This window comes from Bos javanicus, chromosome 12 (assembly GCF_032452875.1).
Source record: "Bos javanicus breed banteng chromosome 12, ARS-OSU_banteng_1.0, whole genome shotgun sequence".
NCBI classification, from domain to species: domain Eukaryota; kingdom Metazoa; phylum Chordata; class Mammalia; order Artiodactyla; family Bovidae; genus Bos; species Bos javanicus.
Genome location: NC_083879.1, coordinates 2,082,912 through 2,155,000, shown reverse-complemented (window position 1 = coordinate 2,155,000; position 72,089 = coordinate 2,082,912). Strand labels below are relative to the sequence as shown.

Below are 72,089 nucleotides of genomic sequence, written 5' to 3'. Positions count from 1 at the left end.
GCACATCTGGGAAACGGATCATTTTCTGATCTGTGTGAAGGCGGGACTGAAAGCCCAGCAAAAAGTAATCAGTTATGCCCTTGTCTCAGCAGTTACTCAGGAGCCCAGCGAGAATCCCATTGACTTTCTGGAAAGGCTAAAAGAGGCCCTCCAAAAGTTTACCAATCTGGACTTAGACTCTTATGAGGACAGGCGATTTTAAAGGACAAATTCCTGTGCCTATGTACATCAGACATCAGGATAAAGTTACAAACAACAGCTATAGTAGCAGAACCCTGCTGCCTCTTTAGATGAGACCATCCAGACAGCCACCAATACCTTTTATAAGAGAGAACAGGAGAAGGAGGCCAAGGCCAAAGACAGGGAGAGAAGGAAAGAGACAAGGCATGCCCAGATGCTGGCCGCCCTCCAGGGAAGTCCTATGGCAAACCCCGAGTCCTTGAAGGACAAGGCACCAGGCAAATGCCTAATCTGTAGACAGGCGGGGCATTGGGCCAAAGAGTATCCAAACCATGACAAGTCTCCTAAAATGGCTTGCTACAAATGCCATCAACTGGGACATTGGGTGGCACTCTGCCCTGGGGACCCAAGAGCCAGAAGGTCAAGTGCCAAGCCCAGCCAGCCAGCCTGTCACAGATAGTCATCACGGGGCTGGAGCCAAGGGTGCAACTGGATGTGGCAGGTAAGTCTGAGAATTTCTTGGTGAACACAGGAGCTACTACTCTGTCCTGACCTCACCTCCTACTCCGGAGCCTTCTTCTCATACACCTGTACCATTTTGGGTGATACTGGAAAAACAATTACAAAAGATTCACCAGAGCACTTTGTTGCTGGGATAGACAAATATTTTCCCATCAGTTTCTAGTGGTCCCTGACTATCCTTCTTCCTTATTGGGAAGAAATCTCTCTTTGCCTTTGAAACCTTGCAGTTATTGCAGTACTGATACAAGATGCTTTAAAACTCTTTTGGGGACAAACTTCTTACTAGCCACCAAGTAAAACAACTCCTGAATGGGAGAGGCCATTTATGGATGTCTGATCAAAGGATCCTCAAATATCAAGCAGTGCTGATGGAAAATCCAGGCCTCACTATATCCCCTTGTGAGGTTCTTAACCCAGCCACCCTCCTGCCTACCCCCGAGGACTCTCTCCTGTTTCACTCTTGCCTAGAAACCTTGGATCACTGGACAAAACCCCAAGAGGGATTGTTGGAAGATCCTCTGACCAATCCTGAAGGATTCTGGTATACTGATGGAAGTAGCTTTGTCTTGGATGGAAAAAGAAGAGCTGGCTATGAAGTCTTCTCCAATTTTGAGACCATAGGGGCTAAGCCTTTGCCACCAGGTACTTCAGCCCAATTAGCTGAACTCATGGCCCTGACTCGAGCCTTAGAGCTGGGAAAAGGAAAAAAAGTAGTCATTTACACTGACTTCAAGTATGCCCTTCTGGTGCTACATGCACATGCTGCTATTTGGAAGAAAGAGGCCACTTGACCACCCGAGGGTCCCCAATCAAATATGGTGATCAAATCCTTAGGCTCTTGGAGGCAGTCCATCTGCCCGCTGAGGTTTCAGTCTCCCACTGTAAAGGACATCAAAAAGGGAGCACGGAAGTGGTACGAGGGAACCAAGCAACTGATCAGGCAGCTAAAAGAGCAGGATTACAGAACAGTGACCTAATAGGGGTTGCCACCTTAGGTCCACAGACTAATTTACAGAAACTCCTTCATATACTGAAGGTGAGACTCTTAAAGCTAAGAGTGAGGGCTTTCAAGAAGATCATATGGGGTGGTTCCAAAGGGAGGGACTCCTTTTTCTGCCTGGGAACCTCCAATGGAAGTTGGTTAACTCCTTACATGCCACCAGTCATTTAGGGGAAAAGGCCCTCTAAAGATTACTAGAAAGGTCCTTCAGAGGAGCAGACCTCCAAACGATATCCAAGGTCTCGTCTTGTCCCAGTTGCCAATTAAACAATCCCCAAGGAACTTGAAGACCCCAGCTGGCCCAGTCTGCCCAACGATGTGGGACCTACCTGGGAGAAGACTGGCAGATGGACTTCACCCAGATGCCAGTTTCTCAAGGGTATAAATACCTATTAGTCACGATAGATATATTCACAGGGTGGATTGAAGTCTTTTCCACCCTGACCAAGAAGGCTGAGGAGGTGGTAAACAAACAAACAAACAAACAAACAAAAAAAACTGTTCCATGAAATCATTCTGAGATTTGGTCTGCCCAGGTCATTACAAAGTGACAATGGGACATCATTTCCTTTTAAGGTCACCCAAGGGATCTCTAAAGTATTGGGCATTACTTATTATCTCCATTGTGCCTGGAGGCCTCAGTTTTCAGGAAAAGTAGAAAAGGCCAACCAATTCTTAAAATACGTAATAAAAAAGATAACTCAGGAGACCTCCCTGGGATGGAAGGAGGCTTTACCAATAGCTCCCCTCCACACCAGTATTGCCCCTAAAGAACAGGTTGGTCTTAGTCCTTATGAGATGCTGTACAGGAGACCTTTTGTTTATGTCAATGACCTCTTCCTAGATCCAGAGGCTCAGACCTTGCAGTCTTATACGATGGTCATTGGTCAATTCCAACAAGATATACACTTGTGGGGTGTCAACCAGGACCCAAAAGATTCTAAGGAGTCACCACTACATGGTCCAGGGACTCAAGTCCTAATTAAAGTCCAGAAAGATGTGTCCCCAAAGGCTCAACTCTAGCCCACATGGAAGGGCCCCTACCTTTTAATACTTTCTACCTGCAAAGCAGTCAAGGTACCAGGACATGACTCCTGGATTCACTACTCATGAGTCAAGCCATGGAAGAAAACAGAAGAGGACACTCAATACACCTGTGAGCCCCTGGGAGATCTCAGACCTATTCAGGACTACAAATGAGTGCCATTCTAATGAACACCCCCAAAATCTAGTTTCTGGGGATAAGATTTCTCAGGACAGCTCTAAAGAACCAACACAGCTTGGCAGGGGTTGTACTCCAAAACAGACAGAAGATAGATCTTCTGATCCCTGAAGAAGGAGGGACTTGAGCCATCCTGGCAATGGGAATTTGGAGTTGGCTAATGCCCCTACTAGTCTCTGTCATCACCATATTGATGCTATTTGTGATTCCTCCAGGTATTACCAATTGTCTAACCCATTTTGTCTCTGCCCACGTCAACAAGCTACAACATGCAGTGCCAGTTCAACAAGGATATATAAAACTACAGCCAACCACAGAAAATATTACTCACCTTTAGATGGACATGGCTATAAGGACTCTGAGGCCTGAGAGTAGCAAGGGGAGGCCCAATGCCCCCTTGCTGTCCCAGTTCAGCAGGAAGTAGCCAGAGAGACTTTGATGCCCCTACTCCCAAAGAATTGGGCCTCCCATCTCTTGAGAGGGAAATGTTAGGTAGTTAGAAAAAAAGAGTCCAGAATGGCGGTGGGTGAAAGACAAGGAAGGGAAAAGCCTGAAAAAATAGAACAAAAAAAGGTCTGAGGACTGAAGAGAGGACCTCAGGTAGAATAAACTGCACTCCTGGCTTGCCCAATTTACATAGGTCAGGCCCAGTGGGAGGAGAAAAAAAAAAACATAAAAAAGAGGAGCCAAAGGGCTGGGGGTCTCTCTCTCACGTGTGTGCTCTCTCTCGCTCTCCTCTTCGTGTCTTTTGGGTCTACATGCCCTCACTGCAGTCCCTGGGGTCGCTAAGAGTTGGCACGACTGAGCAGCTTCACTTTCACTTTTCACTTTCATGCATTGGAGAAGGAAATGGCAACCCACTCCAATGTTCTTGCCTGGAGAATCCCAGGGATGGGGAAGCCTGGTGAGCTGCCGTCTATGGGGTCGCACAGAGTTGGACACGACTGAAGTGACAGCAGCAGCAGCAGCCCTCACTCCTTGAGGATGTATTTCCATTTATTTTCTAAATAAAATGGAGCTGTAACACTGCTCTTTCCGAGACCTGAGACACAGTCTGTCTGAGAGCTGTGACACACCAAGGGCTTCAACGTCCATCGCTTCAAATTTTTGTTGTGATGAGACAGAACCGAGGAAATTACACACTCCCCTGAAAAAGCCAAGCAGGACTCTGGGGGTACAAAAGCCTTTTCTTGTCCCCCATTTCTTATTTGTAGTACAAGGCTTTATGGTATTCTAGGCCTTCCTGTGGTTCTGAAGAGCCGTTTCAAGTGGTCACTAGTTAGGAAACAGAGAAGGCAATGGCACCCCACTCCAGTACTCTTGCCTGGAAAATCCCATGGATGGAGGAGCCTGGTGGGCTGCAGTCCATGGGGTCGCTGAGGGTCGGGCACGTCTGAGCGACTTCACTTTCACACACTGGAGAAGGAAATGGCAACCTACTCCAGTGTTCTTGCCTGGAGAATCCCAGGGATGGGGGAGCCTGGTGGGCTGCTGTCTATGGGGTCGCACAGAGTTGGACATGACTGAAGTGACTTAGCAGCAGCAGTTAGGAAATGCAGAAACAAAGAACAAACAGTTAAGAAACAATAGTTCAGTGATACGAGAGTCCTAGTTTTTCTTCAAAGGTTATATGTGTGTATGTAACAATATGATATACCGTCTCTGAGTTGTTTTGCAGAAACGAAGGCCACCACCCCAGAGAAGGCAATGGCACCCCACTCCAGTACTCTTGCCTGGAAAATCCCAGGAATGGAGGAGCCTGGTAGGCTGCAGTCCATAGGGTCGTGAAGAGTCAGACACTACTGGGTGACTTTACTTTCACTTTTCACTTTCATGCTTTGGAGAAGGACATGGCAACCCACTCCAGTTTCTTGCCTGGAGAATCCCAGGGATGGGAGAGCCTGGTGGGCTGCTGTTTATGGGGTCGCACAGAGTTGGACACCACTGAAGCAACTTAGCAGCAGCAAGGCCACCACCCAGGCAAAAGATGGTAGCAATCAGTACATGCTGAGACCCCAGACTGGTTGGAACCAGAAGGTTGATGAATGACATTCCTGGAATTCCACCCTGTTACCTCACCACCAACCAATCAGAAGAAAGTCATGTACCCTGCAGCCCTTCCCCAAAAGTTGCCTTTAAAAACTCTTCCACAAGAGGGAGGGGACATGTGTATATCCATGATTGATTCATGTTGAGGTTTGACAGAAAACAACAAAATTCTGTAAAGCAGTTATCCTTCAATTAAAGAAATAAATAAATTTTAAAAAATGAGGAGTTTGGTTTTTTTTTTTTGAGCAGGAGCCACCTGTTCTTTTTGGTTGGCCCTGCAATAAATCTTCCTCTGCTCCAAACTCTGATGTTTTGGTTTGTTTGACCTCTCAAGTCAGGCACATGAACTTGGTGTCAGCAAAAAAAAAAAAAAAAAAAAAATCTAAGAGACAAATAGAAGATTTGAGCCATACTAAGTGTTACAGCCCAGGAACAGACTCTCAGAAAATTCCAAGAACTTTTTGCCCATCATTGGTCAAAGACAGTTACATGAGTTTTTGAGTCAAGAGTCACACTAAGTGACATTGACAGTTTGTACAACCCAGGTCTACACATACAAAGCAAGTAGTGGGTCATGTGTCTTCATGGACCCTTACAAGATTGGGAAGGAAGGTTATTTCCTAAGATGGATGCATAACACATTCTAAAGGGGAAGGCAGAGGCCCAAATGGGCAGAGAAAAATTTTATGTTTAAAATGTTCTTGTCTTGCCATAAAATACAAATTTTACTCCATCATTGGGTTAGAAACCATGGGGAGCAGGACCAATCAGAGTGATGTTATGGGTGGTTAAAGGGAAGAGACATACATAGTAGGGTAGGAATATTTATATATTCATGTTTTTTATTATCATAACAAACTGTGGAAAGTTTAAATAGATGGGAATACCAGACCATTTTACCTGTCTCCTGAGAAACCTTTATGCAGGTCAAGAAGCAACAGTTAGAACCCTGTATGGAACAACTGATTGGTTCAGGATTGAGAAAAGAGTACGACAGGGCTGTCTGCTATCTTCTGTTTATTTAACCTATATGCTGAGCACATCATGAGAAAAGTTGTGCTAGATGAGTTACAAGCTGGGATTAAGATAGGTGGGAGAAGCATCAACAACCTCAGATATGTGTGTGATACTAGTCTAATGCCAGAACGTGAACAGGAACTAAAGAACCTCTTGATGAGGGTGAAAAAGGAGAGTGAATGAGCTAACTTAAAAACTAAATAGTCCATGCAGTCCATGGGGTCTCAAAGAGTCAGACACAACTGACTGACTGAATTGAACTGAAAACTAAATATGAAACAAATAGAAACAAAACTAAGATCGTGGCATCTGGCCCCATTGCTTCATTGCAAATAGAAGAGGAAAGGTGGACGTAGTGATAGATTTTCTCATCTGGGGCTCTAAAATCACTGCAGACAGTAACTGCAGCCATGAAATCAAAAGACATTTGCTTCTTGGCAGGAAAGCCATGACAAACCCAAACGTGTGTTGAAAAGCAGAAACGGTACTCTGCTGACAAAGATCCATATAGTCAAGGATATGGTCTTCCCAGTGGTCACATATGTTTGTGAGAGCTGGACTGTAAAGAAGGCAGAGCATCAGAGAAGTGATGCCTTTGAATGGTGGTGCTGGAGAAGATGCCTGAGAGTCCCTTGGACAGCAAGGAGGGCAAACAAGTCAATCTTAAGGGAAATCAACCCTGAATACTCATTGGAAGGACTGATGCTGCAGTTGAAGCTTCAAGTCTTTGGCCACCTGATGTGACCAACTGGCTCACTGATAAAGTCCCCAATATTGGGGAAGATTAAGGTCAGAAGGAGAAGAGAGTGTCAGAAGATGAGATGGCTGAATGGCATCACTGATGCAATAAACATGAACTTGGACAAACTTCTGGAGATGGTGAGGGACAGGGAGGCCTGGCATGCTGCAGTCCATGGGGTTGCAAAGAGTTGGACAGAACTGGGTGACTGAAGAACAACAACATTCTAATTATTTACCAAGGGCATACTGTCTGCTAGACAATGTGCTGCTGCTGCTGCTGCTGCTAAGTCGCTTCAGTCGTGTCCGACTCTGTGCGACCCCATAGATGAAAGCCCACCAGGCTCCCCTGTCCCTGGGATTCTTCAGGCAAGAACACTGGAGTGTGTTGCCATTTCCTTCTCCAATGCATGAAAATGAAAAGTGAAAGAGAAGTTTCTCAGTTGTGTCCGACTCCTAGCGACCCCATGGACTGCAGCTTGCCAGGCTCCTCCATCCATGGGATTTTCCAGGCAAGAGTACTGGAGTGGGGTGCCATTGCCTTCTCCAGACAATGTGCTAAAAACTTTCAATGTAATCATGAGCACAATAAGCATAGTCCCAGCTCTAAAAGAATTTGTAGCATGAGAGAGGCAGAAAAGAAGGAAAGATGATGGGATAGAGCTATGGGGGGAAGGCAGACTGTTCTGTGGCTCTGGGAGGGACAACTGGTTCAGCCCTGGGGTGGAATGAAAGAAGACAGATCTGGAGAAAGTGACATCTGGGCTGTGCCCTGAGGGAAGAGTAAGAGGTAAGATTTGGAATATACTGTGTGTGTATAATGGGTGCCATTAAAGGCTGTGCTAAAAGATTCAATTTGCATTTAAACAGATCACTCCTCTGGGCTGCTTTGTGCAAAATGGATTGAAGAAGTGGAAGAGTAGATATTTAAGCCCATTTATGGAAGCATTATCCTGGAAGATAGACGCAATTGTAAATAGGAAGAGGAATCAGAAGATTCTAGATATATTTTGAGGAAGAAATGACAGGATTTACTAATGGATTGGACTAAGGAGGAGGAAACAGGATGAAGCAAAAGGTCCTTTAGATTTCTGGGTTGATCATCTGGGCAGATGGTGGTTCCACTGTCTGCTGCTACTGCTGCTGCTAAGTCGCTTCAGTCGTGTCCGACTCTGTGCGACCCCATAGGTGGCAGCCCACCAGGCTCCCCCGTCCCTGGGATTCTCCAGGCAAGAACACTGGAGTGGGTTGCCATTTCCTTCTCCAATGCATGAAAGTGAAAAGTGAAAGTGAAGTCTCTCAGTCGTGTCCGACTCTTCGCGACCCCAAGGACTGCAGCCCACCAGGCTCCTCCATCCATGGGATTTTCCAGGCAAGGATACTGGAGTGGGTTGCCATTCCCTTCTCCGTCCACTCTCTGACCTGTGGAAAACTGGAAGGTAGATAATTTCATGGGGTGGGGAATGCTTTGAACAAGTTGATTTTTAGATGTATGCTAGACATTGAAGTAGAAAGAATGATGAAAACAGAAGCCAGAGTGAAATTATTTCAAGAGAAAATGAGGATGAAGGAAGTGTAGAGCCTGTTTGGGGATGTTTTGCAGTGAAAAGCAAAAGAGAAGTAAGGAGAAAGCTGGAGAGATACGTTGGGTAAAGGAAGGTTGAGGTTTTAAAGAGGACACACAGAGCATATCTGTTGTGCTGACGGGAATGAGCCAGGAAAGAGGGAAAGACTAAGGACACTGCAGTGAGAGGACATAGTTAAAAGAGCAAAGTCTCAGAGAGATGGTGGCTAAGACGCATGAGGAAGTTAGGAAGAGGAGGAAGAAAACAGGGAGGCAGAGAATGTAAGAGGTAAGTAGGCTTTCTATTTGTTAAAGGAAGAAGAAAGTGTTTTTGATTCTGTTTTATCTATGAAATGAGGAATGACCATCAGCTGGAGTGAGGGAGTAATAAAACGTGGTAAGAGAAGGGAAGGTGTGAATTAAAGAGCAGTTTCAGATATCCGCCTGCAATGCAGGAGACCTGGGTTTGACCCCTGAGTTGGGAAGATCCCCTGGAGAAGGGAAAGGCTACCCACTCCAGTATTCTGGCCTAGAGAATTCCTTGGACTGTATGGTCCATGGGGTTGCAATGAGTCAGACACGACTCAGCAGCTTTCACTTCCACTTCACTTCAAATATCCAGGCAGCAAACTCACCGGGGAAATGTAGTAGCATTGTTGGATGCAGTCTGATGCCTGTTTAGGATGTTAAAATATGATTCACTGCCGAGTAGTATTCCACTGTATGTATTACCACAGCTTCTTTATTCATTCAACTGTCAATGGGCATCTAGGTTGCGTCCATACAGGGTGAAGTAAGTCAGAAAGAGAAAAACAAATATCAGATATTAATGCATATATATGGGATCTAGAAAGACGGTACTGATGAACCTATCTGCAAGGCAGCAGTGGAGAAGCAGACAAAGAGAACAGGCTCGTGGACAAAGGCAAGAGAGGAAGGAGAGGGTGCGATGAATGGGGAGAGCAGCATGGAAACATACACACTAACATACGTAAATAGGCAGCCAAGGGGAATTTGCTGTGTGACCAGGGAACTCCAACTGGGGCTCTGCAACAGCCTGGAGGAGTTGGGGAAGGTGGGAGGTGGGAGGCGGGAGGGAGCTTCAAGAGGGAGGAGACATATGTACACCTATGGTTCATTCATGTTGATGTATGACAGAAATCAAACCAATACTGTAAATCAACCATAGATCAATCAAAAATAAATAAATGCAATTAAAAATGATTTTAAAAGACAATTTAGGTGATGCAAGCAGATTATTAAACACTTGATGATGTGGAAAAATCTCCTTTGGAAGACCTGCAAAATAGGGTGGAAGGCAGGAAGCTTGTACAGGATAAAGAATAAAGACGAAGGAAGAGACAAATGAAATATCTGATTGTGTGGGCCCACACGGTCAGCTTGGGGTGAGAAGGCTGGGAGTCAGCTCTGTGTCTGGGGACTGGCTGACTGAGTAGACTGTGTTTCTGGTCGGGGGTGCAGCTACAGGGACACAACGTGATCTGAGTTTCGACCTGCTGATGTGCACCCCAGGCAGAAACAGCTCCATCTTGGATCTAAAAAATTATTTCAACAGGGGTTTGAAATCCTGATTTGAATGCCACCAGTCACTGCATAGGTCCTCTGAAACATTTTCCTGGCTGCCATTAGCAACGCTGGTGCTGATATGTGTTTAAGCAGGTCAGAGTTTCAACAGGTGAATGTGATGGAAGAAGGAAGGGCAAGTGTGTGCAGGGAAGTTGTTAGGAATGATGAACCATGAGAACAGAAGAGGAACAATTATTACAGTGTATGCAGTGGACAGTGACCTGGAAACATGGGAGACTGTATTTGAGAAGAAGCATATTCTAGCTTGATTTCAGATGCCATTACTGTGATGACAAGCACTAGACTCTGACGTTGGGTGTGGGTCTCTGAAGTCGGTGAAGGAAATGCTTACTGGAGTTGGGGGTGGGGGGCAAGGCCAGAAAGGCCAGGATGTGTCATCCTTGTGGGTGTCAAGCGTCAGTGAGAATGGTGACGACTGTAAGTGTGGAGATACAGCAAGCAAACATCTTCAAAGAGAAGAGCCCAGGAAAGGGGTAGATGACAGCAAAAGAGAGGGAAAAAATGTGGCAAAAAGGAAAGAAGGAGAATGAAAGGATTTGGGCTTTGAAAGAAGAGAAAATCTCTGGTATGGAAATGGGGAACAGTCCACACTTTACCTCCAGCCCTGAGGTAAAGTGAGTGTTGCAGGAGTGGTGTCCTCAGCGAACAACCAGGTTTCAGTTAGACCAGAAGTGCAAGGGACAGTCAAGAAACTAGAGGCAGGAGTTTGCTGAGCTTGGACCTATAATTCTTCAAGGCACAAGAAGGGCTGAGAGAGAAAGGGAAAGGTGAAGGATTGGGCAAGATCTGCGCTGTGTGAGAGAGAGGGTCTGGAAGAAGGATGGAGAATAAGAGCAGGGGATGAGGTATGAAATGGAGGGGAGATAGCTTTGTGACGATAGAGGAAACCGGGCCCCTGGGAACTGTGAACAGAGCTTAGGGGGAGGGCTGCTTCTTCTGAGGTCCCCACCCCATGCGCCATTGCTCTGAAACAGACGCTGGCTCTCTTATAACGGGGGAAGAGGGTGCCAGAAGAGGAGAAAGGGAACAGATAATGAAGGGAAGAGAAAAAACATTTCTTTCGGTCATTTGCAAAGCAGAGGGTTTTTTTTTTTTCCTGATCAAAATGCTATTAATTATCTTTCCCAACAATTTGCAAAGGATGGAAATTTTAAGAAACAGCAATCCCTTAATTTCTCCACTAGAGAATACCATTACTAGTATTTTTTTTTTTTTCAAAATTCTTGCCTGCCTCTCCCAACACACATACATTTTAATCTTCACTGAGATGATATAGATATTGAGAATCACAGCAGAGAGTAGAAAAGGTGAAAAAGCTCGTTTTCTAGAGACCTGACTTCTCCAAAAAGAGCTGATAATAGCAGCAGAAGTAGAAGGAGTAGGGAGACTTGGGATTCAAGGACAGTTGTCACTATCCCCAGTGGCTGCAATGCTGACATCAACAGGAAATCAACATGGGATGCTATGTACTGACCAACACTGTAAATAACTGAATTCTGCCAGTATCCCTCCAAATCCCCCCAAAAGCAGGTAGTCCACTAGCTTCCTACCCTCAAATTAGGAAAAACATCATTGAGAGCATCATTCATTCTAGAATATTCCTAGCGATGTTTGAAAGATTGCATCAGTCAAACTGAGTTTCAAATTCCTCCCTGTAACAGCTAACAAATGTCACTGCTGGATACCATAGGATGACTCTCCTTCTCTCCCTAAGTGTTGGCATAAGAAATCAAAGAATAGAAGAAACAAAATGAAATAGAAGGCTTTTAATTCAGATCTTGACACATATTAAAAAAAAAAAAAAGAGGGAATTATTCTTAAAAGAATACGTTGGTCAACTTACTTTGTCAGACACCACACAGTGAGATGAGAGGAGGCCTGACTCCCTATGAAAAGTGAGGTCACTCTGTATTCACCCCAAACTAGGTAACATGATTGGAACTTATGTAAAACTTTATATTTTTCTAAGAGAGTGTATTCTTTCAAATGCATTCTAAAAGAATTATTTTCCTAAACAAATTTTCCACATTTTGAGAAAATTATCCATCCCTCAGAATAATGGAAATAAAAACAAATGTGATCTACTTTTATTTTTCCCCTAAATCTCATCTAGATCCCTAGCAGGCAGGGAGTTGGGGAAATATGGTTTTATGCTTCCCCAGTCTCTGGGATCCAGAGAGGGGCCTACTTAAACTCAAAAGCCTTTGCACAGCAAAGGAAGCAATAAGTAAAGCAAAAATACAACCCATACTGAGAGAAAATATTTGCAAATGATGTGACCGACAAGTGATTAGTCTCCAAAATTTACAAACAGTTCATGGTGCTTAACAGCATCAAAGCAAACAACTCAATCAAAAAACGGGGAGTGGCATACGCACTGAGGAAACCAGAATTGAAAGAGACATCTGTACCCCAATGTTCATCGCAGCACTGTTTATAATAGCCAGGACATGGAAGCAACCTAGATGTCCATCAGCAGACAAATGGATAAGAAAGCTGTGGTACATATACGCAATGGAATATTACTCAGCCGTTAAAAAGAATACATTTGAATCAGTTCTAATGAGGTGGATGAAACTGGAGCCTATTATACAGAGTGAAGTAAGCCAGAAAGAAAAACACCAATACAATATACTAATGCATGTATATGGAATTTAGAAAGATGGTAACAATAACCCTGTATGTGAGACAGCAAAAGAGACACAGATGTATAGTATAGTCTTTTGGACTCTGTGGGAGAGGGCGAGGATGGGATGATTTGGGAGAATGGCATTGAAACATGTAAATTATCACATATGAAATGAATCGCCAGTCCAGGTTCAATGCATGATACAGGGTGCTTGGGGCTGATGCACTGGGATGACCCAGAGGGATGGGATGGGGAGGGAGGTGGAAGCGGGGTTCAGGATGGGAACACATGTACACCCATGGCTGATTCATGTCAATGTATGGCAAAACCAATACAATATTGTAAAGTAAAAAAAAAAATTAATTAAAAAAAAGTAGGTCTAAATAGACATTTCTCCAAAGAAGATATACAGATGACCAAGAGGCACATGAAAACATGTTCAACATTGGTAATTATTAGAGAAATAGAAACCAAAACTACAATGAGATATCACCTCACACCATCTAGAATGACTATCATAAAAAAATCTACAAACAATAAATGCCGGAGAGGCTATGGAGAGAAGGAAACCCTCCTATACTGTCGATGGGAATGTAAACTGGTATAGCCACTATGGGGAACAGTATGGAGATTCCTTAAAAAATTAAAAATAGAGCTACCATATGATCCTGCAATCCCACTCCTGGGCATATATCCAGAGGAAAAACATGATCTGAAAGGATACATGCCCCTCCATGTTCATGGCAGCACTGTTTACAGTAGACAAAACATGGAAGCCAAGACATGTCCATTGACAGAGGAATGGATTAAGAGGATATGGTACATAGATACAATGGAATAGTACCCAGCTATTTAAAAGAATGAAACAGTGCCATTTGCAGCAACATGGATGCACCTAGATGTTGTCACACTGAGTGAAGTAAGCCAGACAGAGAAGGAGAAATATCATATGACATCCTTATATGTGGAATCTAGAAGTGAATGATACAAATGAACTTACGGAAAAGAAACAGACTCACAGGCTCAGAGAATGATATTATGGTTGCTGGGGGTCGGGGGAAGGATAGGGGTAAAGGATAATTTGAGTTTGGAATGGATACATACACACTGCTATATTTAAAATAGATAACCAACAAAGACCTACTCTATGACACATGGAACCCTGCTCAGTGTTATGCGGCAGCCTGGATGGGAGGGGAGTTTGGGGGAGAATGGATACATGGCTATGGATGGCTGAGTCCCTTTGCTGTCCACCTGAAATTATCACAACACTGGTGATATACTATACCCCAATACGAAATAAAAAGTTAAAAAAAGAGAAACTGATGTGCTATATATGTGTATATATATTAAAAAGAAACCCAGTTTTTCTTTCATACATGTTGTATGTAATACAACTCCCATAATTCTGCTACTATGAAGAGTCTTCGTCTCCAAGGTCATGATTCTTGCTTTTATTTTCTCCTGACAGCACCATGGACCAAGGGGGCAGCAGGTGCACACAGCCGCTGACCAGGAGGGCAGAGCAGGGGACATGCAGAGGGACGCAGTGGGGCCAGAGCAGACCAGCCAGGGGCAGGCGATGGCAGGAGACCAGGGCAGGGGAGGGTGCATGCAGGGCTCGGGCGCTGGGGGCCTGAGGGCCCTGACCAGAGGCAGAGGCTGGGGAGAACTTGTGCCCAGGGATAGGACCGGGCAGCTGCGGGTGCAGAAGAGGCTCTTGCTGTGTCAGTGAAGCTCTATCCGTGGAAAATAACGTCCTGCCTGCCTTGCTTCTCAGTGTTTCTCAAGCCAAGGTGGCCATGGGCTAAATAAGCAACACAGACACACGACTGAGGTGAGGGCCTTTTTTATTAGATGCAGCTTGAAAAAGAAATGCATATCAAATCCTCAGAAATCTTTTCCCGTAAGGTTTTGAGTTTGAGATAAAAATTCTCCTGGGTTTGTTCTTATAGAATGGATAAGGCTCCCAGTGAACAGATTTTTCTTTTTTTTAAACCAAGCAATTGTATTCCTATCCTTTATAAAGAGGACTCTCAAAGGATACCTTCTGTCCATGGAGTTTTAAGTCCTTCAAAACCCAAAGGTGTCCTTTTATCTCACTGTATAAAGAGACAGGGACAAAGGAGGAAAACACAGTCAAACCAGCACCCATGACTTTATTTTCTTTCCCCTCATTCTGATTCTTCAGTGCCTTCCCTTTTTCAGTTCAACTCTAGAGTTTCTGCAAAGTTCTCCTCTTAGTCAGCATTCCTGTGTATTTATAGCTGATAGCTAAGTCTGAGAATAAAGATAGCTACCTTTAGAAAAGTGCCCCATAAGGAGTAAGTAGTCAATAAATAATCAACTGAATTAATTTGTGATTGTCATTATTAGTTAGCTGAATAAACATTTACTACTTATCAGACTCTGCATTTAACATTCATTATTTTAATGTATCATCAAAATTGAGATTGATATTTTTCTCCCACTTTACAGAAAGGAAAGCTGAGCCACAGAAAGGGCATCCTGCCTCTTTCAGCATGTACCTATAACATGCACAGTGAGTGGGGGGCGGGCGGCATTGGAACTGTTAACAGTTTGGACCAGACCATATTCTCGACCACTAGGGTTTTAAGTCCATATGGTCAGTGCTGTGACCTAAGGTGGAACAGGGAAAACAAAAGCAGATATACAGAATCCAGAAGATTTTAATGATATTTTGTAAAAATTCTTTTAAAGTTTTTATTATTAATAATTCAAATGAACAAAAATAAAGAGAATGGTATAATGAGCATTCACATGTCATTACTCAGGCTCAAAAATTATCAATCTTGTTTCATGTAAACTTGCAGTCTCCACCAATGCCCTAAATCACTTGAAGTACTTCCCAGACATTGTATCGTTTCATCTGTAAGTATTATATCTGTCTTTAAAAGATCCGACCCTATAAAAAGTCCCTCAATGTTATTAATTCAGCTAAAAGATGAAATATAAAATTAAAAAATAAGACTGTTCTGATTCTTTAAGTACTTTTAAAAGTATCAAATACGATCCCATAAAGTGGAGTGAAATGGGAGAAAGCTATTCTCAGGTGTCTATGGATATTCTTGAAACATAGAAAGCCTAGTTAACTCTTTTATTGGGAGATAGAGTGTTGAAGGTAAGGTGAAGTGGTACATATAAGGAAAGAAATTTAGTGTTCGGATATTCATTGTAATTCAATTATTGAGATTTTTGTCCTTTTGTCTTTGAATATCATGCTGGGGAAAATTGGCCTTACTATAAATACTATGGGCTTCCCAGATGATGCTAGTGGTGAAGAACCCACCTGCAGGAGATATAAGAGTCACAGGTTCAATTCCTGGGTCTGAAAGATCCCCTGGAGGAGGGCACGGCAACCCACTTCAATATTCTTGCCTGGAGAATCCCATGGATAAAGGACCTGGTGGGCTATAGTCCATGGGGTTGCAAAGAGCTGGACAAAACTGAAGCAACTTAGCAGGCATACCTCTTATCCCCCCACCCGACCACCAGGGTTGTCATCCACCAACCTTCAGTGCTACTGGTTTCCAAGGATGCCACATTCTCCACAAATTGCTCCCTACTGAAGTGAGGCTCACTTTTCCTGTGTAATCCAGAGAGCCTTCAGCCCTACATCTCTGGTATTTTTTTAAACTGTATATCTTCTAGAACACAAGCAATCTGAAAACAGTAGGGTTTTCTGAATTACACACATTTTAAATTTGTATGTTTATATGAATTGGAGAGGTTCAATTTTAGAGGGTTGTTTATAGAAATTGGGGAGTGACTTTTGAGTATATTTAGCTTCTTTAAATGACACTAGATTCCCCATTAGACAAGCCAGCAATATTGTTTAACATTGCACAGTTTTTTGTGTCTCTCAAAACATATAGAAATAATGTTAAGAAAAAAAACAAAACTCAATATACCAGAAAATTTGGAAAACTCAGCAGTGCCACAGGACTGGAAAAGGTCAGTTTTCATTTCAATTCCATAGAAGAGTAAGGCCAAGAATGTTCCAACAACTGCACAATTGCAATCATTTCACATGCTAGCAAAGTAATATCCAAATTCTCCAAGCCAGGCTTCAACCATTTGTGAACTGAGAACTTCCAGATATTCAAGCTGGATTTAGAAAAGGTAGAGGACCAGAGATCAAATATGAGCCAACATCCACTGGATCATAAAAATATCTACTTCTGCTGCATTGACTATACTAAAGCCTTTGACTGTGTGGATCACAATAAACTGTGGAAACTTTTTAAATAAATGGAAATATTAGACCATGTTACCTGCCTCCTGAGAAATCTGTATGCAGGTCAAGAAGCAACAGTTAGAACCAGACTTGGAACAAAATCGGGAAAGGAGTATGACAAGGCTTTGTATTGTCATCCTGCTTACTTAACTTCTGTGTCAAGTGCATCATGCAAAATGCCATATTGGATAAAGCACAGGCTGGAATCAAGATTGCAGGGAGAAATATCAATAACCTCAGATATGCAGATGGTACCACCCTTACAGCAGAAAGTGAAGAGGAACTAAAGAGCTTTTTGAGGAAGGTGAAAGAAGAGACTGGAAAAAGTTGGCTTAGAACTCGATATTCAAAAAATGACATCATGGCATTCAGTCCCATCACTTCATGGCAAATAGGTGGGGAAACAATGGAAATAGTGACAGATTTTATTTTATTGGGCCCCAAAATCACTGTGGACAGTGATTGCAGCCATGAAATTAAAAGACTCTTGCTCCTTGGAAGAAAAGCTATGACAAACTTCAGTTCAGTTCAGTTCAGTTGCTCAGTTGTATCCGACTTTTTGCGACTCCACGGACTGTTTTATGCCAGGATTCTCTCTCCATCACCAACTCCCTGAGCTTGCTAAAACTCATGTCCGTTGAGTTGGTGATGCCGTCCAACCATCTCATCCTCTGTCGTCCCCTTCTCCTCCTGCCAATCTTTCCCAGCATCAGGGTCTTTTCAAATGAGTCAGTTCTTCGCATCAAGTGGCCAAAGTATTGGAGTTTCAGCTTCAGCCATCAGTCCTTTCAATGAATATTCAGGACTGATCTCCTTTAGGATGGACTGGTTGGATTTCCTTGCAGTCCAAGGGCCTCTCAAGTGTCTTCTCCAACAACACAGTTCAAGAGCATCAAAGTCTTCGGTGCTCAGCAACTCTCACATCCATACATGACTAATGGAAAAACCATAGCTTTGACTAGATGGACCTTTGTTGGCAAAGTAATGTCTCTGCTTTTTAATATGCTGTCTAGGTTGGTCATAGCTTTTCTTCCAAAGAGCAAGTGTCTTTTAATTTTTAATTTCAGGACTTCAGTCACTGTCTGCAAGTGATTTTGGAGCCCCCAAAATAAAGTCTCTATTTCCATGTTTCCTCATCTATTTGCCATGAAGAGATGGGCCCAGATGCCATGATCTTAGTTTTCTGAATGTTGAGTTTTAAGCCAACTTTTTCACTCTCCTCTTTCACTTTTGTCAAGAGGTTCTTTAGTTCTTCTTTGCTTCCTGCCATAAGGATGGTGTCATCTGTTTATCTGAGGTTATTGATATTTCTCCTGGCAACCTTGATTCCAGCTTGTTCCTCATCCAGCCCAGTATTTCACATGATGTACTCTGCATATAAGTTAAATAAGCAGGGTGACAACATACAGCCTTCAGACCTACTCCTTTCCCAATTTGGACCCAGTCTGTTGTTCCATGTCCGGTTCTAATTGCTGCTTCTTGACCTGCATACAGATTTCTTAGGAGGCAGGTCAGGTGGTCTGTCATTTCCATCTCTTAAAGAATTTTTCACATTTTATTGTGATCCACCCAGTCAGAGGCTTTGACATAGTCAATAAAGCAGAAGTAGATGTTTTTTTGGAACTCTCTTTCTTTTTTCAATGAGCCAACAGATGTTGGCATTTTGATCTCTGGTTCATCTGCCTTTTCTAAATCTGTCTTGAACATCTGGAAGTTCACGGTTCACATACTGTTGAAGCCTGGCTTGGAGAATTTTGAGCATTACTTTGCTAGTGTGTGTGATGAGTGCAATTGTGTGGGTATTTGACCATAATTTGGCATTGCTTTTCTTTGGAACTGGAATTAAAACTGACCTTTTCCAGTTTTCATTCCAATTGACAAACCTAGACATCATATTAAAAAGCAGACATTACTTTGCCAACGAAAGTCCATATAGTCAAAGCTATGATTTTTCCAGTAGGCATGTATGGATCTGAGCATTGGACCATAAAAGAAGGCTGAACATGGAAGAATTGATGCTTTTGAGCTATGGTGTTGGAGAGTCCCTTCGACTGCAAGGAGATCAAACCAGTCTATCCTAAAGTAAAACAATCCTGAATATTCATTTGAGGGACTGATGCTGAGGCTGAAACTCCAATACTTTGGTCACCTGATGCAAAGAGCCAACTCATTGCAAAAGGCCCTGATACTGGAAAAGATTGACAGCAGAAGGAGAAGGGGATACAGAGGATGAAATGGCTGGATGACATCACCAAATCAACAGGCATGAGTTTGATCAAACTCCGGGAGATGATCAAGGACAAGGGAGCCTGGCGTGTTGTGACTGAGAGACTGAATAACAACTATGATTAAGTATCGTGTTCGATTTGAACGTAAAATAGTGAATAAAAAAAGACATAGTCTCAGCCCTCTCAGAAGAGACAGGCATTAAAGATATAGTACTCCTAAATAAAGTTAGAAACTGCAAAGAAAAAGACTAAGATGCTATAAAAAATAAAAATGGAAGAGTCTCCTTTGGTTAGAAGAAGCAGGTGACAGAAGCACAGACTAAGAAAGTGATGTATGCCACGACCTGAAGGGTGGTTGAAGTCAGAGAGGGGAAGTGTTTGAGGAAGAGAAAAGAGAGTCTGCAAAGCCTTGAGGCACAAAAGAACTCAGGTACAAGGACTCAAGCTGATTAAAAAGGAAGAGAGAAAAGCTGAAGTTGGAAAGATAGGCAGAGCCTCGTAGGTCATACTGAAATATTTGAATCATGACTATATAAAATGAGAAAACATTGGAAGGTGTGAAAGCTGGAGCATGATTTGGTCGTTTGATATATTTTAAGGATCACCTTGGTAGCTGTATGGACGCTTCATGGGAAGAACTTAAAGAGGAACAGGGCAGACCAATTAGGAGACTATCACTGCCATTCATGCAGGAGAACATGTCTGAGGAGAGAGGAAGAAACCTACAGATGAAGGTAATGAATATTAGATCCCATGAATATTCACAGTATTCATGGGATCTAATGATGGATTGTTGCTCCAGCTGCCAGCATAGGTCAACATTAATGTTCATCCAAGCTCTTGGGTGTTGTACACACAAATTCTTTCTAAATATTTTTGGCTTTGTCACTTGTATGGCCTCATAGCAATAACAATTGATAATGTGGAAAATTCTTCAAGAGATGGGAATACCAGACCACCTTTCCTGCCTCCTAAGAAATCTGTATGCAGGTCAAGATGCAACAGTTAGAACCATATATGGAACAACAGACTGGGTCCAAATTGGGACAGGAGTAGGTCTCAAGGCTGTATATTGTTGCCCTGCTTATTTAACTTATATGCAGCATACATCATGAGAAATGCTGAGCTGGATGAAGCACAAACTGGAACCAAGATTGCAGGGAGAAATATCAATAACCTCAGATGTGCAGATGACACCATCCTTATGGCAGAAGGCAAAGAAGAACTAAAGAGCCTCTTGATGAAAGTGAAAGAGGAGAGTGAAAAAAGTTGGCTTAAAACTCAACATTCAGAAAACTAAGATCATGGCATCTGGGCCCATCATTTAATGGCAAATAGATGGGGAAACAATGGAAACAGTGACATACTTTATTTTTCCTGACTCCAAAATTATTGCAGATGGTGATTGCAGCCATGAAATGAAAAGACACTTGCTCCTTGGAAGAAAAGCTATGACAGCATATTAAACAGCAGAGACATTACTTTGCTAACAAAGGTCCATCTAGTCAAGGCTATGGTTTTTTCAGTAGTCATGTATAGATGTGAGAGTTGGACTATAAAGAAAACTGAGTGCCGAAGAATTGATGCTTTTGAACTGTGTTGTTGGAGAAGACTCTTGAGAGTCCCTTGGCCTAAAGGGAGATCCAACCAGTCCATCCTATAGGAGATCAGTCCTGAATATTCACTGGAAAGACTGATGCTGAAGTTGCAAAGGACAAAAGAAGGAGTAAATGAAACATTAAAGTAGAGCACTTAGCACAGTACTCGGCACCTACTAGGTGCCAGTAATTAATATTATCAATTGCTATTGCTATGAGACCATACAAGTGACAAAGCCAAAAATATATAGAAAGGATTTGTGTGTGAAAAGCCCAAGAGCTTGGATGATGCTAATGTGACCTATGTTGGCAGCTGGAGCAACAATCCATCATTAGATCCCGTGAATACTATGTCCAAAAATATACCTTCATCTGTAGGTTTCTTTCTTTCTCCTCAGACAGGTTCTGTGTGGTGTTGAAGACTCTTGAGAGTCCCTTGGACTGCAAGGAGATTCAACCAGTCCATCCTAAAGGAAATAAGTCCTGAATATTCACCAGAAGGACTGATGTTGAAGCTGAAACTCCAATATTTTGGCCACCTGATGCGAAGAACTGACTCACTGGAAAAGACACCGATGCTGGGAAAGATTGAAGGTGGGAGGAGAAGGGGATGACAGAGGATGAGATGGTTGGATGGCATCACAGACTCAGTGGACATGAGTTTGAGCTAGCTCTGGGAGTTGGTGATGGACAGGGAAGCCTGGCGTGCTGCAGTCCATGGGGTCACAAACAGTTGGACCTGACTGAGTGACTGAACTGAACTGAGTGTTACAATTTTTAGAAATTTGAAAATGAAAATTTGCACAGGTCAAATTTGCAGATATGTCCAGTCACATGGCTCATAAATAACACATTTGAGACTCAATTTCTTCTCTCCAGCTTCAAAGTTTATGCTCTTCTGTGTAATATGACAATGCTTCAGCATACTTAAAGCGATAATAGTGTGGTAAATCTACCACCTCAGTGGTTGTTGTTTCCGAAGTGGTCCCACATTCACTGCCTCCTGGTGTTCACTCCCGAATGTAATCCCCTCCCCTTGGGTATAAGAAGGGGCTAGTGACTGACTTTTAACACATAAGATATGGCAACAATGATGGGATGCCACTCTGACATTACATTATGCAAGGTTGTGACTTCAGTCTTAATAGCACTCTTGCCTGCTGGCACTCTTTCCTACCCCTTTGCTCATGTGCTCTAATGGAGCAAGCTGCCATGTGGTGAGCTATGCTGTGGAGAGACCCACAGCAGCACAGAAAACTGAGGGTGGCCTCTGACTGGCAGCTCATGTGGAGCTGAACCCCACCATCAACCGTATTAGTGAGCACGGAAGTGGTTCTTTCCCTACGTGAGCCTTGAGTTTGCTGCAAACCAATTGACACCTTGATTACAGCTTGTGAGAGACTCTGAGCAGGAGAACTAGTTAAGTCATGACCGGATTCCTGACCTTCAGAGACTATGAGCTCATAAGGATTGTTTTAAGTGCCAAGTTTGAGGAATAATTTGTCACACAGCAGTTGATAACTCATACATATAGTAATGTTAACATTAATAACATTAATAACCATCATAACTTAATGCATCTGTGTAATGTTTCAAACTTTCCCAAAGAAAAATCAAGTTTCAAAATCATAAAATATGAAAAGTACATTGCTATTATCTTCCCCTAAAACATAGCAGCTGCACTGGAAAGTACCACCTGCCTTTTTAACGAGAAAAATTGGTTTATTCACCTGGTTTCCATTACCTTAATTCCCATCTCTAAAACCATTTGAAACATGCTATCTAGCTAGGGAGTTATTTTCTTCTTTGTACCAAGTTATTAATAAAGAGGCATGTTTAAACCATCTGGCCTGGGTGTTCTGCTGGACTTCAAATTTGTAGCAGCCGGTGGATTTCTAACCCTGTGCTGGAGTTTCATAATCCTGTATCAATTCCTGCTTCAAGAAAGGGACATGGATTTTAAGCTGTCAATCAGTATTTGTGCCAGTTGAGATGAAATATAAGGGGCAAAAAAAAAAAAAAAAAAAATTAACATAAGACCAGTGCTCAAATTGGGCAAGACCACAAAGAATTTTTCTAAAAACTTTTCCCAGAAGGAGCTAATTACTGTGGGAGGAAGTAGTCTTCATGTTTGGCTTGAATAACCACAGAAACAACAAAAGGCAAATATTTTTTAAATGATGGTAAAATTAAAAGAAGAAAAACTTTTGGTTTTGTTCTCATGGGGTCTTACTTTTTTTTAAAACAGTGAGTCTATGTATAAATGTGTATATTCACATATATAGAAATATAAGGAATATACTAAAAATTCATTCATTTCACAAATTGTTATTGAGCATCTAATTTGTGCCAGACAAGTTGTGAATGTAAGAGATACACTTCAGAATAAAACAAGCACAATCTCTGCACTGATAAAGCCAAAATTCTCAAGGGAGAGACAGAGAGCTAAAAGCTAAAGCAATAAATCAATAAATAATTATGGGCTGTGATAGTGATTGAAAGTAAAAAGGAAGAATTATTTACATTGGATGTTTAGAACAGGCTTGTCTGAGACCTAAAGGAAGGATGAGGTCAACTACAACAGGAGTTAGGGAGAACTTCATAGACAAAGGGAATAACAAATATTAAAAACCCAGAAATAAAGCATGGAATATTCTAGAAACTGTCAAAGGTCTGTGAGCCTGATGGACTCTGGGGGCAATGAGGTTGAGTGTAGTCATGGGCCAGATTGTTTAGGGCTTTGCAGGCACTGGAAAGGAGAGGAATTTTACTCTAAATTCAAAGGGATCCCACCTAAGGCATTTAGCATTAGAATGACATGATCAGATTTATGTTTTCAAAGATCACTCTCACTCTCATGGCTGTGTTAAGGACAGCAAGCCAGGATGTCAGAAGCTGAGTATAACCGGTTGCAACATTTCTGATTAGAGATGATACTGGCTTGTAGCAGAGACATGGCAAGAGACATGGAGAAGAATCCATAGATTTTGGACGTAAGATGAAAAGAACTTGAAGGTAATTTGGTGTGGGACTGAAGGAAACTATGAATCAAGGAAGCCTCTTAAGTTTCATGCTTGAATTAAGTGAAAATGGTGGCGTGTACCCTTATGAGAAATCCCTATAGGGATCTGTCTATTGAAAGACTCAGGAGATGGACTTTGAATATGCAAAGTTGGAAATTCCTATGAGATATTCAAGCAAAGATGTAGTTTAGGAGCAACAATATGTAAGTTTGAGTTAGATTTAAGTGTAAAGCCAATTGTATCCTCAATAGTAATGGAGTGGGCTGCCATTTCCTTCTCCAGGGGATCTTCCAGACCCAGGGATCGAACCTGGGTCTCCCGCATTGTAGACAGACACTTTACCGCCTGAGCCACAAGGGGGGAAGCAATTATGTCCTAAGATTAGTCTAAGTACTTACAGCATGAAGGTTTAAACTTGGTGATTTAATTGTTCAACTTTTAAGGAACTGAAATAAATCTCAGATCCCTTTCCCTTGTTTTCCACTTTTAATTATAGTCCAAACACACATTACTAAAACTTTTTCCTGTTTCATGCTTTCTAATTCTTAATAGTCTCATTTTCCTCTATAAAAAAGGTTTTTCATTTAGTTACAGAAAGAGAGAGAGGTCTATAATTTATAACACAATTATTGTAAAACAGGCAGGGACAACATTACATTATTTCACTCAAATTCATAGCAATCTTCTAATATTTTCTTTCTGCAAGTAAGGAAACTGAGGTTCAGAATATTTAAGTAATTTGCCCAATGAGGGACGCCATCAGGATTCAAAGCCAAGTTCAAGTTTTCTTTTGGCGCTAAAAGCTATGTCCCATCTTTACAGAGCACAGAGTTTTTCCTTCTGTTTCTCCTTTGGTTTCCATATTTCTTTGCACTGATTTTGCATTTTTTAATTGTTTGACTCAATTGAATTAAAAAAGAAAACACTTAGAGCATCCTCGACATTTGCATTGCTATTGACTGCACTTCCACTGAGATTTGAACATGCTCCATTCCTCATCTCCACCGTTGGATGGTATCCTGCTTATTGTCTCAGCTACTTAATAAAAAGAAATTCTCAATATCCTTTCTTCTCGGTATGTCTTAAATAGCTGCTGTTGCCTGGGCAATTTCCTGGACCTCTGCATCCAGTGAGGGTTGGTTGTTACCTAAACTGTTCATTTTCTTCTGGCCACATTCCAAAGAAAATCAGATTTATTAACTCGGAAGCTTGCTTAATGAAACAAACAGCTTGATTTTCTTCATCTTTTCTTTTTGTTCCTCCATAATATGTTTTCTTCTTATTATGTAGGAGTATGTTTTCTCATTCTGCTCTTTCACTTTTCCTTCTTTCTTTTCTTTTTTTGGTCCAGTGTTCAATATTATAATTTATTGGTTCCTAATAATACATTGTATAATGTTAAAACATTTATTTATCCTATTGTGGTTTTTAATTGATGTGTGGTTGATTTACAGTGTTGTGTTAATTATTACTATATAGCAAAGTGATTCAGTTATACTTAAATATACATTCTTTTTAAAAATATTATTTTATGTTGCTTTAAAATAATTCAATGTCCTTTTCCAGTCTCAGCTGTCCCCCCTGCATTTCTATTTTTTGGAATAGTACTATTTGAACCTTTTAGTAGTTATTTATTCATTTATTTAAACAAACTAATACCCCTGGCACAGGACTTGACCATTCTGTTTCAGAAACAAACAAGCTACACAAACAGTATTTGTTGTTGAGAAATATGTTTATCTTAATTAGATACACTAGTGAAAAGGATTCACATGTTATTTTTAAAAAAACACATTCTCATAGTAATTTCTATGTGCCAGTCACTATTATAAGCCATGAATCATCCAATAATCCTCCAAGCCACTGTATGAGATAAATACTATTATTATCAGCATGTTACTCTGTAGCTCAAACGGTAAAAGAATCTGTCTGCAATAAAGGAGACCAGGGTTCGATCCTGGTTGGGAAGATCCTCTGGAGAAGAGCATGGCAATCCACTCCAGTATTCTTGTCTGGAGAATCCCATGGACAGAGAAGCCTGGTGGGCTACAGTCTGTGGGGTTGCAAAGAGTCGGACATGACTGAGCAACTAATACACACACACAGGTGAAGAAGCCACCAGGAAAATAAACAGGTACTCCAGATGGAAAATCTATATCTGTTGTCACACATGGAAATAGAATCTAGTCCTAATCATCTGACTGAAGTGCATATTTAGAGTACTGTGTGATAGGAAAAGGGATAGAACCAGGAAATGGGGTCTCATACATGTTCCTAGAAGAAGGGAGTGGAGTTTCAGATGGAAAATGCTGAAGAAGGGGGCATGACCTGTTCTGGAAGAAGGAGAGGCAGGATGTGAAGGAAAATTGACTTCCTTGTGAAGTTAGACATCTATGGTACCCTTCCCTTTGATACCAAAATTAAAATGTTGTGTTAGCTAGAAACTGTTAGTGCTCCAGTAGAGAAATTTTGTAAATACTTGCACAGTGTGATGTACTTGACTGAAGAGACCAAATGAAAAACCATGGTGGCCTCAAGCAAGATGATATCAGCCTATTGAGTGGACTTGGGTCAGAGTTCCAAGTGATGATTAGCAGTGCTGTTGAGCAGTCCCTATGGGAGCAGGCTTAGCAGAGCATTCTAGAGAAATGTAAGCCCACATGTTTATATTTCACAACTCACATGAACTACTCACACTTTAGAAGAATGCAACTTTGACACCATATTTAAGCTTATGTAATTATATGTAATTTTATGACACCATGATAGCATTTATAAATTTTAAAAAAGGACGAGCCCAATAGTAACTTATCATCATTCAAGTATTCTTATATTAACAACTTTTGGTGAGAGGTACTTCTTTATCAGTAGCCATATGGTGGCATTCTATTTGAAACAGTGCACACATGAACTAAAGCCTAGTATCTGAAAAATTATAGCTCAAATGAAAACAAGCCTACACTGTAAGCTTAACCAAAGAATGCAAAACAAATTAAATTGATAATGATGAAGTCAACAGTCCTGAGAGGCATACCTTGCTTTATTGTGCTTACTTATCATTGATATTGTATTTTTAACAAATTGAAGGTTTGAGATAACCCTATGTGGAAAAAGTCTTTTGCTGCCATTTTTAACAACAACATTTGCTCACTTCATGTCTCTGTGTCACAATTTTCTAATTATCTCAATATTTCAAGCTTTGTCATTATTATTATATTTGTTATGGTTTTTGAACTTTGGTGTCAGAGAAGACTCTTGAGAGTCCCTTGGACTGCAAGGAGATCCAACCAGTCCATCCTAAAAGAGATCAGTCCTGGGTGTTCATTGGAAGGACTGACGTTGAAGCTGAAACTCCAATACTTTGGCCACCTGATGTGAAGAGCTGACTCATTTGAAAAGACCCTGATGATGGGAAAGACTGAAGGTGGGTGAAGACGGGGATGACAGAGGATGAGATGGTTGGATGTCATCACCAACTCAACGGACATGAGTTTGAGTAAACTCCGGGAGTTGGTGATGGACAGGGAGGCCTGGCATGCTGTGGTTCATGGGGTCTCAAAGAGTCGGACACAACTGAGCTCATCTGATGGTGATCTGTGATCAGTGACCTTTGATGTTACTATTGTAATTTTTCTGGGATGCTATGAACTATGTCTCTATAAGATGGTGAGCTTACTGGATAAATACGTGTGTTCTGACTGCTCCACCAACCAGCAGTTTCCTTTCCCCCTACTCCTCATCTTGCTCCCTCTTGTTGGGCTTCCATATTCTCTGAGACACAACAAAAGTGAAATTAGGCTATGGGGTCACACAGAGTCGGACACGACTGAAGGGACTTAGCAGCAGCAGCAGCAGCATAACCGTACAGTGGCCTCTGAGTGTTCTAGTGAAAGGAAGACTTACATGTCTCTCACTTTAAACCAAAGCTAAAAATGATTAAGCTTAGTGAGGAAGGCACGTAGGAAGGCAAGATAGGCTGAAAGCTAGGCTTCTAGGACCAAACAGTTAGCCAAGCTATCAACACACAGGAAAAGTTCTTGAAGGAAATTAAAAAGTGCTACTCTAGTGAACACATGAATGATAAGAAAATGAAATAGCCTTATTGTTGATATGGAGAAAATTTAGTAGTTTGGAAAGAAAATCAAACCAGCCACAACTTTCCCTTAAGCCAATTTAGAACAAGGTCCTAACTAACTCTCTTCAATTCTATGAAAGCTGAGCGAGGTGAGGAAACTGCAGAAGAAAAGTTTGAAGCCAGCATAGGCTGGCTCATGAAGGTGAAGGAAAGAAGCATCTCCATAACAAAAGGATAAGGAAAAGCAGTATGTGCTGATGTAGAAGCCACGCAAGTTATCCAGAAGATACAGCTAAGATAATGAATGAAGGTGGCTGTTCTAAACAACGAATTTCCAATGAAATTGTATTGGAAGAAGATGCCATCTAGGACTGTCACAGCTAGAAAGGAGAAGTCAATGTCTGGCCTCAAAGTTTAAAAGGACAGGTTGACTGTCTTGTTAGACGCTAATGAAGCTGGTGACTTTAAGTTGAAGCCAATGTTCACTGGCTGAGTGGTGAAGAATTGATGGTTTCGAATTGTGGGGCTGGGGAAGACTCCTGAGAGACTGTTGGACAGTAAGGCGAGTAAACCAGTCAATCCTAAAGGAAATCAACTTTGACTATTCATTGGAAGGACTGACGTTGAAGCTGAAGCTCCAATATTTTGGCCACCTGATGTGAAGAACTGACTCACTGGAAAAGACCCTGATGCTGGGAAAGACGGAGGGCAGGAGAAGAAGGGGATGACAGAGGATAAGATGGTTGGATGGCATCACCAACTCCATGGTCATGAGTTTGAGTAAACTCCAGGAGATAGTGAAGGACAGGGAAACCTGGTGTGCTACAGTCCATGGGGTCACAAAGAGTCAGACACAGCTTAGCAATTGAACAACAATGCTCATTTACCATCCCCAAATCCTAGGGCCCTTAAGAATTGTGGTAAACCTACTCTGCTTGTTCTTTATAAATGGAACAAAGCCTGAATAATAATAATAATAATTATAATAATATCTGTTTACAACATGGTTTAGTGAATATTTTAAGCCCACTGTTGAGTACTACTACTTAGGGAAAAAAAAAAAAAGATTTCTTTCAAAATATTACTGCTCATAGATAATGTTTTGGGTTAGCCAAAAAATTCATTTGGGTTTTTTGGTAACATCTTAGGGAAGTGACTTAGCAGTAGCAGCAGCAGGGAAAAACTGGAATGAAATTTTTAGCCAAACCCAATACCTGGTCACCCAAGGGCTCTGATGGAGATGCACCATGAGATTAGTGTTGTTTTCAGGCCTGATAACACACATGGGTTCACAGCATATGGATCAGGAGTAATTTTGAATTTAGTCATATTACAAAGTGCATTTCTAGCTGCTGTAGATAATGACTCCCTTGATGGACCTGGGCAAAATCAATGGAAAACCTCTTGGAAAAGATTCATCATTTTAGATGCCATTAAGAATATTTGTGATTCATGGGAAGAGGTCAAAATATGAACATTAACATAACTGTGGGAGAACATGGCTCCACCTCTCACATGACTTTGAGGGGGTCAGGAATTCAGTGGAAAAGTAATTGCAGATGGTGTAAAAATAGTACAAAAGCTAGAATTAGAAGTGGAGCCTGAAGATGTGACTGAGTTGCTGCAATCTCACGATAAAACTTTAATGGAAGAGGAGCTTCTTCCTATATATGAGCAGAGAGTGGTTTCTTAAGATGGAATCTGCTACAAATGAAGATGCTATGAAAATTGCTGAAATGCAACAAAGGATTGAGAAGATTACATAAACTCAGTTGATCAAGCAGAGACAGGATTTGAGAGGACTGACTCCAATTTTGAAAGAAGTTAGACTATGGTAAAAATGTTATCAAACAGCACCATATGATGTAGAGAAATCATTCATGAAAGGAAATGTCAATTGATGTGGCAAACTTCATTGTTGTCTTGTTTAATCAATCACCAACCTGACCAGTCAGCAACCATCAACATCTAGGCAAAACCCTCCACCAGAAAAAAGGTTATGACTTTCTGAAGCCTTAGATGATGGTTAGCATTTTTTAGCAATACATTTTTAAAAAAAATTAAATATGTGTACATTGTTTTTTGGGCTTCCCAGGTAGCACTAGTAGTAAAGAACTTTCTTGCCAATGCAGGAGATGTAAGAGATGCAAGTTTGATCCCTGGGTCAGGAATATCCCCTGGAGGAGGGGATGGCATGGCAACCCACTCTAGTATTCGTGCCTGGAGAATCCCATGTATCCCTAGTGGGCTAAAGTCCATGGGGTTGCAAAGAGTCAGACACGACTGAAGTGACTGAGCACACAGCACGCACATTGTTTTTTTAGACATAACACTTTTGCACACTTAATAGACTACAGTATATTGTAAACAAAGGGTTGCAAAGAGTCAGACACCACTGAAGCAACTTAGCACGCATGCACGCACATAGTGTAAACATAACTTTTACATGTACTGGGAAACCAAAACTTTTGTGTGACTCACCTTATTGTAACATGCACTTTATTGCAGTGGTCTGGAACCAAACCTGTGATATCCCCAAGATGTGACTGTAATTAAAGAGTAAGGTGGTAGTGAAGGCGACCTGGGACGAACCCGCCATCGCACAGTTGGCACACTGAAGAGAAGACAGTTCCAGAAAGCAGGAGGAATTTCAAGCATCTGCAACACACTTTGCAAAGTTGAGAGCCACTAGAATACTGATTTAGAGTACTTCGCAAATTCTAGATTAAGTCTAATTTAGTTTATGAATACCACATTTTAGTAATTCTTAATAACTAGCTGTTACGGGAAAGCTTTGGACTGCAAGTTACAGAAAACTCCAGCTTAAATTGGAGTTAAGCTTAAGTGGCTTAAGTCATAGGATATTGCTTATGCAATGCCAACCTGGATGCATATGGTTTGGGGATTAGATCAGCAGCTTCAGATTTTAGGGCAGTGGGTTGATGTGTCTTTCCTGTAGCACCAGCATCGTGTCCCCAGGCCTCAGAACTAAGAAGCAAAGGTGTGGCCAAGGTGGTGAGAGAGCTCCCCCACATGCCTGTCGACTTCTGCCGGGGAGGAAACTCTTTCCTAGAAGTCTGCCCCTGAGACCTCCACTCACGTCCCTTTGACCAGCACTGGGTCCTTGCACATGTGAGCTGCAAGAGAGAACAGGAACATGGATATATAGGGGTTTTTTCATCTTCTAGAGACAGAGAGAGATGGGCAAGGAAGTAGGAAATCGGGAATGGTTGTTGGTTAGTTTTTTAATAAGTATTGCCCATATTCCGCCTTGAATGAGATTCTTTACATTCACCACATGAGGTCGACTCCTCATATGGCAAGGTGTCTCATGAACAGGCCTCCTCTGTCCACCTCTCTAGCCTCACCTGCTATCTTGTTTCACAGGTGATTTGGCTTCAGATCACAGTGAATCAATTGCAGCTTCTATACCTCAGTGCCCTGTCCTATGCCTCTATGTTTTAGCTTTTCTATAAAGACATATCTCTGAAGTATTTTCCAGCCTTCTCAATGACCCCAAGGAAAAGTCATTCTCTCCTCTAAGTTCCTACGGCATGCAGTACTCTGCTAAAGCACTTGATTACAGTGTTTTCTGCCTGCTTTTTTATTTATCAATTTTCTCCACTAACCCTGAAGGACAGGGATTTTATTATGCTCATCTTTGTGCAGCACCTTGCACAGTGTCAGATACGTAATGAAAGTGAAAGTGAAAGCCGCTCAGTCGTGTCCGACTCATTGCGACCCCATGGACTATACAGTCCTTGGAATTCTCCAGGCCAGAATACTGGAGTGGGTAGCCATTTCCTTCTCCAGGGGATCTTCCCAACACAGGGATCGAACCCAGGTCTCTTGCATTGCAGGGAAGATTCTTTACCAGCTGAGCCACCAGGAAAACCATGTAATAACACATGTAATAATAGCTCCATAAAAACTTGCTGAGTGAAGAAATGAAAGGTTGGGTGAAAGGAATCATTGAGTATTACCTAACCCTTGATGTCCTGGGTGTACCTGTTCTGGATACAGGCTTAATTTTCTTTTTCTCTTTCCTCCAGCAGCCTTGCCCTCCTGCATGGTTTCTCCTGGACACTCGCCTCCCAGTGTCGCACAGAATGCAGGGGCTACTGCTGCTCTCTGCACCTGCATCCCTTTGCAGGCTACTTCCTCAGCCTCAGGCTCAGCTTGGCACCTTGCTGCAGTTCCTCGTCCTGCATTTACAAAGAGTCTCTATGTGTTGTCTATTTCTGATACCAAGGCTGTACAATCTCAACAGGCCTCAGAAAGACCCTGTCTACTTAAGTAAGCCAACTTCATCACTTTGTTACTGACTGATTTCACCAATCACATTTTCCTCCCTCTATTCTTTAACTAGAGAGAATGCTTATCGCCATGAGAAAATACTGTTATAAAAGGATAGACTGATGTCCTATCTGAAGATCTTTATCACATTCTCCCTTGCCTGGCTCAGTGAAGCCTGGAAAAGGGTGGGGATGGGGTTTAGAGGAAACAGCTACTCCTTTCAGCTTGTTATTTACTCATGATTATGAAAATGCTCTTGCAAAATATTCTCACTGACTTTCAAGTGGTTTAAATACTGATCCCCTCAGACTTTGGACCAGATGAATCTGAGGCTGAATTTCTAGGTGCAAACAGTGTGGAAGAGGTTGAAGGGCTCTGACTTGGGGCTCAAAATTAAGACAAGCTGAAGGATTTATTGTCAATGGACAGGGGAACAGAAACAGCACAGAGATAGGAAGTGTACAAACCTCTCAACTACACCTTGAGTTTTCATAATTTGAATTGATTTCAATATGATTGATGATTGATTAATTAGAGATAAATATATAAATATATATATATAAATTTATATTTATATATTGCAACAGCTATAACTGGGCTGAGACTGGGAATTAGCATCAAACAAAACTGGTTGCAGCCAGCATTGTTTAAATGCTTAGGTGATAAGGGAATGAATGATGGTGATAAGAACATGTCTTTAGATAAGCACTGTGCTGATGGTAGCTCTGGAAAAGAAAACCAACTAGTCCTGTGATGCAGTGAAACTGGTTCTCCAAAAATAAGGGGGAAATTTTAGTTGTCAGAATAACTGGTGGTGTGAGAGAATTCCTGGCAGTTGGTGAGTGGAGACCAGGGATGCTAACCCCCCTGCAACGCACAGGACAGACCTTATATAAAAAGAATTAGTTTGCTTCAAATTTAAAACACCAAGAGTTACATGTTTCCTAGCTACTCTTGCCCGAAGTATAGACTTGGCAGCTGGATAAAAAGCAATGCGTTGGGCTTGCAGCTATCAAATTCGACAGAAGTGGGCAGGACACAACTTAATGAATGACATAGCCTGAGGACACGACATAAGCTGATCAGAACCAAGTAGGTCCAAGACGGAAGACAAGTAGACCTTGAGCCTCAGTATCGTTTTGTTGTTCAGTCACTAAGTTGTGTCTGACCCTTTGCGACCCCATGGACTACAGCATGCCAGACTTCCCTATCCTTCACTATCTCCTGGAGCCTCAGTATACACTCATTGTAACACCTCAGCAGGTAAAACGACACACTTAGAGACACCATGACAGTTCCAATGCCTACTATCAAAGACCAAAAATTGGGTGGTGGCCCAATTCCTGGAAATCTTCACTGCTTCCCCAAAACAGTTGGAATAATTCTCTCACTCATTAGCCTATGAAATTACCCAGCCCATAAAAGCTAAGTGAAAATCACTCAGTCATGTCTGACTCTGTAGCCCACCAGGCTCCTCTGTCTATGGGATTTCCCAGCCAAGTGGGAGTGGTAGCCATTCTCCTCTCCAGGGGATCTTCCCAGCCCAGGGATCAAACCTGGGTCTTCTGCATTGCAGGCAGATTCTTTACTGTCTGAGTGAGCTAATACAAACTTTTTACCACACCACACTTACCACACCACACTTGCCCTCTGTGGTAGCCCACACACTCTGTCTGTGGTGTGTGTTTCTGTCTAAATAAATGCACTTCTTACCTAGTACTTTGTTTCTTACTGAATTATTTCTGCAGCGAGACATCAAGACTCTGAGCCCCTTTGGGTTCACACATGAGATGTGTAATCTCGGAAGATTGTGGGGTTTGGCCAGATTTGAGTCCTGGCCATGTGGGATCCAGTCCCAAGCAGGATTTTGGCTGAGTTCGAGTCCCCACATGTGAGTTCAAGTCCCAATCTGAGGTGAACAGCTTCAGCTATACACAAAATTCTTCAAGGAAAAACTTTATTGCTGACATTTTGAAGTCTGAAAATCTATGGCCCTCTAACCCTTTTTCTTACTGAAACAAACAAACAAAAATCTTTATTTTTCACTCATGTAACAGGAGATTTCTTAAGGAGGCAAAGAACAACCTCTTTTAGCTGGACAGACAATACACAGTCCCTTAACCACAAATAGCTTTGCTGTATGTCCTTGTCAGTTATCTCCACTTTGGGCAAGTTTTCCACTGAAAAGAAAACCATGGCTGTGCAAGAGGAAAATGTTGGTCAACTTCTATTTCTTTTGCTGTTGTTGTTCAGTTGCCCAGTCAAGCCCGACTCTTTGTGAATGCACCATGGACTGCAGCACACCAGGCCCCTCTGTCCTTCTCGATCTCCTGAAGTTTGCCCAGGTTCATGTCCAATGCTTTGGTGATGCCATCTAGCCATCTCATCCTTTGACACTCTCTTTTCCTCTGCCCTCAATCCTTCCCAGCATCAGGGTCTTTTCCATTGAGTTGGCTGTTCGTATCAGGTGACCAAATATTGGAGTTTCAGCTTCAGCATTAGTCCTTCCAACAAATATTCAGGGTTGATTTCCCTTAAGACTGACTGGTTGGATCTCCTTGCTGTCCAAGGGACTCTCAGTAGTCTTCTCCAGCACCATAGTTCAAAGGCATCAATTCTTCAGCCCTCTGCCCTCTTTACAATCCAGCTCTCACAACCATGCATGACCACTGGGAAAACCCTAGCCTTGATTACATAGACCCTTGTTGGCAGAGTAACATCTCTGCCTTTCAGCACACTGTGTATGTTTGTCATAGCTTTCCCGCCAAGAAGCAAACGTCTTCTGATTTCATGGCTGCAGTCGTTGTCCGCAGTGATTTTAGAGCCCAAGAAGAGGAAATCCGTCACTACTTCCACATTTTACCCCTCTGTTTGCCCTGAAGTAATGGGGCTGGATGCCATGATCTTAGGTTCTTTTATATTTAGTTTTAAGCCAGTTCTTTCACTCTCCTCTTCATCCTTATCAAGGGACTTTAGTTTCTCTTTGTTTTCTGCCATTAGAGTGGTATCATTCGCATATCTGAGGTTGTTGACGTTTCTCTCGCCTATCTTGATTTCAGTTTGTAACTCATCCAGCCTGACATTTCTCGTGATGTGCTCAGCATATAGATTAAACAAACAGGGTGACAGCAGACAGCCCTGTTGTACTCCTTTTTCTATCTTGAACCAATCAGTTGTTCCATATAAGGTTCTAACCAATATTTCTTGACCATACAGGTTTCCCAGGAGACAGGTAAGATGGTCTGGTATTCCTATCTTTTTAAGAGCTTTCCACAGTTTATTATGGTCCACACAGTCAAAGACTTTGGCATAGTCGATGAAGCAGAGGTAGATGTTTTTCTGGAATTCCCTAGCTTTCTCTACGATGCAGTGTATGTTGGCAACTTGATCTCTGGTTCCTTTGCCTTTTCTAAATTCAGCTTGGACATCTGGAAGTTCTTGGTTCGCATATTGCTGAAGCCTAGCATGCAAGATTTTAAGCATAACCTTACTAGTATGGGTGATAAGTGCAACTGTCCAGTGGTTAGCACATTCTTTAGTACTACCCTTCTTGGGAATTGGAATGAGGATTGACCTTTTCCAGTCCTGTGGCCACTTCTGGGTCCTCCAGATTTCTTGACATAGTGAATGCAACACCTTGATGGCATCATCCTTTAGGGTTTTGAATAGTTCTACTGGAGTTCCATAGCATCCACTAGCTTTATTAATAACAGTGCTTCCTCTTCCTAAGAGGAGAAGGCGACGACAGAGGATGAGATGATTGGATGGCATCACTGACTCAGTGGGCATCAGTTTGAGTAAACTCCAGGAACTGGTGTTGGACAAGGGAGGCCTGGTGTGTTGCAGTCCATGGGGTTGCAGAGAGTCGGACATGACTGAGTGACTGAACTGAACTGATGGTCTAGTGGTTTTCCCTACTTTCTTCAATTAAAGTCTGAATTTTGCAATAAGCAGTTCATGATTTTAGCCTCAGTCATCTCTAGTTCTTGTTTTTACTGACTGTATGGAGCTTCTCCATCTTCAGTTGCAGAGAATATAATCAACCTGATTTTAGTATTGACCACCTGATGATGTCCATGTGTAGAGTCATCCATTGTGTTGTTAGAAGAGGGGGTTTGCTATGACCAGTGGCAAGACTGTGTTAGCCTTTGCCCTGCTTCATTCTGTACTCTAAGGCCAAATTTGCTGTTACTCCAGATATCTCTTGACTTCCTACTTTTGCATTCTAGTCCCCTATGATGAAAAGGCGGAGAAGGCAATGGCACCCCACTCCAGTACTCTTGCCTGGAAAATCCCATGGATGGAGGAACCTGGAAGGCTGCAGTCCATGGGGTCGCTGAGAGTCGGATACGACTGAGTGACTTCACTTTCACTTTTCACTTGCATGCATTGGAGAAGGAAATGGCAACCCACTCCAGTGTTCTTGCCTGGAGAATCCCAGGGACAGGGGAGCCTGGTGGGCTGCTGTCCATGAGGTCACACAGAGTCGGACACGACTGAAGTGACTTAGCAGTAGCAGTATGATGAAAAGGATATCTTTTTTTGGTGTTAGTTCTAGAAGGTCATGTTGGTCTTCATAGAACCTTTCAACTTCAGCTTCTTCAGCATTAGTGGTTGGGGCATAGACTTGGAATACTGTAATACTGAATGGCTTGGCCTGGAAATGAACAGAGATCATTCCATCATTTTTGAGACTGCACCCAAGTACTGCATTTTGGGCTCTTTTTGACTATGAGGGCTACTCCATTTCTTCTAAAGGATTGTGGCACACAGTAGTAGATATGATAGTCATCTGAATTCAATTCACCATTCCTGTCCATTTTAGTTCACTGATTCCTAAAATGTTGATGTTTTGCCAACTTTTACCATCTCCTATTTGACTACTTCCAATTTACCTTGATTCATGGAGCTAACATTCCAAGTTACTATGCAATATTGTTCTTGCAGCCACAGACTTTGCTTTTAGCAGCAGACACATCCACAACTGGGTGTCGTTTCTGCTGTGGCTCAGCCTCTTCATTCCTTCTGGAGCTATTTCTCTGCTCTTCTCCAGTGGTGATATTGGACACCTACTGACCTGCAGGGGTTTATCTTTCAATGTCATATCTTTTTGCCTTATATATACATAAATATATATATTCTTTCTTTTTGAACATTTTAAACTTGCCCAGAGTCCCCTTTAGATTTCTTTATTATAGCGGTGAAATCTACGGTTTGGTGGGGCTTTGAGTTCTCCACTTTGGGTTCTTGTTTTGGCCTCCAAGTTTTCTTGTAACTTCTGCTTACTAAGTTCATCTTCCTTAAGACTTATTTTTTTCCAGGCAGTTTCACATGGGCCTAGAAAGGGGTGGTTTCGTATTACCTGGACTGATGTTCTGAGCTAATTGTCATGTTTTTTAGTTTCAAATTTTTGCATATTGTGGGTACAGGGAATTTAGATCCTTTCACTCGAGCACACTTTTGATTCCCTGTGTGGACTAGTTCTTCCTCATCCCCAGGGAGACGATTGTCGCTGGGGCGGGGCAGCCCCAGGGCAGGAAAATTCTTTCTCACCTTCCAGATTTAGGTAAGAAATGGAATTCTTGCTGTGCAAGGATCTGCACCTTGAGTCTCACGTCCACTAAGCATGAAGACCTGATTACGGTATCCTGGTGCCTAGTGGACAGTGCAATTTTATTTCTTTTTACATGAATCTTTAAATTCCTTCTGTATTCATGTAGCCTGGAGTTTTTTTCCCCTAGTGTTGAGGTTGGCTACATACTATCAAAACAATGCAAAATGTTTTATTGAGATGTCTGCACTTTTGTTGTTTTTATTGAAGAAATAGAGGGGTTCTTCTCCTCTGTGTAGCCTACCATTTTAACTGGATGTCATTCCAGGCCTCCCCCTTTTTTTTAACCCCCAAATGTTTTTTACTCTGAGAGATATTCAGTGTGCAAGAAATGGTCGATGAATTGATCTATAATTAAAATATGCACTGTATTCTGGCCAATTTGAACCTTGAATAAACGAACTTCAAATAAACATGAAAAACACATGGAGCAAAAAACCAACACTGGTTTTGGTAGTGTGTCAATTTGCTTATTCATTTTGTGGTGGAGTTTCTTCTCTTTTTCACCACTTAATTGCCTGTTAGGCTTATCTGAGAAATTGATTCTTTATAGTTCTGTAATTAAGTGAAGGAGTCTTAGGTTTTGATCTCAGTAGATTCTGGGTTTAACTCAAACTGTGCTGTGTTCAAATGTTTAAGCCGCATAGTGGCCACTCAGTAATCACTTGTTGAAAGAAGAAATGAATGAATGTATGATCCTACTGAGTATTAGTTTGTCCTAGTTAAGATATGGATAATAATAGTAACAACCTCATAGGGCTTGGAGAATCAAGGGAGCTCATCCATGTAAAGAATTCAGCATAGTGTTTAGCAGAGAATAAGAACTCAATAAATGTTCTCTGTTATTACCGCATAAAGTTACATGAAATGCACACTTCAGGGCACAGACATAGAAGAATTTAAGTAGTTATGCCTTCTTTACTTTTTTCTTTTATTTCTCCTATCACTTGCATTATCTATATCTTCTTTTGAAAAATGTCTACTCTTTACAAGGTTGTGCTTATAGATGGTAATAAGATCTAAATTTGAATTGATGGTTCTGATTTCTCCCTAGCCTAAATTTCTGGGGAAAAAATCTGACACTTTTAATGACAATGGAACTCCAGATAAGAACTTATTACATTATTAGAAAAATTGAATTAAAAAAGTAGAAACTAGAGCTTTAACATCTCTGTATCAGTGAAAATACCATGTCATATTACTGTATTGCACATGGAATTCTACTCAATGTTATGTGGCAGCCTGAATGGGAGGGGAGTTACGGGGAGAATGTTGTTTAATCATTCATTTGTGTCCTGTCTGACTTTTTGTGACCCCGTGGACTGCAGCATGCCAGGTTTCCATGTCCTTCACTATCTACCAGAGGTTGCTCAAACTCATGTCCATTGAGTCGGTGATGCCATCCAACCGTCTCATCCTCTGTTGTCCCCTTCTCCTCCTTCCCTCAATCTTTCCCAGCACAAGTGTCTTTTCCATTGAGTAGGCTCTTTGCATCAGGTAATCAAAATGTTGGAGCTTCACATCAATCCTTCCAATAAATATTCAGGACGGATTTCCTTTAGGATTGATTGGTTTGAGCTCTTTGCTGTCCAAAGGATATTGGGGGAGAATGGATACATATATATGTATATGTATGGTTGAGTCCCTTCACTGTTCCCCTGAAACTATCACATCATTGTTTGTTAATTGGCTATACCCCAACACAAATTTAAAAAGTTAAAGAAAATCACCCATCAATACAACCAAAAATAAAACAAAACAACAAAGGAGAAATTTATTTTTTAAAAAAGTTGAGTTTGTTCTGATTTTCACTGATTACTTTTTTAAAGGGAGTTAAAATATTTAAAGAAAATTAGATCATCATGTAGTTGTATGCCATTATATTCTCTTTAATATTCAACTATAACTTATGTAATTTAAACTATAAATTTTAAAATTGTATTTTATTTCCTTGCTCAGTAAGAAATACAGAAAGTTGCAGTGCCATCTTGTGAAAATGATGCAGAACTACATTGTGCTACCTTATTTGAATAAACTTAAATAGGCAGAGAAAGGGCTGTACAGCTAAAGAGTTGTGTATAATAGAGATTAATTAGCACATTTCCGTTAACTTAGCTAGACTTAATGTAAAAAGAAATAGAATATAGGTGGGTTTTCCACCCTCCCAGATTTTTCTGCAGCATGGAAAACAGCCAAAAAGGCAATGTTAACATACTGAATTGAAACCATGCAAGAGGAATTACCGAATTTCAGACCATTTTGATTCCAAAGTGAGAAAGAAGGAGAGAAATAAATTATGCCTGATACTCTGAATTGCAAAGCCGTGTACATGATTGAATCCAGGTTGTTGCTAAGCACAACTGAGAGAGGAGAGAATTGCCCTGGATAAACGCCTGCACCGTGTACTCACCAGAGGCTGTATGAGGCTGGGGCACCCTTTGGTTGTCATAGAAAAGAAACTGGGGGAGCCAACAGAGGTTATTGTCACTTACAGAAAAGAGTTATCCCCTAGGAGTAAAAGTGACTCCAGAATATTTACTTTACTTTCTTATAGCAAGAGGCAAGAAATATTTGCTTTTAGGCTCAATATGAAGCACATGAACTTCCAGGCCCTTTGAATGATCTGATGCAACAGACAAAACCTGCTACTTGCCCACTGATTCTGGAGTGCTGTCCTTGCCTGCTTGTATCAGAACCCCCTCCACATGTATGCACGTTGAAACAGCTGGACATTGTCATCTGGGTGGTGCAGTGAGCTCATGAAGGATTTGAATTTGAGGTTCATTAGGGGACTAAATGGAAAGAACAAAGAAAGATTGTGTTGTTAAATCAGGTCTGGCTGCTTGCCGTTCAAAGATCAATGCTTGAGAGAGGCAAAGGTTGGTAGAAAGGAAAATTGCTTTTAATTAGAATGTTGGCAGTATGGGGAGATGGTAGACTCAGTGTTTCCCCAAAAACACCTCTGAAGATTCTGCTCAGCCATGAAAGCTTTAAAGGGAACCAGGGAGTGGTTTCAGTTGATCACTGAGATGGGGTTCAGAGTCGTCACCATCCCCATTGTGTGCAGGTTGCTGTGCAGGCTTATTGGCTTGTTATTTTCCTTTATTTGCTATCTTGTTCAAGCAGTTTATTTGTGAGATCACTGATGGGGAAGCTAAGGAAGAGATCTGGTCACCAGTCAGCTACTTGGTCTTCACTTCTACTTTTCTGAGCTGTGGAGAGAACCAACAGGTTAGGCAAGGTATTGTGTGACCATAACATTGGAGCAGACTGCTGGCCTGAAATGAGCAGAGGGTAGGAGTGCCTGGTTTAAGGGAAATAACAAAACAAAGGGGCCTGTAGTGAGCCCTCTCCTGCCAAAAGCAGCTCACAGTTGTTTTCAGGACTGAGCAACAGAGAAAAAGAAATGAAGATGAGAAGGCAGAATCCGGGAAGCAGTGAGGGCCGTGGGTAGGAGGTGATTAGGTCAGGTAGGGGTGGTAATGGCAACCGAAATGGAATCTCACTTTTGTGGTACCACTTTTATGGCCAAAAGATAGCTTCTGGGAAGTTTGTTGAAGAAAATACCAAGGACAAAGAAAATACCAAGGATGAGAAAACAGTAGCAATGAAAGGTTCCATTTGAAAAAAAAAAAAAATTGTATTATTCCTTTCTGATCCTGCTTCTATTACCAATATTTTGAGTTCCTTCACTGATTTAAAGTTCCATGGGAGTTGTCAGCCTAAGAATTTCATTGCCTCTACTCCGTCCTAATGTTTAAGGAAGTGGTCCTGCACATGCAGTGAGGCATGAAACTGAAGGAATTTTATTCCTAAAACCTTGCTTTGAATTTTCTTGCCTTCGTGGATTTAACTTAGATCCTTTAATGCTATAATAATTTGGTTTCATATCGAATGTCCTTTGGGCTTTCATTGTCATTTATTTTTTTAAGAAGTTTTCCTTGAGTTCAAAATAATCTTTTTGGTGAAAAGGCAATTCAATTTATAGAGACAGCATGAAAGGAACCCAGCATGATACAATTCTCTAGTGAGATCAGATTTTCTGTTAAATCCAGATGATTTTATAAAATGAAGATTTGTATTTGCATTTTTGAGACACTTGACTAAAAGACTTGATCAGAACCTAAAGTATCAAATAAAAGTGAGTCTCTCATCTGTATAAGGCAGAACTGAATTAAGAGTTTAACTGACTCATGTAGAGCTGTAAGTTGCCATGACACAGCCATTTAACCAGATTTGAAAGCACATTTGATAGACACCATATCTTCTCCTACTCCCAGATGGAGAAAATGTATGATTCCGTCCATATCATGGAGGAGATTTCCCACGCCACAGAAATGGCTAGCACATCTTCCCAAACTTACACAACAGTGAGTAGATTTAGGTGTAATTAGTTTCATTTTAAATGGCACCATTCTTTGAAGATATAACATTCAAACTGGTTAATGGCAATGTGATTTCAATGTCTCTGTCTCAGTTTTATTCAAATGGGATAATATCAGTGCCAATCTCACAGACTTTTATGATATTATAGTGCTTGGCATATTTTAAGCTCTTCATATATGTTAACTATTGTTATGATTATATACAAAGAATCAACATATAAATGTATAACATGTATATGTTTATATACTACTAGTGTTCATACGGAGAAGGCAATGGCACCCCACTCCAGTACTCTTGCCTGGAGAATCCCATGGACAGAGGAGTCTGGTAGGCTACAGTCCATGGGATCGCGAAGAGTCAGACACGACTGAGCGACTTCACTTTGACTTTTCACTTTCATGCACTGGAGAAGGAAATGGCAACCCATTCCAGTATTCTTGCCTGGAGAATCCCAGGGACAGAAGAGCCTGTTGGGCTGCCGTCTACGGGGTCCCACAGAGTCGGACACGACTGACGCGACTTAGCAGCAGCAGCAGCAGCAGCAGTGTTCATAAGGCTGAGATCATAGGATCTGGCATTGTATGCCTGGAAAGTTGAATTTCCTGAGGGGTAATTGATAACCACAGATAAGAAATTAGAAGCCAAGATGAGGGAATTCTGTAAACATTTAAGGAAAACAAAGGAGAAGTATGAAGGAATTAGTGATGCAGAAAGATGCTTTTGTAAGTATAGGAGAATATTAGCTGGAGTAGGTGTGTATCAAATATTTAGAGTAGGAGTAGATGGCAGAGGTTTAAAGCAGGACCTGAAATACTGAAATAAATCAGGAGCAGTCTAGGGAGGTTACTGAGGAAGCAGTGCAGCCCAGAGAAGTTTGGGAAACCTCTTTCCGTTCTCGGCTTCTCACATATTTATCATAGGATCTATACCTCCTTCTTATTTGTTTATATTTCCATCTTCTTCGACGGCTATTCACAATGGACTCACCCAGGAGCCTTTTAGAAATGCAGAATCTCAACCCCACCTCTGACCTAATGCATCTGCAGTGGGGCATTAACCAATACCCAGATGTTTCCCATGCAGTCAGAGTTTGAGAAGCAGCGCTTTCCTAGACTTTAAGCTTCTAGTGTGGTGCCTGGCACGTAGTCAGCGTTTAATGGAAGTAATTGAATAAATTAAGTTAAATTCTTGGAGGCCACTGAATAGTTTCAGGTGGAGATGGAAAAAGTAATTTTAATCCCAAACCAAAACCTTCACCTAGAGCTAAACTTCTGACAACAGAAAAATCATCTGCCTTGTCCAAGGGATAGAAATAAGGTTCTGTGGGAAAACAGAGGCTTGGAGCTAGTGTGCAGGTGACTCTGTGAAGGAAGCCCGGGAAACAGCCCACAGAGATTCCGTGAATATAGTTCCTATCACAAGACTCCTCCCACAGCACTACATGTATTGTGTTCTCAAAACAAATGACGCCTTGTGTCCTGTGCTGAGGAAGCATAGGATCTGGCATTGTATGCCTGGAAAATTGAATTTCCTGAGGGGTGGTTGATAACCACAGATGAGAAATTAGAAGCCAAAATGTGTCGCTGAGGGAGGGAGAAGTGTGTGGCTGTGGCAGAGGCCTGGGGGTGGGGAGGCAAGTGTGGGTTTGTTTAGAGAATTACCTCAAGGATCTTAAGCTGCAAAAGGATTGAGTGGACGAGGCCCCTCCTCATTGCTCCTGGGACACATTTTTAGATGCACGTATGAACTGCCACTTAAACAAGATGATTCACCTTGATATCTGCTTTTGGAGTTTACCCTAACTTATTGGGTGTGCTGAAAAGGATTTTGAAGTATTTTCTCAAAATATAAATTTAAAATATTCATTTTCCAGACTTTCTTTTAAAAAATAGTATCCCTAATTAGAAATTTTGGAGTAACATATACACACTATTATATTTAAACAACAAGGACATAAAGGACCTACTTAGAGCACAGGGAACTATACTCAACATTTTGTAATAATCTATATGGGAAATGCTATTTCATCCTGAAAGATGATGCTGTGAAAGTGCTGCACTCAATATGCCAGCAAATTTGGAAAACTCAGCAGTGGCCACAGGACTGGAAAAGGTCAGTTTTCATTCCAATCCCAAAGAAAGGCAATGCCAAAGAATGCTCAAACTACCACACAATTGCACTCATCTCACACGCTAGTAAAGTAATGCTCAAAATTCTCCAAGCCAGGCTTCAGCAACATGTGAACCGTGAACTTCCTGATGTTCAAGCTGGTTTTAGAAAAGGCAGAGGAATCAGAAATCAAATTGCCAACATCCACTGGATCCTGGAAAAAGCAAGAGAGTTCCAGAAAAACATCTATTTCTGCTTTATTGACTATGCCAAAGCCTTTGACTGTGTGGATCACAATAAACTGTGGAAAATTTTGAAAGAGAAGGGAATACCTGACCACCTGATCTGCCTCTTGAGAAATCTGTATGCAGATCAGGAAGCAACAGTTAGAACTGGACATGGAACAACAGACTGGTTCCAAATAGGAAAAGGAGTATGTCAAGGTTATATATTGTCACCCTGCTTATTTAACTTCTATGCAGAGTACATCATGAGAAACGCTGGACTGGAAGAAACACAAGCTGGAATCAAGATTGCCGGGAGAAATATCATAACCTCAGATATGCAGATGACACCACCCTAATGGCAGAAAGTGAAGAGGAACTAAAAAGCCTCTTGATGAAAGTGAAAGTGGAGAGTGAAAAAGTTGGCTGAAAGCTCAACATTCAGAAAACTAAGATCATGGCATCCGGTCCCATCACTTCATGGGAAATAGATGGGGAAACAGTGGAAACAGTGTCACACTTTATTTTTTTGGGCTCTAAAATCACTGCAGATGGTGATTGTAGCCATGAAATTAAAAGACAGTTACTCCTTGGAAAGAAAGTTATGACCAATCTAGATAGCATATTCAAAAGCAGAGACATTACTTTGCCAACAAAGGTCCATCTAGTCAGTCAAGGCTATGGTTTTTCCAGTGGTCATGTATGGATGTGAGCGTTGGACTGTGAAGAAAGCTGAGCGCCAAAGAATTGATGCTTTTGAGCTGTGGTGCTGGAGAAGACTCTTGAGAGTCCCTTGGACTGCAAGGAGATCCAACCAGTCCATTCAGAAGGAGATGAGCCCTGGGATTTCTTTGGAGGGAATGATGCTGAAGCTGAAACTCCAGTACGTTGGCCACCTCATGGGAAGGGCTGACTCACTGGAAAAGACTCTGATGCTGGGAGGGATTGGGGGCAGGAGGAGAAGGGGATGACAGGGGATGAGATGGCTGGATGGCATCACTGACTCGATGGACATGAGTCTGAGTGAACTCCAGGAGTTTGTGATGGACAGGGAGCCCTGGTGTGCTGCGGTTCATGGGGTTGCAAAGAGTCGGACACGACTGAGCGACTGAACTGAACTAATATGGGAAAACAACCTGAAAAAGGATATCTATATCTGTATATCTATATATATATCTGAATCAATTTGCTGTACACCTGAAATTAACACACATTGAAAATCAACTATACTTCAAAAAAAAAACACAAAACCCAAAAAACAACAACATAGTATCTGTGTGCTTTAACTCAGCTTTGAAAAACCAGAATCACCTTTCGTCCTTTCCCCTAACATAAAATCTGCCCTTAATCCTCATCTAACCTCTGTCTTGTGTAAGTTCCTCCTTTTATATTTCTAGAGCCACTCCTCTGATTCAGAAGTCTGGAGTAGTCTCATCGCTGGAGATCTGGCAACAAGGTTGTATCTCTGAAATCAGGTAGAACTGGCCTTGACTTTCTGCTCCATTCCTTGTTATATACATGACCTTAAATTACTTATCCTCTCTGCTTCAGTTTCTTCACTTGAAAAAAATGGCTATAATGGTGGCTTTTTCCCTCATAAGATCTTCACATAAAAGTAGGATAGTGTTTGCATGTAAATTAACCGCATACGAATAGCTCGGAGCAGAGTCTGGAGCTGGACTTCTTGGGTGAATGCTTCACTAATGCTAGCTAGCTCTGTGTCCTTGGGGAAACTGTATCACTAATCTCTGACTCAGTTTTCTTATTTGAAAAGTGGGGATAAAGACAGTATTTACCTCACAGAGATTTAGTGAGAAATGAGCAAAGTGCTTCATAGCGTCTGGTGCATTGTAAGTGCTGTACATGTGTTTCTTAATTTCAAAAATGCACACAAGACATGCTCAGTAATTGTTTCCTACTGGTTATCCTTATTTTCACACTGCATCAGTTCATCCCATCGATCTCTTATGAATCTTCCTAACACACCGCTCTCAGGATTAGTTTGAATGATGTGGCCACAAAGAACAAGCCACTAACCAACAGCAGCTTAACCTACAGTGTATCTACTATTTGCTTAACTGGTCGTCTGGGAATAGGCAGTCCTGGAATTGACTCCGCAGTTCAATAATGTCATCAAAGACCCAGGCTTCTTGAATCTTATCACTTAACCATCATCTGTGAGTGTGAGAGATCATTTTTCAAGATTGCCGCTGAAGCTCTAAACACTGTCTGTATCTGTACACAACAGAACTCACAGGGTGAGTTCAGCAAGGGGAACCAATGAAGGAGAGAGTATAATGATTTTCCCTTTGTATATCTTTCTCTTTAAAAAAACTTATTTTCCTGGCTGCTGCTGCTGCTAAGTCACTTCAGTCGTGTCCGACTCTGTGTGACCCCATAGACGGCAGCCCACCAGGCTCCCCCATCCCTGGGATTCTCCAGGCAAGAACACTGGAGTGGGTTGCCATTTCCTTCTCCAATGCATGAAAGTGAAAAGTGAAAGTGAAGTCGCTCAGTCGTTTTCCTGGAGCACTCAGTAAATCTTCCTTACAAATCATTGCTCAGATTTCAGTTACATTGTCAGAGCTGGTGGTCTTCATCCCTTAAAACTGGGCAAACCAAAGGAAGGATGGCTGTGGAAGGACATTAACAGTGTCTGGCCACACTTTAATCACGTCACTTTCTTGTCCTGCTTTAAATATTTTCATGGCACCTCATTGCCTGCCAAAAAAGCCAGAGCCTTCCTAGTTAGTTATTGAAACTCCTCCTCCATGAGAGGTAGCACTTTCCACGGGCTTACCTCGACAGGCCTCTTTCTTAAGTCTGTACTGGTGCTAAGCCATTCTACCAGCCATGAGCTATATGGCCTTATATTTTCCTGTCCTCCTCTTCCTAGGTTTTATTGTCTGTAATGTTTGTTAGTTCTCCCTTTCCAACCACCGTGGCATACATTCTTCACTGCTCATCTCTGCATGTGAACATGCAACATTTCATTAAAGATACAGACCAAATGTCTTCTCCTCTACTAAAACCTTGTCTTATCTTCCAAAGCAGAAACACTTTTCTTTCCTTCACATTCTTCATGTTGTTTTATGTTATTTCAATATTCAGATATTAAGGCATTTTTGTTATGGAAAGGGGCTATATATTTTTCACCTTTGTGTCCCATTTCCCTTAGCCATACTTAATCATTATAATAACAAATATAAAACTATTTATTATTTACTACTTAATGGGCATGTAGGACATTGAGCACTTTACATGTATCCTCTCATCACACTAACCTTTTAAAAGTGTGATTATTTCCTTTTGAAGAGGGATAAACTGAAGTTAACGTTTCTCAGGTAGCACTAGTGTTAAAGAACCTGCCTGCCAATACGGGAAACATAAGAGACTTTAACCTAGGGTTAATCCCTAGGTCAGGAAGATTCCCTGGAGGAGGGCATGGCAACCCACTCCGGTATTCTTGCCTGGAGAACCCCATGGACAGATGAGCCTGGCAGGCTACAGTTCATTGGGTCGCAGAGTCAGACATGAGTGAAGTGACTTAGCATACACACATGCAAATTGAAGTTAACGGAGATTTAGTAACTTACTTTACGGCACCAGATTTTCAGTGGCTGTGTTTAAGTATTCCGTGACCTATATTTTCAAACAATATACTGTGTGCCTCCTTAATGTAATACTTCTTGAAGTAGTAAGTCTTCATTACATTTTTATTTAATGAAAAAATATTTGTATAAATTGGTTAATAAATATCACCAGGCAATATAATATGTACCCTGTTCCTACTTTTCCCTCCCTTAGATTAATCCCCCCCCAAAATTGTATTTTTAATGTAGATTCAATTCCCTGGATACCTTCCCCATTCTTTCTCACATTGCTTTAGCTATGTAGTTTTTTTATTCATTCAACAAAAACAAATACCTGTATTAACTGAACACAAGTTGCTTGCCTGTGTCAAGCAGTGTACTAAGTCATAATACTTTTGGCTTAATCTAGCCACTGCAACAGAAAACAGCTTAAACACATAGTTGTCTTTATTTATGTCCCTTAACATTTGGTAGGTATTTGCTAGGTGTGTGCAGCAGCTTATTGATGTTGGATCTCAGGATTGATATCTTTGCAGTTTGCTAGAACTATCCCTCCTGGTTGCAGTCTGGATACTGTAACTCCAGATATCACATCCTCATACAACATACAGAAGATATTCCACATTTCTCATTATATCTTAAGGGTGGAATTGAATTACAAGCCTCCTCCTAGATAGCTAGTTCCATCTTCCCTGAGATCAAGAATCTCCTGATACCTGAGGTAAATTAGTGTCTGCTATGTAAGAGGAGAAGAGAAATAGTTTTCAGTCACCAACAAAAATTTTTTCCAAATGAGTAATACAGAAATGAATAAGAGGGGCATAACTCCTGTCTTGATGAAGCTGACTCCTAGCAAGGGAGATAGTAATTTAAAAAAACAAAGCTAAACTGAAATTATATGTTGCTATGTGTGATGTTGTTGTTCTTGTTAGGTCACTAAGTCCTGTCAGATGATTTGTGATCTCATGGGTTGCAGTATGACAGGCTCCTCTACCCTCCACTATCTCCTTGAGTTTGCTCAAATTCACATCCATTGAGTCAATGATGCTATCTAACCATCTCATCCTCTGCTGCCCCTTTTCTTTTTGTCTTCAGTCTTTCTGAGCATCATGGTCTTTTCTAGCGGGTTGACTCTCTACTATATGGCCAAAGTACTGGAGCTTCAGTTTCAGCATTAGTCCATCCAATGAATATTGAAGGTTCATTTCCTTTAGGATGGACTTGTTGGATCTCCTTGCAGTCCAAGGGACTCTCAAGAGTCTTATCCAGCACCACAATTTGAAAACATCAATTTTTCAGCTCTCAGCCTTCTTTATGGTCCAACTCTAACATCCATGCATGACTACTGGAAAAACCATAGCTTTGACTATACGCATCTTTGTTGGCAATGTGATGACTCTACTTTTTAATACGCTGTCTAGGTTGGTCATAATTTTTCTTCCAAGGAGCAAGCATCTTTTAATTTCATGGCTGCAGTCACCATCTACAGTGATTTTGGAGCCGAAGAAAATAAAGTCAGCCACTGCTTCCACTTTTCCCCTTCTATTTGCATGAAGTTGTGGGACTGGATGCCATGATCTTAGTTTTTTGAATGTGGAGGTTTGTTTTCTTTTTCAGCTTTAAACCAACTTTGTGATTTTTATTGATGGGCAACAACTGTATACTCCTAGCTATCGCTAACTGTGTACATTAGAAACGTGGCATCATAGAAGAGCAGACAGCAGAATAAGACAGCAGCTGGAGGGAAATACCAATCTTCATTGTTTTGCTCCTTTTTCATTATGTGTACACAGAAGCATGAATGCACTTTGAAATCTTTTAATGGCAATAAAATTACAATCACCTTTCTATGTGACTGACATTGTAACTTCAAATATTTGATCTGCCATGTGTACGTAAGCAGCTTCTCCTTGCACAATTATTAAAATGTATTTTTCCTGTTAGGAACCAGCAACTTTTTTTGTGTTTGTTTATCTTTTGAGGAACTATTTCTTCTCTGGTAACTGGCTTGTTTTTGTTATTGATCAAAAACTAAAGGGTGAGGGATGAAAGTGTGATGGATTTAAAAATTTATCTTTTTTAAGGAAAGATAAAATTCATTTTCACAAATTTACAATTGTTGTTGCTGGTGCAGGACTTACTCTACTATGTAATTAGACCGGGAATCAAACGCAAGTTACCCTTCTTACTCAGAAATCACTATTATTTCAGAAATGGGTTTCTCATGTATTTTCTTGAATCAAGCGACAGTCTGTTTCACCAGATGACTTTGATTTGGAAGCTAGAAGTCAGTGGAAGCTATGCTGTGCACAAACCACAAGGCGTCTCCTTTCACTCTAGCCCATTTTTGCGATAAGGATAAAGAGTCTGTCCTTTAAGAGCCACTAAAGAGAAGAGGGGAGGTGGTGAGAGCGGAGCCTACAAGCAGCCTAGGCGCGGCTACAGCAGGTCCACGCAACTGTGGCGCGCGGAGGTGGGCTGCGAGCTCTGCGGTGGGCGTCGCTCCTGCTGCTGGCTGATGGCCTTGACCGTCCGGCTGATCACCGTGACCATCTGGCTGATCATCCTGACAGTTGGGCTGATCACCGTCACAGTCTGCTCGTCAGTGTGCCGCCAGCCCTTGAGCCTGATCTGGGAGATGTCCTGTGGCAGCCCGTGGCGCTGCCGCAGTGGTGGTAGACCACTGCAAACAGCCTATAGGCTCTGTGGCATTTAAAGTTCTTATTTTTAAGCCCCGGAGAGAGCAGTCTTAGTTACTCATTTCCAAGTCCGCAGGATATTCAGCATTTCTGATGAGCTTCTGACAGCCCCCAGTCTTGTACACGAACCACTGGAGGTGCAGCAGGAGCATAAGACGGAGCTTTTCCAGAGTCACTCTCCAGCTGATCTCCACCTCTTGTTCAGTTTTGGTGGTGTCACCCTGGACAGACTCTCTGGCCACCAGGCTCCCCAGTGCATTCTGGACAGTGCATATCTTGTTGGACTGGATTTCCAGATGCAGATTGAAGAACAGCTGCCCAGTGGCAGACTCTTGAACTCTGCTGGTAAACCACAGACCTGATGTGTCCACCAAAAAATGCCAGCGATGGGGGTCTGAACAAAGGCCACCTGATGAGTGACTGTGGTCTTGTTTCCGGGGCCTGCTTACTCCCACTTGTCCTCACTTCCTTCTTCTGGTTCTTCCTGCTCCTCTTTGTTCACTGAGTGGCTTTTGGGTCCACTGGAAACAGTAAGGTTTTCATTATTTGGTGATAGAAGTTTCTTTTGGTTCTGCATTTCCTCATGGAGTCCATTTAGAATGAAACCTGAGTACTCCTCAGCATCTTCTTGCCCATCCTTTTCAGACAGGCTCCACTTGATCACTGTCAGGAGTCTACAAATATAAGTGGGTTCAAAGGCAGCTCTGGGGCAGATATCCCTCATGATTTTATCCCTAAGACCTTGTCTGGGTTTTGGAGGTACTGGCATATTAGTAAACTCATTCATTAGCTAAACAAAGCTGTCTGTCATGGGTGTGGATGTACAAGGGCTTTGCACTTTTAAATACAGGGGAATGAACTTCATCAGGTGATATATTGGTGGGCAAGCTACCAACGCCTGCAGTGTGGCTTTGATGTAGCACCAATTTCCTGTGTAGATCAGCCCACAGGGTTGCAACGACACTGGTTTATGAATCAGGGTGGTGTTCTCCAGGAACTCTGCAATCTTTATGGCTTCGGGATCCTCTGAAACTGGAACCAGCCCTTCCTTGACTTCTGCCTGCTTTTCAGAGATGAAGGGAGATGTGGTGGAAGGGGAATTCTTAGTTTCCATAGAAACCACAGGCAAGGAGGAAGAATAGAGTTAGAATCATGAAAAAGACTGGCCCATGACTTGGTGGGCTGACTGGTGGGCACCGTGCCCACTGCAGAGGCTGAGGCATCCACAGGAGGTGGGGTGCTCTAGGCCTTGCTGGGGCCGAGTTCGAGCTCTCCATGGTGTGCAACTCCACCCCACTGGCAGCTGTGCCCTCAACCAAGGATTCAAGTATTTGTCCCTTAGCGACTCCAAGGCTCTCAGTAGTCTCAGTCCCCATGGAAGGCTGAGCCACAGCTGTCCTCAACAGGGTGTCCCTGCTGGGAGTCAGCCCTGGAGCAGCCCTCAAGCTGCTCTGCAGTCCTGGCCCCGCCGTCCAGGGCTCGGGGAAAGCCTCAGTGAGGCGCGGCATCACTGACAAAGTCTGTGGTGTCCTGAGAGCTGCCCCAAGTCCGGGGGTGGGGGCGCTGAGGGCACATTCCCCATCAAGTCTGCATCCTTGGCGCCTACACTGTTGCAGATTGCTGGGCCAGGTGACCACCGACCAGGCCTTCTGCCGAAGGCCTGCCCTCGGCACTTTCAAGTGACTGTGATATCCAGGAGGAGGTTTTTTCTTCTTTTTGCACTCCCTTTCTCCTGCACAGTTGCACTTATCTCATATGCTAGCAAAGTAATTTAGGATTTCTATTTCTTATAGCTGGACACAGCTTATCTGATACAGTGATATATGAACGCTATTTCTATTTTTAATTGTCAGAAAGTCTCTGATTTATTACAAATTCTCAAGAAAGATTATTTGTATGACGTATTGTTCAACGAATGTTGTAAAGTACTTTTCTAATGAAAGGAAATCTGCAATCTAATCTTATAAAACAACAGCAAAAAAAATCAGTTTAGAAATAATGTATTAAGTATTTTACTTATCTTAGAATGATATATATTTCCTATTAATGTATTCTTCTACAATTCAAGTTATATATTAATATTAAAACCTCAATGGAATTAATTTTTTGAATTCTCATTTGACAGAAAAAAATGCAAATATTGAAAGTTTATGTCCTATCCTTCCTTTAACTTTGAGTCATTGTATGGACTGAAAATTAGGTCTAGGAAAAGAAGAACTAAAATGGACTGGAATGGGTGAATTTAACTCAGATGACCATTATATCTACTACTGTGGGCAGGAATCCCTTAGATAAGGTAAGAAGAGGTTAATTATCTTTCTGAGACTACACACCTGGTGGGAGGGAAGGAACTAATACAAAAAGCTCCTGATTTCTAGATTAGCATTCTTATATTCTTCATACCACCTCCTCTAGTGTTCCAGTAGTAAATAAAATTAATTTGAAGTATTAACTTTCATTGTATTTTAATACATCAGTTTTCTCAATTATATTAAGATATCAATAGCATATTCAAAAGCAGAGACATTACTTTGCCAACAAAGGTCCGTCTAGTCAAGGCTATGGTTTTTCCTGTGGTCATGTATGGATGTGAGAGTTGGATTGTGAAGAAGGCTGAGCACAGAAGAATTGATGCTTTTGAACTGTCATGTTGGAGAAGACTCTTGAGAGTCCCTTGGACTGCAAGGAGATCCAACCAGTCCATTCTGAAGGAGATCAGCCCTGGGATTTCTTTGGAGGGAATGATGCTGAAGCTGAAACTCCAGTACAACCAGAAGGAGATCAGCCCTGGAATTTCTTTGGAGGGAATGATGCTAAAACTGAAACTCCAATACTTTGGCCACCTCATGCGAAGAGCTGACTCATTGGAAAAGACTGATGCTGGGAGGGATTGGGGGCAGGAGGAGAAGGGGACGACAGAGGATGAGATGGTTGGATGGCATCACTGACTCAATGGACGGGAATCTGAGTTAACTCCGGGAGTTGGTGATGGACAGGGAGGCCTGGTGTGCTGTGATTCATGGGGTTGCAAAGAGTTGGACACGACTGAGCAACTGAAATGAACTGAACTGAACTGAATATTTATTCCATTGTACATATGCACTACAAATTCCTTATCCATTTGTCTGTTGATGGACATCTAAGTTGCTTCCATGTACTAGCTATTTAAACAGTGATGCAATGAATATTGTGTCTCAGGAGGGGCAGCGGTGAGGAGATACCCCTTGTCCAAAGTAAGGAGCAGTGGCTGCACTTTGCTGGAGCAGCCGTGAAGAGATACCCCACATCCAAGGTAAGAGAAACCCAGTCAATAATTTTGTCATACTTTGTTATGCAGCAGTAAATAACCAATACAGTGCCCCTTCCTCGAAATCATGACACAAGCTCTTTTTAGATCAAGGTTGGGAGTTGTTATGTATGACTGTGTTCTAAACTGCTCTCAAAAAGTATCTGTTCTTGGGCTTGCCTGGTGGTGCATTGGATAGGTGTTTGCCTGCCAATGCAAGGGACATGGGTTCGATCCTTGGTCCAGGAGAATTCCACAGGTTGCAGAGCAACTAAGCCTGTGCGCCACAACTATTGAGCCTGTGCTCTGTGTCCTGGGAGCCACAACTTCTGAGCCCACAGGCTGCAGCTACTGAAACCCATGTGACTAGAGCCCATGCTCCACAACAGGGGAAGTCACACCCAAACACTGCAACAAAGAGCAGCCCCCTGCTCACTGCGATGCCCTCCAATCAGACATCACGCTCTGTTCATTTCCATATTAATGTGATGTCAATTCCTGTTTCTGTCTTAGGCTCTTTCAAGATGGTCTTGATGACTCCTCACATCTCTGCAGTGCTTCAAAATTAAATAAGATGATATTGAACCTGCATATCAGTTTTTTCATCCAAAGAATCAGTAGAATGTGAAATATTTAAGCCAGAGATAGAGTTGGTGAATGAGCCCATGAATCCTTTAGGAGAACCCTCTAAGTAACTGCAGGTAAAGCTGCCCAGCTGGCTTATTCTGCTTGGGTTTCTAAGATTCCTATGTCCTGGCCAACACCTCCCACACATGGATACCCACTCACATGCTCAGTTTGACTCACCCTGGTCAGAGCCCTGGGTCCCCATGCAGGGTCTCCCACCAGCTCCGGGATCTGTCTGTTACCTCACTCCAGCCAGACCTGCTCCAGGAGACTGGACCCAGCCCGCCCTCTCTTGAGTGCTGACACTGGTAACATAAGTTATAGCAGATAGTACCTGCTTCATCTCTCTCATGTAACCAAAGGGTCAGCCAGGGCTTCCTCCCTCTCAGACAGTGGGAATTCCTACCCACAGGCCAGTGCCTATCTGGACCCTCCCTTTGGTTCCCCACAGCCTCTATTCCTCTCAGAAGGTTTAACATCCATCTCTCCCTTTACACCAGTTTCTACAAGAAATCCAACCAAATGAAATAGGCTGTGATGGTCTGTGGATTTTTACTTCATGCTGGGAGGGTCTGGAAACATGAGGGTCTCCATGCAGCTGTCACTGTCTGGGCCCCTCTGCCTTTTCACTGCCTGGTGTCCTCTCAGGGGACCCGATGTGCTGAGCACACTCCAGTCTGCCCTGGTACTCACAGCAGTGCCTCTGCCAGGAGTTCTGGGTTATGAAGTTTCCTCTTTCTCATTATACTTGCTTTGGATACTAGTTTCTAAAATGATCCGGTCTGATATCTTATAAGTTCCTCTTCTCACCTATTCAGCTGCCTTCCCCCAGTAGCAAAAAGTAACACACTGGTTTCCTTGGTGTGTGTGCCCAGAAGTGGGATTGCTGTGTTGTATGACAGTTGTATTTAAGTTTTTTAAGGAATGTTCACACTATTCTCCAGAGTGGCTGTACCAGTATGCATTCCCACCAACAAAAGGATTCCCCTTTCTCTACACCTTCTCCAGCATTTACTGTTTGCAGACTTTTTGATGGCAGCCATTCTGACCAACATGAGATGATATCTTATTGTGGTTCTGATTTGTATTTCTCTAATAATGAGTGATGTTGAGCATCTTTATATGTGTTTATTATAAAGGCTCATTTCTATAAACATGCTCTATGTAATCTACTCTACTTATAATTCCAAATTGGTAACTGTTTTTGATTTGTAACAGTCTCTTTCAAATATTTCTATTTCAAATTATTTACTAGGATCAGGTAGAAAGCTTCCATATGGATGAGTTTTAATTAAAATACCCGTGTGCCATGCACCGGAAAAGCATATTTTAAAGAGAAGTGCAAACAGACTATCACAATGAAAAAAATTCCCTCTTTCTGGTGGCTAGAAACAGGACTAAGATGAAGCATGATTCTAAAACCAGCAATGTTTTTCATAAATCATGAGATTATCATTAACACCATTCTTATTACAAATGCCACTGTGATGTTCTTGCTTGTAGTGTGATAAGGGCTGCATCAGCAGGGTTGGTTTTGTGGCGTGAAGTGCTTAGTGTTCCATTTGCCCTGCAGGGTCTTCTGTGACAAACATGCTTCATCCATCCAACAACCAAAGTCAGCCATATGCAAATGTGGGCAACACTGATGATTTTCTACATATGTTTCCGAATATTAATAGATAAATGTTATATTTATTTCCTTTAATCTATTGTTGGTTACTTTTAGCTCTTTTTTCATCTCCTCCACAACAAAAACATATACTGTAAATGACTATTAATTTGGGGCATTTTCTTAGTAAATTCTTTGTCTTCTCTAATGTTAAAAGGCAATAGTAGCACTTAACCTTTGGCTTAAAAAAATATGATTCAATCGAGTTAAACTGCTGTTCTCCCAGAACTTAAAAAGTAAAATACCAATATAAATATGTGGTAATTATCACCAGAACTGTTCATTTTTAACTATTAAATTTAAACAAAGAGCAATTGCTGTTTGTTCATGCAAAACAAACAGTGCCTGCTTAAGATCTTTTTGATTAATTTGTCTCTCTGTGTGCAGATCCAAGAGAAAGCATCGCCTTGGCCTCAGCACACACATCTATGAAATGGAAAAAACTTTGCTGTCCCAGTCAATTGTTAGGATTTTCCCAAAGCAGGGGTTTAGTGGTAAACAATGGAGTGGGGGGAAGTCCAAATCCTGGTGAACAGGCCAACATACCCAGGGTCTGGCAAATGCAGCCTAGTTCTAGGACCGGCATCAGGAAAAAGGAGGTGCTTTGCTATTGGTCTTCCCTAGTGACTCAGTTGGTAAAGAATCTGCCTGCAATGCAGGAGACCTGGGTTTGATCCCTGGGTCAGGAAGATCCTCTGGAAAAGGAAATGGCAACCCACTCTAGTACTCTTGCCTGGAGAATTCCATGGACAGAGGAGGCTGGCAGGCTATGGTCCATGGGATCACAAAGAGTCAGACATGACTTTAAGACTAACTTTTACTTTTTGCTATTGCGGGAAGGCAGCTGAATAGGTGAGAAGAGGAACTTATAAGATATCAGACCGGATCATTTTAGAAACTAGTATCCAAAGCAAGTATAATGAGAAAGAGGAAACTTCATAACCCAGAACTCCTGGCAGAGGCACTGCTGTGAGTACCAGGGCAGACTGGAGTGTGCTCAGCACATCGGGTCCCCTGGGAGGACACCAGGTGGTGAAAAGGCAGAGGGGCCCAGACAGTGACGGCTGCATGGAGACCCTCGTGTTTCCAGACCCTCCCAGCATGAAGTAAAAACCCACAGACCATCACAGCCTATTTCATTTGGTTGGATTTCTTGTAGAAACTGGTGTAAAGGGAGAGATGGATGTTAAACCTTCTGAGAGGAATAGAGGCTGTGGGGAACCAAAGGGAGGGTCCAGATAGGCACTGGCCTGTGGGTAGGAATTCCCACTGTCTGAGAGGGAGGAAGCCCTGGCTGACCCTTTGGTTACATGAGAGAGATGAAGCAGGTACTATCTGCTATAACTTATGTTACCAGTGTCAGCACTCAAGAGAGGGCGGGCTGGGTCCAGTCTCCTGGAGCAGGTCTGGCTGGAGTGAGGTAACAGACAGATCCCGGAGCTGGTGGGAGACCCTGCATGGGGACCCAGGGCTCTGACCAGGGTGAGTCAAACTGAGCATGTGAGTGGGTATCCATGTGTGGGAGGTGTTGGCCAGGACATAGGAATCTTAGAAACCCAAGCAGAATAAGCCAGCTGGGCAGCTTTACCTGCAGTTACTTAGAGGGTTCTCCTAAAGGATTCATGGGCTCATTCACCAACTCTGTCTCTGGCTTAAATATTTCACATTCTACTGATTCTTTGGATGAAAAAACTGATATGCAGGTTCAATATCATCTTATTTAATTTTGAAGCACTGCAGAGATGTGAGGAGTCATCAAGACCATCTTGAAAGAGCCTAAGACAGAAACAGGAATGAAAGAGCCTAAGACAGAAACAGGAATTGACATCACATCAATATGGAAATGGACAGAGCATGATGTCTGATTGGAGGGCATCGCAGTGAGCAGGGGGCTGCTCTTTGTTGCAGTGTTTGGGCTTCTCATTGTGGTGACTTCTCCTGTTGTGGAACATGGGCTCTAGTCACATGGGTTTCAGTAGTTGTGGCCTGCAAGCTCAGTAGTTGTGGCTCCCAGGACACAGAGCACAGGCTCAATAGTTGTGGTGCACAGGCTTAGTTGCTCTGCAACCTGTGGAATTCTCCTGGACCAAGGATCGAACCCATGTCCCTTGCATTGGCAGGCAAACACCTATCCAATGCACCAGCAGGCAAGCCCAAGAACAGATACTTTTTGAGAGCAGTTTAGAACACAGTCATACATAACAACTCCCAACCTTGATCTAAAAAGAGCTTGTGTCATGATTTCGAGGACGGGGCACTGTATTGGTTATTTACTGCTGCATAACAAAGTATGACAAAATTATTGACTTAAAACAATATTTGTTATTTCACAGTTTGTATGGATCAGAAACTTGGACATGGCTTACTTAATTGAGGCCTCTCTTTCAAGGTTTGCAATCAAGGTACCAGCTGGGCTGCAGAACTCTCAAGGCTCAGCTGGTGAATATCCAGTTCCATATTCACTCAGTTGATATTGACAAGATTCAGTTTCTTGTGGATTGTTGGCCAGAGGAAGCCCTCAATTTCTTGCAATGTGGGCCTCTTCCTAGGGCAACTGACAACATGGTGTCTAGCATTTATCAGAATGAGGAAGAGAGAGCAAGAGGAGACAAGCAAATAAAAAATTGGAGTCTTTTATAACCTAGCCTTGGAAATGGCATTCCATCATTTGCTAGCACAGGTCACAGGTCCAGCCCACTCTCAAGAGTCCAGCCCACCCTCACACACACATAGGTGGAGAGTTGGGGATCAGTTTATAAGCTGTTTAGCACAAGCAGTAAAACACAGAACAATGAGCTCCATTAAAAATCTTTCAATCTGGGGAAACATCAAAGGTGGGTTCTGAAGTTGTAGGCAAAGGGGAGCGTGAAAGCCTGGGTAAAAGGAGATTCCTTCTGTTTAGGCATCAACAGTGAGGGAATGAGAACATATTCCAGAAGGTGGCAAAGTAGAAACACTGGTGGGATTTCTCAAGAAACATGTGAGACATCTGCTGGGCAAAGAATTATAAGATTAAAATCCACTTTGCTGTTAATGGTTCATTAATCAGAATTCTTTTGCATCTTGAAAATCTAGGAGGTTAGAAGTCACAGCTGGATGCAGGCTCTCTCCACAAGGATCTTATATACAGCTTCTGATAGTTTCCAACTCTCATCCTCCTGTTTAATAATCCCCCAATATTTCTGTCTGTAACATACACCAAGCCACAAAAGGACTGGTTGTCCTAACTTCTGTTACATGCCCACTACACAGCACCATCACTTTGCCAACAAAGGTCTGTACAGTCAAAGTTATGGTTTTTCCAGTAGTCATGCATGGATGTGAGAATTGAACCATAAAGAAGGCTGAAGTGAAGTGAAATGAAAGTAGCTCATTTATGTTTGACTCTTTGTGACCCCATGGACAATTATACAGTCCATGGAATTCTCCAGGCCAGAATACTGGAGTGGGTAGCCATTTCCTTCTCCAGGGGATCTTCCCAACCCAGGGATCGAACCCAGGTCTCCCACATTGCAGGCGGATTCTTTACCAGCTGAGCCACAAGGGAAGCCCAAGAATACTGGAGTAGGTAGGCTATCCCTTCTCCAGCAGATCTTCCCAACTCAGTAATCAATCAGGGTCTCCTGCATTGAAGGCGGATTTTTAAGAACTAGGCTGAACACTGAAGAACTGATGCTTTTGAACTGTGGTGTTGGAGAAGACCCTTGAGAGTCCCTTGGACTGCAAGGCGATCAAACCAGTCCATCCTAAAGGAAATCAATCTTGAATATTCATTGGAAGGACAGATGTTGAAGCTGAAGCTCCAATATTTCAGTCACCTGTTGTGAAGAGCTGACTCATTAGAAAAGACCCTGTTGCAGGGAAAGATTGAAGGCAAGAAGAGACAGGGACAACAGAGGATGAGATGGCATCACCAACTCAATGGACCTGAGTTTGAGCAAGCTCTGGGAGATGGTGATGAACAGGGAAGCCTGGAGTGCTACAGTCCATGTGGTCACAAAGAGTCGGACAGGACTGAGTGACTGAACAACAACAACAACAGCAGAGCCAATCATTGTGTCCAGGAGGGTGCAGTGTCATGACTGGCCTACCTGGAGACCCATCTTACTTGTAGAACTAAAGGCTGAGGGCACTGCTTTCAGTCATTCATACAGTCCCCCAGATATTTCCACTTTCCTTCCAAGCACACAGTAGGGTTGCAATTCTCTTTCATTGGGATAACTCATGGCCATGTGACTTTGACCAATGAAAGGGAGCAGAAGGGATGGATGTCACTTAAAAAAATAACATTCTTATTGAGATGTAATTCACAAACCATAAAATACACTCTCTTCAATTGTACAGTTCTGTGGTTTTCAGTATATTCACAGAGTTGTTCATTTATCTCCTCCATCTGGTTCTGGGAAGTTTTCATCACTCCAAAGTGAAACCTAATGTTCAGCAGCAGTTGCTATATCACCAGCCCCTGTCCAATGCTAATTTATTTTCTGTCTCTACAGGCTTGCCTATTCTGGATGCTTCATACAACGTGTGGCCTTTCATGACTGGCTTCTTTCAATGAACATAATGATTCCAAGGTCATCCCAGTTGTAGTACGATCAGTATTTCACTCCTTTCTATGGTTGAGTAATATTTCAGTGTATGGATTTACTGCATTTTGTTTATCCGTTCATTCACTGATGGACATTTTGGTTGTCTCCACTGTTAGCTGTCATGAATAATGCCGGTATGAACATTTGTTTACAGGTTTTTGTTCTTTTCATTTCTTTTGCATATATACTCAGGAGTGAGATTGCTGGGTAATGTGGTAACTCTATGTTTATCTTTTTGAGGAACTGCTAAGCTGTTTTCTAAAGCAGCTGAACTATTTTACACCCCCACCAGCAGTGTATAAATGTTTCAGTTTCTCCACCAACACTTATAATTTTCTGTCTTTTAAATTTAACTATCCTTGTGGGCACCTTGTTGCGATTTTGGTTTGCATTTCTTTAATGACTAAAGATGTTGAATATCTTTTCATGTGCTTGTTGGTCATTTATACATTTCTTTGGAGAAATGTCTTTTTAAATCATTTGCCCATTTTAAACTGGATTGTCTTTTTATTGTTGAGTGTTGAGTTCTTTATATATTCTGGATACAGGTCCCTTGTCAGACATACTGTCTGCATATATGTTCTCACATTGCTTCATTGTCTTTTCACTTTCTTGAAGATCAAAGTTTTTCATTTTAATGAAGTCTAATTTTATTTATTTATTTTTCTTTTGTGTCATAAAGAAGGAAACATTTTTGTTAGTGTCATACACACCTGAGATCATGAAAATTTAATCCCATTTTAAGAGTTTTATAATATTAGATTTTCCATTTAATTTTGCATGTTACTTTTACATTTTTATTTTATATTTTACATTTAGTTTACATTTAGGTCTATGATCCATTTTGGATTAATTTTTCTATACAATATGAGGTAGTTATTCAGCTTTATTCTTTTTTATGTGAGTATGTAATTATCTCAACACCATGTTAAAAAGACCATTTTTCAAATTGATAATAAGTGTAAAGATTTAATTCTGGGTTCTCAATTCAGTTTTATTGATGTTTAGCCTTCTGCTAGTAAATATGTGTATTTCCTTAGTAAGTTTTTCAAAGAATAATTTTTAAGTAATTTTATTTATTTATTTGTTTTTGGTTGCACTGAGTCTCTGCTGTGTTGCACAGTCTTTCTCTAGTTACAGGGAAGGGGCTACTCTTTGTGTGGTGAGCTGGCTTCTCACTGCAGTGGCTTTTCTCCTTGGAGCACAGGCTCTAGGTGTGAGGGCTTCAGTAGTTGCAGCGGGCAAGCTCAGCAGTTGTGGCACACCAGCTTGGTTTTCCCACAGCATGGGGAATCTTCCTGGCCAGGGACTGGGCCCATGTTCCCTGCATTGGCAGGTTGATTCTACCCACTGTGCCACCAAGGAAGTCCATCCTTAGCAAGTTTGAAATCAGTGCACATTTGCCACACTTTATTTCTCTGCTTCTTCATTGCTCCAGATAAGGGCTGAAATAGTAGCCCGAGTTCCAGAGGAAGAAGAATGTGGAGAAAAGCTTGGAACCAAAGCACTCCAGACACGGTGTGAGTGAGAATTCAACTTTTGCTTGAATTTACTAATATCCAGGATTATGTGCAGGCCTGTTCTGAAAAATTCAACACTAAAATTGACACTCCACATAGAGGGAGGGTGAAGACCCCAGAAAAGTCTGAAGAAAGAAAATGAGGAAGCATGCTGGTCAAGCGAAACTTCAGCTATAGTTTTAAACCCCAAAGGCTATGAACTTGAAATAAGTGTGTTTTATATTTTTTGATGTAACCTGGGAAAATCTCAGTTATCTTACCAATATTAACACTAAAAACTGATTACTATGTCCTGGGTACTGGGGTAATAGGGACTCGGTGTGTAATATGGCATTTCTACCCTCAGGATCTTACATTCTAATTGGGAAGGTTGAATGTATACAAGGAATACAAAGAAGCATACAAGCTACATAATAAGTGATGGTAGAGAGATTTAAGAAGAAAATCTTGGATGATTAAGAAAGATTTCATTGTGTTATGATTTAAGTTGTTCCTGCAGGGAAAAGAAGGATTTAGACCATCAAGAAGGAAGGTGTATAAAAAGTGAGCAGAGGGGCATACAAAGTAGTGCCAACTTACTTGGGAGACAATTAATAAATATATCAGTTTACCTGGAAAAGGAAAATCTTTTGAGAAGTAATCGGGAGAAGAGTTTGGAAGGAAAATTGAAGAGTCTGTGAATGACGAGTCTAAGTTTTATTCTGAGGTAGCGGAAAAGCATAAAAACATTTTTGGAAGAAAAATTACGTTTTTGTGAAATTAATCTTATGGCACTGACATTAGAAACAGAAAAGGTACATCTACTTCATCACCTCTGAAATGACTGTAGACCAAGGCCACTCTTTAATGTATTGAGTAAATTCATCATTACAGTCTTGCAGAGATTTGGAAGTGTCAATTGCTTAACTATTGTTGTCTAAGCTAGAAATATTTCAGGCTACTGTAACAGATTGCCATAAACTGAAATTTTGGAATTGGAGTCTCTCAGTCATGACATCACCAGATGGTCAATACCGAAATCAGATTGATTATATTCTTTGCAGCCAAAGATGGAGAAGCTCTATACAGTCAACAAAAACAAGACCGGGAGCTGACTGTGGCTCAGATCATGAACTCCTTATTGCCAAATTCAGACTTAAAAGGAAGAAAGTAGGGAAAACCACTAGACCATTCAGGTATGACCTAAATCAAATCCCTTATGATTATACAGTGGAAGTGAGAAATAGATTTAAGGGACTAGATCTCACAGACAGAGTGCCTTATAGACTATGGACGGAGGTTCAAGACATTGTACAGGAGATAGGGATCAAGACCATCCCCATAAAAAAGAAATGCAAAAAAGCAAAATGGCTGTCTGAGGAGGCCTTACAAATAGCTGTGAAGAGAAGAGAAGTGAAAAGCAAAGGAGAAAAGGAAGATATAAGCATCTGAATGCAGAGTTCCAAAGAATAGCAAGGAGAGATAAGAAAGCCTTCTTCAGCTATCAATGTAGAGGAAAATAGATCAAAATAGAGGAAAACAACAGAATGGGAAAGACTAGAGATCTCTTCAAGAAAATTAGAGATACCAAGGGAATATTTCATGCAAAGATGGGCTCGATAAAGGACAGAAATTCTATGGACCTAACAGAAGCAGAAGATGTTAAGAAGAGGTGGCAAGAATACACAGAAGAACTGTACAAAAAAGATCTTCATGACCCAGATAATCACAATGGTGTGATCACTGACCTAGAGCCAGACATCCTGGAATGTGAAGTCAAGTGGGCCTTAGAAGCATCACTACGAACAAAGCTGGTGGAGGTGATGGAATTCCAGTTGAGCTATTTCAAATCCTGAAAGATGATGCTGTGAAAGTGCTGCACTCAGTATGCCAGCAAATCTGGAAACTCAGCAGTGGCCACAGGACTGGAAAAGGTCAGTTTTCATTCCAATCCCAAAGAAAGGCAATGCCAAAGAATGCTCAAACTACCACACAATTGCACTCATCTCACACGCTAGTAAAATAATGCTCAAAATTCTCCAAGCCAGGCTTCAGCAATATGTGAACCGTGAACTTCCAGATGTTCAAGCTGGATTTAGAAAAGGCAGAGGAACCAGAGATCAAATTGCCAACATCTGGTGGATCATGGAACAAGCAAGAGAGTTCCAGAAAAACATCTATTTCTGCTTTATTGGCTATGCCAAAGCCTTTGACTGTGTGGATCACAGTAAACTGTGGAAAATTCTGAAAGAGATGGGAATACCAGACCACCTGACCTGCCTCTTGAGAAACCTATATGCAGGTCAGGAAGCAACAGTTAGAACTGGACATGGAACAACAGACTGGTTCCAAATAGGAAAAGGAGTACGTCAAGGCTGTATATTGTCACCCTGCTTATTTAACTTCTATGCAGAGTACATCATGAGAAACGCTGGGCTGGAAGAAGCACAAGCTGGAATCAACATTGCCAGGAGAAATATCAATAACCTCAGGTATGCAGATGACACCACCCTTCTGGCAGAAAGTGAAGAGGAACTAAAAAGCCTCTTGATGAAAGTGAAAGAGGAGAGTGAAAAAGTTGGCTTAAAGCTCAGCATTCAGAAAATGAAGATCGTGGCAAATGGTCCCATCACTTTATGGGAAATAGATGGGGAAACAGTGTCAGACGTTATTTTTTTGGGCTCCCAAATCACTGCAGATGGTGACTGCAGCCATGAAATTAAAAGACGCTGACTCCTTGGAAGGACAGTTATGACCAATCTAGTTAGCATATTCAAAAGCAGAGACATTACTTTGCCCACAAAGGTCTGTCTAGTCAAGGCTATGGTTTTTCCAGTGGTCATGTACAGATGTGAGAGTTGGACTGTGAAGAAAGCTAAGCACTGAATAATTGATGCTTTTGAACTGTGGTTTGGAGAAGACTCTTGAGAGTCCCTTGGACTGCAAGGAGATCCAACCAATCCATTCTAAAGGTGATCAGTCCTGGGTGTTCATTGGAAGGACTGATGCTGAAGCTGAAACTGCAAAGCTTTGGCCACCTCATTGAAGAGTTGACTCATTGGAAAAGACTCTGATGCTGGGATGGATTGGGAGCAGGAGGAGAAGGGGACGACAGAGGATGAGATGGCTGGATGGCATCACCGACTCGATGGACATGAGTTTGAGTGATCTCCGGGAGTTGGATAGGGACAGGGAGTCCTGGCGTGCTGCAATTCATGGGGTCGCAAAGAATTGGACATGACTGAGCGACTGAACTGAACTGGACTGAACTGAACTCTTTGTGACCCTGTGGATTGTAGCCTACCAGGCACCTCCATCCATAGGGTTTTCCTGGCAAGACTACTGGAGTGGGCTGCCATTTCCTTCTTCAGCGGATCTTCCCAACCCAGGGATCGAACCCGGCTCTCCTGCACTGCAGACAGGCACTTTACCGTTTGAGCCACCAGGGAAGCCCATAGACTGGGTAGCTAATAAACAACAGAAACTGATTTCTCACTGTTCTAGAGGCTGGGTAGTTCAAGATCAGGGTGCCAGGATATTCAGTGCCTGATGAGAACTCAGATCCTGGTTCATAGATGATGCCTTCCCACATGGCAGAAGCAGAGAGAAGGGGTCTGGAGCCTTTTTTATGAGGACAGTAATCCCATTATGAAGGTTTCACCCTCATGACCTAATCACTTCCCAGGGGCTCCAACTTCAAATACCATCACATTGGAATTAGGATCCAACATATGACTTTTGCAGCAAAACAAACTTTCTGTCCATAGTGATTACTGTCTAATAAAGAAATTTTCTATATTGGATAGTATAGTCCAGTGCCTGAATGATAATATGTATCAAAATGGTTTTAAAAAGTACATGCAGAGTGTGAGGCTTTAAATTTTTGGATCCATCAGGCCTTGCAACTGATTCTAGAGACAAATAGTAAACTTTAATAGTGAAGGAAATCAAAGACTCAACCATCTGACGGTGGCATTTCTGAGCCATTTTGAGTGAGAATTGGCAAATATTTTCCCAACTGTCAAGTCTAAGAAACATGCAGATTCTGTCTAAGTGAATACAGCAGTGAACCTGTGTCTCTGTTAAAGATAAATAAAATAAGCTGATTTTAAATTTCTAAAGGGAACTTAAACCACCTGCTAAGTTGTAGAATTTAATTTGCAGGATGAATACTTGGCAATGTGACACTTCTTTCATAGCTTATTTTCTGTTTTAATGAAAATGTTCACAATGCTTTGGTTCCATCTGTTAGAGAGAGTGAAAACAACTAACCACTTTTCAAACAACAACAACAAAAAATACAGCTTTCTAGAAAACTATATCTAGTGCTACCAAAATGTAGAGTTATTTGTAAATTTTAAACTTCTGCCTCACTTCTAAAAAATGTTGTAATTCCATTGCATCTTGGACTGAACATATAAATAATTTATGCAAAAATTTTAAATTTAAATTATTCCCCCACACTCCAAATGCAAACAAATGCTTTCAAAGTTATTGTGACCATGAATCTTATTGCAGCAGATTTCAGATTTTCATTATAACAATTTGTAAGCAAATATTTGGTTATTTTTATAAGCCACAAATCTGGCTGGGGGAGAAAATGATATGTAATAAATAAAAACTGTGCATACCACAAAGTATGTTTGTTGTTACATTTCCAGATTGGAGATAACAATAAGCTATAATACAACAGCCTCCCTACTTTACTGATTAAATTTCCATAGCTTTTTTCCTCGGAGTAGATCAAAGTTTTATAACATTTCAACAAGAGTTATTTCTCAGTCGTAACTCCAACATTTACCATTGTGTTGGCATGTGGTAGGCACAAAGTACACGTTGGTTGAGTCAAAGACATGCAACAGTTGTCAATGTTATATCAAGGAAAGGCAATGAGGGTGAGACACAGAGGGGAGAACAAAATGGAAGGAAAAGAAAAGAAGCAGAGGGTCCCCCAGTCTCTGTCCCATGGAATCACCTCGGACTTTGGCTTCGGGTTTTTTTTTTTTTTTTTTAATTTTAACTTCGAAATGCTTCCTGTTGTGCCAGGTGGAGGACTAAGGTTGAGAATGACCCATTGGTGACAGCATGGGGGTGTCCGTCCATTAGCTCTGTTATACTTGCAAAAATGTAGAGTTAGGAAAGTCTCATTTTGTGAGTCAGTCTTGCATTTGATTCAAGATGTCCTGGCTTTGTTTCAGTTCAGTACGTGTTGAGAATTAGTCTCACTGAATACCAGTTTTAGGTATTTGAGTTTAAGCCTAGGCACTATAAAAGTCAAGACTCTGAGACCCATAAAGTTGAATAACCAGCTAATTATCCACTGAACAGGAAATATATTTTATTAATGTAAACTAAGGAACTACTTACTTTAGAACATCCCAAATTCTATATAATTTTAAAGTTCAAATAAAAAGAAAATAAACAATAAATTTACTCTTTTACTGAGTCAGTTCCTAATGATAACAAAAGTTATGTCTCATTGCCAAGAGGTAAATACTTGGTAGTGATGTCTAGGGTTGAGGACTAGGTTCTAATCACTTAATGCTTGGAAACATTTTACAATCTGTTTGATCTCAAATATCCTCCTCTGAAAAATGGGTATAATAATTATCCTATCTGGTTCATAGAATTCTGATAGGATGAAGATAAAAATAAGAGCATGGGTCAAATTGTGAGCATGGGTCAAAGTGTTTTGTCAATTGTATGCTGTTAAAGTAACGTATCTTTGGCAGTGTTGTTGCTGTGGTTTTAGTTGCAACACTCTGAACCGTTCCATAGGAATCAACTGCAGGGAAATCTCACTCATTGAAACTGTTGATCAGAAAAAGAAACGTATACAAAATTGACTAAAAGATACTATGGAAAAAAGATAAAAGTGATTCTTGATATAAGAACAGAATGCTTTCCAAAAATAATGTCACAGAATAGTTGATACCTGGTAGTAAGCACTTCATGGTGAATATTTTTTAATTGTAAAGGAAATAATTATTTCTGTGAAATACACCACAAAGAAATTAATAGCTTACAGTGAACGATGTCGGATCCATGATCTCGGAAGAAGATTTGGCTTTGGGACCAGGGACCAGGCTTGATCACTCAAGAGCTTTTGTGTAGCAGAGTTTTATTAAAGTGAACAAAGGATAGAGAAAGCTTCTGATGTATACATCAGAAGGGGGATGGAGAGTGCCCCTCCTCGGTAATCTTAGCAAGGGAGTTACATATTTTTTCAATTGGTTATTACAGTAAATCAAAAGAATGTCTCAAGGTTGTAAGAGTCTTACCAGATCCACTCCCACAATATACATTTTAAGATAACAGGATTAATCAGAAGGGTCTTAAGAAGGAGAAATATTTCCTCAAGCAGAATACACAGTTGTTATATAACCCTTAGTACAGAGTATAAGATGAGTTGTTTTGTTGTGTAATCATCAGTTCTGGGCTTAAAGAAAAAAACATTTTATGTGATTAAGATGAAGGAATGTAGAAACAAAGTTTGTCCTTTTCTCCTTCTCAGGAGTCCCAGATCCCTTTCTCCTCCTCAGGGACCCCAGATTTCTTATCAACCTACTTAAGAACTGACTCTCTCAAAACGAACTTAGTTGAGTACAAAGATCTTGAGCTCACCTCCATCCATGAGTACATCAAAATTACAACTATTTATAGAGCAACTGTGTGATCAGATTGGCTAGTTTTCTCTGATTATGGTTTCAGTGTGTCTGACCTCTGATGCCCTCTTGTAACATCTACCATCTTGCTTGGGTTTCTCTTCCCTTGGACATGGGGTATCTCTTCACAGCTGCTCCAGCAAGGCGCAGCCACTGCTCCTTACCTTGGACGAGGGGTATCTCCTCACAACCGCCCCTCCTGACCTTGGATGCGGAGTAGCTCCTTTTGGCCATCCCCGCCCAGCTGCCGTTCCTTGGACGTGGGGTTGCTCTTCTCGGCCACTGCCCCTGAACTCAGACGTGGGGTAGCTCCTCTCGGCTGCTCCTGTTCTGCAGCCTGGCACTTTCAGTCACCACCCCTGACCTTGGGTGAGGGGTAGCTGTTCTCGGCCATGCTTCTGTGTGGTCCATTACAGCCGGCAGTCCACAGAAAACTAGCCAATCTGATCACACAGACCACAGCCTTGTCTAACTCAATGAAACTAAGCCATGCCCTGTGGGGCCACCCAAGATGGGAGGGTCATGGTGGAGAGGTCTGACAGAATGTGGTCCACTGGAGAAGGGAATGGTAAACCACTTCAGTATTCTTGCCTTGAGAACTCCATGAACAGTATGAAAAGGCAAAATGATAGGATACTGAAAGGGGAACTCCCCGGGATGGTAGATGCCTAATATGTTACTGGAGATCAGTGGAGAAATAACTCCAGAAAGAATGAAGGGATGGAGACAAAGCAAAAACAATACCCAGTTGTGGATGGGACTGGTGATAGAAGCAAGGTCCGATGCTGTAAAGAGCAATATTGCATAGGAACCTGGAATGTCAGGTCCATGAATCAAGGCAAACTGGAAGTGGTCAAGCAGGAGATGGCAAGAGTGGACATTGACATTCTAGGAATCAGCAAACTAAAATGGACTGGAATGGGTGAATTTAACTCAGATGACCATTATATTTACTACTGTGGGCAGGAATCCCTTAGAAGAAATGGAGTAGCCATAATGGTCAACCAGAGTCTGAAATTCAGTACTTGGATGAAATCTCAAAAATGACAAAATGATCTCTGTTCATTTCCCAGGCAAACCATTCAATATCACAGTAATCCAAGTCTATGCCCCAACCAGTAACGCTGAAGAAGCTGAAGTTGAATGGTTCTATGAAGACCTCCAAGACCTTTTAGAACTAACACCCCAAAAGATGTCCTTTTCATTATGGGGGACTGGAATGCAAAAGTAGGAAGTCAAGAAATGCCTGGAGTAACAGGCAAATTTGGCCTTGGAATACGGAATGAAACAGGGCAAAGGCTAACAGAGTTTTGCCAAGAGAATGCAGTGGTCATAACAAACACTCTCTTCCAACAACATTGAAAAGACTCTACACATGGACATCACCAGCTGGTCAACACCAAAATCAGATTGATTATATTCTTTGCAGCCAAAAATGGAGAAGCTCTATACAGTCAGCAAAAACAAGACCGGAAGCTGACTGTGGATCAGATCATGAACTCCTTATTGCCAAATTCAGACTTAAATTGAGGAAAGTGGGGAAAACCACTAGACCATTCAGGTATGACCTAAATCAAATCCCTTATGATTATACAGTGGAAGTGAGAAATAGATTTACGTGACTAGATCTGACAGATAGAGTGCCTGATGAACTATGGACGGAGGTTCGTGACATTGTACAGGAGATAAGGATCAAGACCATCCCCACGGAAAAGAAATGCAAAAAAGCAAAATGGCTGTCTGAGGAGGCCTTACAAATAGCTGTGAAAAGAAGAGAAGAGAAAAGCAAAGGAGAAAAGGAAGATATAAGCATCTGAATGCAGAGTTCCAAAGAATAGCAAGGAGAGATAAGAAAGCCTTCCTCAGCTATCAATGTAGAGGAAAATAGATCAAAATAGAGGAAAACAACAGAATGGGAAAGACTAGAGATCTCTTCAAGAAAATTAGAGATACCAAGGGAACATTTCATGCAAAGATGGGCTCGATAAAGGACAGAAATTCTATGGACCTAACAGAAGCAGAAGATATTAAGAAGAGGTGGCAAGAATATACAGAAACACTATACAAAAAAGATCTTCATGACCCAGATAATCACGATGGTGTGATCACTCAGCTAGAGCCAGACATCCTGGAATGTGAAGTCAAGTCGGCCTTAGAAAGCATCACTATGAACAAAGCTAGTGGAGGTGATGGAATTCCAGTTGAGCTATTTCAAATCCTGAAAGATGATGCTGTGAAAGTGCTGCACTCAGTATGCCAGCAAATCTGGAAACTCAGCAGAGGTCACAGGACTGGAAAAGGTCAGTTTTCATTCCAATCCCAAAGAAAGGTAATGCCAAAGAATGCTCAAACTACTGCACAATTGCACTCATCTCACACACTGGTAAAGTAATGCTCAAAATTCTCCAAGCCAGGCTTCAGCAACGTAAACAGTGAACTTCCAGATGTTCAAGCTGGATTTAGAAAAGGCAGAGGAACCAGAGATCAAATTGCCAACATCCGCTGGGTCATTGAAAAAGCAAGAGAGTTCCAGAAAAGCATCTATTTCTGCTCTATTGACTATATCAAAGCCTTTGACTGTGTGGATCACAATAAACTGTAGAAATTTCTGAAAAGGATGGGAATACCAGACCACCTGACCTGCCTCTTGAGAAACTTATATGCAGGTCAGGAAGTAACAGTTAGAACTGGACATGGAACAACAGGCTGGTTGCAAATAGGAAAAGGAGTATGTCAAGGCTGTATATTGTCACCCTGCTTATTTAACTTCTATGCAGAGTACATCATGAGAAACGCTGGGCTGGAAGGAGCACAAGCTGGAATCAAGGTTGCTGGGAGAAATATCAATAACCTCAGATATGCAGGTGGCACCATCCTTATGGCAGAAAGTGAAGAGGAATTAAAAAGCCTCTTGGTGAAAGTGAAAGAGGAGAGTGAAAAATTTGGCTTAAATCTCAAGTCAGGAAACTAAGATCGTGGCATCTGGTCCCATCACTTCATGGCAAATAGATGGCGAAACAGTGGAAACAATGTCAGACTTTAATTTTTTTGGCTCCAAAATCAATGCAGATGGTGATTGCAGCCATGGAATTAAAATATGGTTACTCCTTAGAAGGAAAGTT

General features: G+C 41.7%; 1 pseudogene; it reads right to left on the bottom strand.

Annotated features, from left to right (window-relative positions):
- Positions 1 to 50,242: 50,242 nt before the first annotated feature.
- Positions 50,243 to 54,747, bottom strand: LOC133258117 (ubiquitin carboxyl-terminal hydrolase 10-like; annotated as a pseudogene).
- Between the last annotated feature and the right edge of the window lie 17,342 nt (positions 54,748 to 72,089).